General features: G+C 38.9%; 1 protein-coding gene across 1 annotated transcript; it reads right to left on the bottom strand.

Annotated features, from left to right (window-relative positions):
- Nucleotides 1–28,607: 28,607 nt before the first annotated feature.
- LOC134531338 (amyloid beta A4 precursor protein-binding family B member 1-interacting protein) lies at nucleotides 28,608–61,745 on the bottom strand. Its single transcript, XM_063367035.1, has 4 exons — nucleotides 61,669–61,745; nucleotides 56,419–56,486; nucleotides 31,115–31,280; nucleotides 28,608–30,488 (listed from the first exon to the last, which is right to left on the bottom strand). Exons 1-4 carry the CDS (start codon nucleotides 61,743–61,745, stop codon nucleotides 29,843–29,845), a joined length of 957 nt encoding a protein of 318 aa, XP_063223105.1. The 3' UTR covers nucleotides 28,608–29,842.
- Between the last annotated feature and the right edge of the window lie 10,344 nt (nucleotides 61,746–72,089).

Raw genomic sequence — 72,089 nt, 5'->3', positions numbered from 1 at the left:
TCCAGGCCTCAGTTACTTAGGGTGGTCGGTTCATGATTCTGCCATCCTGGATCCGCCAGGTGGGGTGACCGTCATCGCTGGCACGCTCTCGTCGTCTGTCCGCGTCTGGGGACCGGTGCTGCGCAGTGAGCACATGGCGCTCCACGTCGGCCTCGGTATTCGGGGGTGCTTCGGCCCCTTCTCCGTTGACCGTGATGTGAGCGCACGCGTGTCCGGCGGCGCCAGTCGAGCTGGCGCGGGCAGGAGGCAGGATGTCATCCCATTCGTCGTCGTCCAACACCTCCTGGCAGCCGTCTGGATCACGGGAGAGTAGGTTGGGGAGCTGGTTCTCTGCCCCGGGCACATGCTCAACCGTGAAGTCGAATGACTGTAGGAATAGTGCCCAGCGGATCAGCTTCCCCTTCCTCCCCTGCATGGTGTGGAGCCAGGTGAGGCAGCGGTTGTCGGTGCGGAGAGTGAACGGCCTGCCCTCCAGGTGTGGGCGGTATTTCTTCATGGCCCACACGACCGCCAAGCACTCCTGCTCGTTGCTGTGGTACCGCCGCTCGGCGCGCCCGAACTTCGCGCTGGCGTAATCGACCACCTGCCGGTCGCCCGCGCCATCCACCTGGTATAACACTGTCCCGGTACCCAGAGCGCTCGCGTCCGTCTGCAAGACGAGCGGTCGGTCCGGGTCGATGCGGGCTAGTGTGTGGCACTGTGTGAAGGCTTCCTGAATAGCGTTGAAGGCTGCTTGGGCGGGTTCGCCCCAGCGGTAGCGGATTTGCGGTGACAGCAGATCGGTTAGGGGCACGATGGTCTGTGAGAAGTTAGGGATATAACTCCGCAGCCAATTGATGAGCCCGACGAAGCGTTGAAGTTGCTTCCGGGTGCGAGGAACCTCCGCCATGGCAATCTGTCGTAGGTGGCCGATCTGGGGCCGGTTGCCCTCGGCATTCACCACGTGGCCCAAGAATTCGACCTCAGTCGTCCCGAGGTGACACTTGGCAGGGTTGGCAGTTAGGTGATTGGTGGCCAACCTTTCCATGACTAGCGCCAGGTGCCGGCAGTGGTCCTCCCAACTCTCCGAATAGACGATGACATCGTATAAGTATACCAGGGTGAATCTCCCAATGTATCCCTCCAGGACACTTGTCATCATTGACTGGAAGGTGGCGGGGGCACACTTCAATCCAAAGGGCATAGCCCGGAATTGAATCCTCCGCCCGTCCGGTACCGTGAAAGCTGTCTTCTTCCGGTCCCCGCGTCTTATGGGCACCTGCCAGTGGCCGGACTTCAGGTCCAGGGTGCTGAACACGCGTGCCCTACCTAGGCTGGCTACGGCAGCCTCGACGCTAATTTGAGGGGGAGGGGCGCTGACCGTCACAGCGTTCAGCGGCCGGAAGTCCACGCAAAAGCGGCTCGTGCCATCCTTCTTGGATGCCAGCACGATGCACGCATTGTAGCGACTATGTGATGGCTCGATGACCCCGCTCTGGAGCATGTCGTCAATCTGCCCCCTGATAACCCGCTGCTCCCAGAACCCATAGCTACGGGGTGGTTCATACACAGGCTCGTCAGTGGTGGTGGGAATGTGGTGTTCCGCCACTGTGGTTCTTATCAATGGCCCGTCTACGGCGAGGACCTCGGGTCGTTCGGCCAGGACTGCATTTATTCTTGCCTGGTAAGCAGGAGGGACATTGTGATGCATATCCTCCAAGGTTAAGATGGTGTGTCCCAAGGTGGGGATCTGGCCTATGGCGTACACTACGTACCTCTCCACCGTCCCGACATTTAGTCGAAGGGGGGCTAACTCCAGTACTGCATTATTTTGCGCGAGCCAGGGCAGCCCCAACACTATTTCCTCACACAAATCATGCACAACAATTGCGGATACGCTAGTCGTTAGTTCTCGCAGGCTTACCACAACATCCGCGTGTCCTAGCATCCGCCCGGCGTAGGCGGTTGTGGCCAGGCGCAGCTCGCCATCATCCGGGTGTAGCGCGCCGGGTGGTACGAGGTCAGGCCGCACGAAGACTGCGCTGGCTCCTGTGTCGATCAGGGCATCAGCGGGCCGTCCGTTGACCTCCATGGGCACGCGGAACAGCCGGTCGAGTGGGTGCCCAAGCTGCCCCAAGGTCGGGAGGGGGGGTCTGTTGTCGGGCATGGTGCAGATCCGGTTGGTGTGGGGCGGGCCGTTTAGTTCGGTCCCCCCGCTGGCCGTTTCCCGCCAGGGTTGGGTTGGCGTGTGGCTGCTGGTGTTGCGGTGGCGTCCCCGATGGGGGCGGCGGTGGGTCCGATGGCGACTGCCGCGACCATCTCGGGCACTCGTTGTTCCAGTGGAACACTCCCTGCGGGCAACCTCGCTGACACTGGGGCGGTTGTCCGGTGTTGGCCGTGCCTCTCGACTGTCGGTCTGCTCTCCAGCGTGGGGTTGCCTCTTCGCTGGCCCTGCTTCCACTGGTTGGATGTGGTGTTTGTAGTGCGACAACCAGTCGGTTTCCCGGGGGACTGGATCTGCCCCGTGCTGCCGGGGGCGGTTCGCGCCGACATGCGCGGTGAAAAATTCCGTTCAGTGTCCCGGGCCTCCCGCACGAATTCTGAGACATTAGTGGGGTGGCAGTTACGCAGGAAGGGTTGGAGTTCATCCTTCACTAGGCTCGTTATGGTAGGCAGTGCCTGGGTGGGTTCCACTCCTGGTGCGATGCGGCGGAACAGCTGGAGCTTGTTGGCGATGAATGGCTCTACTACTTCTCCATGACTCATTAGGTAAAAAATCCGTCATGCAGAGAGCGGTTTCCCATAATAGACAGAAGCACTTGAAGAAACCACAGGAATAATCAGGAGTACACGGAGAAATCCATCATAATATTGACAAAAATAATAGGGAGCACACGGAGAAAACCATCTCACGTTTCTTTGTTATCATATAAATACAGAAAAAATGTTTAATAATAAAATAAATTAATAAAAAAATTTAAATTGAAAAAATTTAAATTGAAAGCAGGAATAATCAGGAGCACACGGAGAAAACCATCATAATATTGACATGGATAATCAGATGCACTCGGAGAAAACCACCACACATTTTCTTTGATATCATAAAATTACAGGGAAAAAAATATTTAATAAAAATAAATAAAAAAAATTTAAAATGAAAAAAATTACAAAAATACATAAAATTCTGGCTTGTACTAGAACTCTATCTTTGTTACACAATGAGAAGTTGACAAGCTAGCAGAATCTATTTATGTATTTTTGTAATTTTTTTCATTTAAAATTTTTTTTATTTATTTCTATTAAATATTTTTTTCCCTGTAATTTTATGACATCAAAGAAAACGTGTGGTGGTTTTCTCCGAGTGCATCTGATTATCCATGTCAATATTATGATGGTTTTCTCCGTGTGCTCCTGATTATTCCTGCTTTCAATTTAAATTTTTTTATTAATTTATTTTATTATTAAATATTTTTTCTGTATTTATATGATAACAAAGAAACGTGAGATGGTTTTCTCTGTGTGCTCCCTATTATTTTTGTCAATATTATGATGGATTTCTCCGTGTACTCCTGATTATTCCTGTGGTTTCTTCAAGTGCTTCTGTCTATTATGGGAAACCGCTCTCTGCATGACGGATTTTTTACCTAATGAGTCATGACGTGTTATTTAGAGTTACATTTAATTCGAGAATATCTGTTACTAAATCAGCACTTGCAATTTTTTTTACCAGGTGGAAATAAAAATTAAGTATCCATTACTCAGTCAAATAATATGTCATGAGACATCCGTGGAGCACTAACATGTAAGACGAACTTCCTTCTCCTTGATGTCTAGCGAAGCCATCCTTGTTTTGCGATCGATAGTGAGCTTCCCGCATACCACATAAAACAACTAAATAAATTATGACTCAACACAACACGTGGCGACATCTCATGCTAATAATCGAGACCATATGTAACAATTTCTTTTGTATGAGGTAACTTAATTCTTGCAGATGAAATATTAAAAATTATATTTAAGTAATGTATCTAATTTAATTAATTCAGTTTGCATCTGACCATAGTCTCAGTAACTAATATGGATCCTGATTCGGTGACTGTTGCTGTATCGAAAGGACACAGGTGTAAGTTGTGCAGCAAAGAATTTATCTTGAGAAAGAATGGAAGACAACACGAGAAGAATGACTGTGATAAAAATCCACTACGTAATATGATAAGTTGTGTTCGATGTAACAAGTCGTTTACGTGGAGAGAGAGCTTAAAAAGACATGACAGAACTTGTAACGTCAAGCCTGTGTACAAGATAGAGGACAACGATGGCTCTACTAGACTAAGGAAGAGTGATCTGCATAACGACAATAATTTTCCTTGTCTTGGGAGAGATTATGATCGCGGCTCTTCCGATCTCGACAAAGAACTTAAATTGAAGGACGATTATGATTTATGGAAGAATGAAGACAATGGAAGAATCTTTAACGTGAAAAGTGAGAATACATTCCAGCCGAATTCAAGTAGATCTTTCCTACTTTGTAAAAATGATGGACTCCTAAAAAGGAAGCATGAAGACGATGAAGACGCTTCGACATCATCGACATCGAATTCTTACGGTAATCTGGGTGAAGATGATGCCTTCCACGGTGATTGCTACAGCGACTCTGCGGCTTTTGACAAAGGTATAGACTGTGATGAAGCAACTAAATCAGGCAAGATCGAAGACTGTGGTGGTGTCCTGAGACCGAAACGATGGAAACATCGTGATATATTAAATAAATCGGATCAAGCTTGTGATGATCATTGTCTCGATAATGAAAGTTACCCTGAGGATGGTGTTAAAACGGAAGACACCAGAGAAAATAATATTTATAATAATCAAACAAGTAAGATGGTGGTAAAAGAGACTGATTACACTTCATGGAACGATCCAAACATATTGGTTGACCGGATAAGACTTCTACATGACTCGCTTTGTGCAGGAAACTATTCGTGCATCAAATAAATATCATTCATACTCAAAGAACTGAGGAAAGCTGGCTACATGCAATAATGGCTTGTTTTACTTGTATTTGTATAATGTAAAGAAATAAATAATTGCAATTATAAAAATTTAATGTTTTATTTTTCTTGTATTCAGATTTCTAACTAAGACTAAGTTCTCGTAACTTGTGCTTCCAAATGTGCTTCCTTTTCGTTGATGGTGCGGCCTTTTCGTTGATGGTGCTTCCTTTTCGTTGTCGGTGCTTTCAAATGTGCTGCCTTTTCGTTGGCGGTGCTGCCTTTTCGTTGTCGGTGCTTCCAAATGAGCTGCCTTTTCTTTGGCGGTGCTGACTTTTCGTTGTCGGTGCTACCAAATGTGCTGACTTTTCATTGATGGTGCTACCTTTTCGATGACGGTGCTTCCAAAATGTGCTACCTTTTCGTTGTCGGTGCTTCCAAATATGCTGCCTTTTCGTTGTCGGTGCTTTCAAATGTGCTGCCTTTTCGTTGACGGTGCTTTCAAATGCGCTGCCTTTTCGTTGACGGTGCTGCCTTTTCGTTGTCGGTGCTTCCAAATGTGCTGCCTTTTCGTTGGCGGTGCTGCCTTTTCGTTGTCGGTGCTTCCAAATGTGCTTCCTTTTCGATGCCGGTGCTGCCTTTTCGTTGTCGGTGCTTCCAAATGTGTTGCCTTTTCGTTGTCGGTGCTGCCTTTTCGTTGACGGTGCTTCCAAATGTGCTTCCCTTTCGATGCCGGTGCTGCCTTTTCGTTGTCGGTGCTTCCAAATGTGCTTCCTTTTCGTTGGCGGTGCTGCCTTTTCTTTGTCGGTGCTTCCAAATGTGCTTCCTTTTCGTTGGTGGTGCTGCCTTTTCTTGTCGGTGCTTCCTAATGTGCTGCCTTTTCGTTGACGGTGCTTCCAAATGTGCTTCCTTTTCGATGGCGGTGCTGCCTTTTCGTTGTCGGTGCTTCCAAATGTGCTGCCTTTTCGTTGATGTTGCTTCCTTTTCGTTGATGGTGCTGCCTTTTCTTTGTCGGTGCTTCCTTTTTGATGATTGCGTGTAGTACAAAATGTAGTGATTGAATATTTACTAGTTTAAAACCTCTTGGTGTTACTAAAATATTTTTCAAGGTTACTTGGTCCTTTAGAATGTATAAAAATGTCACGATGGATTAATTGAATATAATTAGCTAACGACGAAGGACATGCGGTCCTGAAATGACTAGCCTATACGTCTGATAATGACATGACTCGGTCTCATGGACTGAAGGCAATTGATCTATATGTGTGGCTTTGTACATGAACGGCTTATAGGTTATTCAGATTATTGAAAAATTAGACTTTCATAATAGGCTAATCGGCACTGTATTAATTCGTTGGTCAGGTATATTGACTTGAGTTGTTTTTCGTAGAGTGAATGATTAATAAACACCACGAAAGGTAATGGAAATCAGAATATAAAATTTATTTAATAATTAGTTAAAACCTTCACTGGTCAGGAATCGATCCGTGGACAGGAATCCATCGATTCAATTTGTAAATTAATAATTGATTTTTTCGGAGACTTTTGGAATTTTCCTCGCATTTCTAGCTAAATAATTACAATATTTCAAGATTGCGACCAAATTTCAAGATGGCGGGCACCTCAGTAATAATAAATGATTATTGCACTGTAGCAGGTTATAATAAAACTAGCATGATGAAAAGACAAGTACACACACAAGATGTTGTCCTCCAGCAGACGAAAACATGATTGTGGCAATGACCGCTAGCATGTGGTAGCTCCTGGTAGCATGTACTGAACACACAATGACGGATCCATGATGACGTCAAGGTCAAAGTCAAAGATCAAGGTCATGGTCAAATTTCAAGGCCATGGTCAAAGTTCAAGTTCAAGGTCAAGGTCAAATTTCAAGGTCAAGGTCAAAGTTCAAGTTCAAAGTTCAAGGTCAAGGTCAAAGTTCAAGGTCAAGGTCAAAGGTCAAGGTCAAAGTTCAAGGTCAAGGTCAAAGTTCAAGGTCAAGGTCAAAGTTCAAGGTCAAGGTCAAAGTTCAAGTTCAAGGTCAAAGTTTAATGCCAACAGTAGAGGATAAAGGTATGGAGAACAGAACATTATACTAACATGTCGCCAGCACACTCTAGCAGACGAAAACAAGATGGTGGCCTCCAGCGGACAAAGACAAGATGGCTGACATGACGTCATACCAGCTGATGGTAAATACCTTGTTATTGGTGATGGTAGGTCAGTCTGTAGGTGGCTTCTGTGGAGGAAGGATCTGATGTTTTTTTTTATTTTTTGCCCTCACCGGTTTCGAACCAAGGACGGGAATCGATATAATCAATCATAATTCTATTAAGTTAATTTTTTGATGAATTTAGGAATTTTTCCCGATTTTCTAACATAAAAAATACTGATTTCCAAGATGGTGTCTAAATTTCAAGATGGCGACCATAACGATAATTGCAACATTAATATGATCCAATATGGTGGTCGTAACATAAAGTGAAAGAATGACATGGTACTCAACCAAGATTGCATGTGTAACGAAATATGCAACATTTATATAATCCAAGATGGCGACCGTAACGATAACTGCAACAGTGGTTTTTAAGATTTTTATTTAATTCGATTATTTAATTTTTTAAATGATTTTTAAAAATTTTCCCGATTTTCTAACATAAAAATTGCGGATTTTCAAGATGGTGGGCGTAACGGAAATTGCAACAGTGACGTCATAATCCTAAAACTGGCTTAAAGCGACTAGCTCTTAGGAGTTTTAAGCCATTTTTAGGAGTTATGTGGTTTTTAAGGCAAAACGACTTTTGTGGTTTTTCGAAATCCTAATTTTCCCTCGAAACGGGAATTTTTCCCTCGAAAACGGGAAATTTTCCCTCGAAAACGGGAAATTTTGAGTCATTTTGAGTCAATTTTGAGGAATTTTGAGGAATTTTGACGTCACAATCCAAGATGGCGGACCGACAATCACAATCCACGCGCCTGCGCCTGTTTCAGAACATACTATCCTATACTACTAATTTAAAAATGCTTATTTTTGGAGCGTGTTGTATGGTACAAATCATTAAATAAAACCTGACATTAATTCAAGTATTTCCTTTTTAATTAAGAAATTTGACAATGCTGTATCCATCGAGTAAACCAACTGAACAAACTTAAATTTAAAAAAAAAAAGTTTTCTAATGTTCCCTTTTAATTTTTCTACTTTTAGTGTTGAACTGCTACATGCAGCCCAAGGGACAATGGATTGGTCCTTCTGCAGTCACCGTGGTCGGTTCCTTCCGGTGCATCTCGCCCGCGAACCCTTTCGCGAATCAGTCTTGCGGCGACTGGCTGACTCGCTTAAGGGATGTGATCCAATGGAGTCCGGGAGTGATCTCTATCTTATTTATTCCTTGGTTGATTATTGTGTAATTTTTTTACTAGGTAATCATTTATCATGTTTCATGCGTGGCAACCGCGAGCGTTAGTGCATCTCCAGAGGGAGTGATTTTCATTATTCTACTCCTCCAGAATGGTAAGTGGGAAATTCTACTTCTTTCGCCTATAGTTTGACTTTTTATTTAATTTTTTACCCTGATTTCACGATGCCTGTTTCTTGTCTCCTTTATTTCTTTTTTTTTTTACCAAGGGGCCTTCTTTTCGTTTGGTTCCAGTGGGGTCCAAGAGATGGTCCAAGAGTTCGGGTCTTTTTCAGGCTCTCCAGTCCATCGCTAAATTCAGCCCCTAGTTTATATCCTCTTCATTCTTGAATTGATATTTCCATGTGTTTCTCCAGCCGGCTAACATTTGAGCCGCCACCTATTCTCCTCGCTTCTATTCAGCGCCAGTGAACAGTCTCCGATATCTGATAATGTTAATCTAAAATTGCTATCTCAATTTTACATAATCCCCCACTGGTTGGACTAACAAATGTTTTAAGGCAGTATTTTAATAATTAACTATCCAAGTAAAATTTCAAAGTTATTTTTTGTGACAGCTTGATTATGAGATGTCTTAGTTGGTCAACGAAAAATGTTAAATTTGTATTTCAGGTTCAATTAATAATTTACTTGTAACGATAGTTTTGACAGCTTGGGCCCCAGTTAGTTTGCTCTGTGTAATTTTGTAATTTCGGAAACTAACGAGGTCCAATTTATTATTTAATCAGTTTTTTGGTTTTCCAATACTGTTAAAATATAAAGTTCTGTTTGCGATCTTATGTAACTAACACTGTTAAGAAAAAAAAAGGACAAATACCAAACCACTATCAATAGAAAAGAAGGAAAACTATAATGCCAAATAAATAAGGTAAACATTAAATAAACAACCTTTTATTTATTTAACTGAATCACCACTCAATCCACTGTATTCTCCTACTTTTTGAGAGTAATTAAATTTGTTTATGTTCGCCGTCGTGTTCGCCTCGGGTTTACTTGTACTTTCATTTTATTTTTTTGCCCAGAGCAGCTTCATGAACTATTTAATGATGTATTTAAGAGAACAGGATGTGCGTACCAATATTTTTGTCCTGTAAGCGAATTAACTTCTTTGCAAATACATGCATAATTGAACCCCGCATAATTGTGCCCAGTTTTATACTTGTGTCTTAGGAGGTTTTACCTTTGTCCATCTTAGCTAGTGTAGGTCTAGTGCAGATGTTGGCAGACCGTGGCTCGCGAGCCGCATGCGGCTCTTTTCAAAGGATGTAACGGCTTTACGACTAACTGTGTTGCCTTAGTACAAAAAATAGCTGAACCAAATCAAGCGGCACAGTCACAAGGCATGTCCTCAACCTGCGCGCTCGGATACTATATCACAGCCCTGCCACCGCGCTAGCACAGGGAATTATTTATTTTAATAAATAATAAATAAAAAAAATTGGTTTTATTATTTTATCAGCAGAGATATATATTTTTTATTTTGACATTTTTTTCTAGGAAGCCTTTTAAAATTTTTATGGTGAAATTGTGAATTAAATAGCTAATTTTATGTATTTTTTACTGTCTTAAAATTCCATAAAGATACAGAGAAAATACACGTCGTGGCACTCTAAATAAATTTGATGATATGTTTACTTAATATCTGGCTCATCTACATCGCAAGTCTGTCGACCCCTGCTCTAGTGTATGTTAGGGTTGTCAGTTATGGCAGCATTCAAAATTCTTATAAGCAAATAATACATATTACCTTTCCTCCAAGAATGAAACCCTACATGATAAGGAGTAAATTCTTGGTTCAAATAACGACTGTCAGGGCGGTATTCCAAGACGTTTGAGTAAAGTAGCGAATATGCACTGCCTTGTTGGGCAACTGCCATACCCTAACTCTCGGGTCATATTCCAAAACGTGTCCTAACTGAACCCCTGTAAGGTATCAGATCGGCAGCCGTTTTAATAAACGAGGACTTGTGCGAGGCTATAAACAGCTGTACTTCGTGGAATCCATCGTAATTTTAGCTTATTTTTTAAAACTATGGAATTATAATGTGAAATAAAATATTTAATTTTGGTTGTACAAGAATAAACGATGAATTTTTGGCCGTATTTATGTTTGCGGTTTTTTTAAGATATTAGGGGGGGGGGGGAAATTGTAATCGTAAAAGTTCCGTTAAAGATCATTAAAAAGGAAAAAAATATATATACAGTCATGGATCAAATCGGCAACAGATAGGACACCAAAAATCAGTGACCTAAAAATAAGGGACTGGCCGTGTCCTATCGTGCACTTGGAATATGGTTAGGTTAGGGTACAGGTACAGTACAACACCTAAACCCTTATTTTTGTGTCTTGGAATACGGCCCTCAGACAGCTTTGCTAAAGGAAGGTGCATTCTCAAAGGATTGACTCCCCCTGACGGAATCAGGAGCTCCAGCATTGTATCCTACCCACTCCTCTGCACACACGACCAACTGACTTCCGCTATCAGGTGCTCCATCAATGTGTCCTACCTCCATACTCGGCACACTTGTCCTGATAACCGCTGCTATCAAGAGTACCAGCACTGAGTCTTAACTCACTCATCTACAAACTCGTCCTGCTGACCGTCACTATCAGGAGCTCTAGAACTATGACCTACCTCTAAACTCTGCACACTCGTCCTGCTGACCACCGCTACCTGGAGCTCCAGCACTGTGTCCTAACTCACAACTCTGCACACTCGGCATGCTGACCGCAGCTATGAGTATCTCCAGCACTGTGTCCTACCTCAGTACTCTGCACTCTCGTCCTGCTGACCGCCGCAACTATCAGGAGGTCCAGAACTGCATCCTACCTCACTCCTCTGCACATTCGTCCTGCCGACCGCAACTATCAGGAAGAAATGCGAGGTGAATTGGTAACTGCTCAAGAGGAATTAAAGAAGAAAATGGATGAAACCAGTTTTCAGTTGGAAGGGAAAGTTCAGTGTTTGGAACAGCAACTTGCCCGACAGGAGAAACAGCTAGCCGAACATGAAGAACTGGTGGCACAACAGCTAGCTCAGCTCGAACAGACCACCGAACTGCATGTAGCAGCTGTAACCGAGGAGTGTTGTCAGCTGATTAAATAAACTACAGCTGCTGCAAACCGGAAGAGTTACTTCGAGGATGTTAAGGTGGTCGTTACGGTCGCCATCTTGAATTCTAATGACATGTCCACCATCTTGAATGTGATGTCACAACCACTTTTTAGATTCTGACGACACAGCCGCCATCTTGTTTGATGGAGGCCACCATATTGGATACCGACATCTTTGTTTCTGCTGTTTGTTCCTAGAGAGCACCAGCATCGCTCTGTCTCATGCACGCAAGGTCGATGTTACATTACCTCCTAATGTTTTTGTGGTCCTTATCGACACACTAATTTTAATTTTTTTATACAAAATACAATGGAAATGAGGTGATTCTAACCATGACATCTCGGACCTCAGAGTTGGAAAACATATGTCTTTGACCGCACGGCCATTGAGATATTTACCAGACCGAGAAATAATTAAGGTAGGTATATAAAAAGAACACACTTCGGATTTGGGATTTTTTTTAATTTGAAGGAAGAATAGCATCACCTGCTAGAAGCCATTGCCGCCATCTTTATTTTCAATAAATGATACCAGTTGTGCTAGTTAACACACATCACATGCTAGAGGACGCCACTGCCATCTTGTTTTCAGTAATCGCTACAAGGATCGCTAGTGTCATGTAGTGCACACACCATCTGCTAGAGTGGGCTGCTACCATGATAGTGTGATTTATATCCGCTAGAGTACAGTAGTATTAATTACCTTGACGCCCACCATCTTGTCGTCGTGTTGGCCGCCATATCGAAACTCTGCACCTGATTATTCCTGCCAATTTTTTGTTGGTTTTATCCATGTACTCCTGATTATTCCTGCTAATACTTTGTCGGTTTTCTCCATGTGCACCTGATTATTCCCGTTTATATATATTTTTTTGGTTTTCTCTGTGTGCTCCTGATTATTTCGATTTATATTTTGTTAGTTTTCTCCATGTGCTCCTGATTATTACTGTCAATATTATGTTGGTTTCTCCAAGTACTTCTGGGCATTCCTAGCGAGACTTCTGTTGTTTTTCTCCGAGAGTTCCTGGTAATTCCTGATAAAAAAACTCCCTGCATTTTTTTTGTAATGAGACAAGCAATAATTTTATTCAGAGTTTCGATTACTTAGTGAATTCATGTTACCAAATCAGCACTTAAAATATATAATTTTTTTAATCAGGTAGACATTGGCCAAAAATAATAATTAATTTACAGACATTTTCTATGCCTTGAGAGAACTGAGAAATGCTATCATGCAAGAAGAACTTCCTTCTCCTTGATGTATAGCGTGAGTGAGCATTCCGCATCCCAGATAAAAAAAAAACGACTGCCGGTACAACTTCCAAATAAAGAGATTCATTACTCAGTCGATTACTATGCCATGAGACCGAAACATACATAAAGAAACTGATCATTTCAAATAAAGCACTGCTTAAAACAAAAAAAAATATCTCATCAAAAAATTACTTATGCATTTTCTTTGTTGTTTTGATCTCGACATACTGACAAAGATATGTAGAAACTTGATGGTTGATGAGCCACCTTTTATATTAATAGTTCATCTTCTTCCGGGGAAAACTCTTTCACCGTTTTGACAATAAAAAATAATGATACATAAGAATACAAGTCCACTTGGCGTGACCGCGACCAGAATTCTCCAGGAGCAGTGTGGTCATTGTCACATTGCACAGCCGCTGGTCGCGTGCTCTTGTCGCCAGTCGCAGATGCCTCAAAGTAACATGAAACATTAAGAACTACTGTATCCAGTACAGCCGCCTGGTCGCGGTCGTCAGTCGCAGTCACGTCAAAGGAATTCGCAGGTTCAAGGAGCAGAAAGTCGCTTACGGTGTTCTGCTTGCCAAGGACAAGGGCATGTTCAATGGAGATGCCCGGAATGGGAACGTGCCCAGAGGGACTGCCTGATGAAGAGGGAGGCACCTCGGCAGCAAGTGCAGAAGAACGAGGTCCATAGTAATCGCAAGGCGGACCTATGGCCCCGAAGAGTCGGAGAATGGCCGCAATGTTACATCTGCCAAGAAGTGGGTCATATCCAATACAATTGCCAGATGTATAGGATAACTTCACAGCATGGGGAAAAACAGAACAGTGTTACTTGTTCTGGACGAGAGCAGTGTCACGAACGCGGAGGACAAGGGCACGACGCCCGCCAGATACCTGGTGGCCTAAGAATTTCGCGTGGATTAGCGTGAATAAGCGCCGTTATTCTGGATGCGTCGAGCGTCGGGTCAGCCCGGAATGACGCGATACGTCACAACCACTCCAGTCGGTTCCAGAAAGTCTGCCACGGCTATAAAAGCAGCCTCCGCAGTGGTTGGGTTCCAACAGGCGCGCGTGGAGTGAAGTGCGAGTTCTGTGAGGAAGAGAGACAAACCCCCCTTCCCCGCGAGTGATGGGACGGTGCGACTGAGTGGCGCGAGACTGTGTGTGCGGACAGGTGCGAGGTAAGGGACACCCCACTGTTGAGCCTAGCTCCAGTGAGGAGTGCGAACTGTGGACTGGACAGATATTTAGTGATTTATGAACATACATTTTTAAGTGCGAGTGATTGATGAACAGTCATTAAGTGTTGTGATTTAATTAGTAAGGTAAATATTAATAGTCAATAAACTGTATAAAATTTAATTGGGCTATTCTTACGAACCCGTTCCTTCCCCCACTGGTAATAGTAATTTTAAGATAGCTAACATACTTAACCAAATGTTCACACGATTCCACAGTATTTTGACTTTAGCTAACCAAAATTAATAGGTGCTACCGAAGTCTCAGGAGCGAGCGACTAATTTCGGTATATTTGGAAACCACAGAATCCAAGTTACACGAAGGTAGGTATTTGGGCATGACTAGAAGTGTTTGTGAACAGTAGGCTTCTCGGGCTGGTACCTGGTGGTGTGGGAAGGGGGGGGGGATCCACCCACGGCCTGCGAGGACACGACCGCCACCGCTGCGTTGTCCTTATCCGGCCACATCTGCCGTTACTCCCGCCACGCCTCGGCGTCTGGTAGTCGCACTGCCGCTTAGGCCAGCCAACTTCTCCAGTCCCGCACGCTATCCAATTGATACAAACTGAAACACAGTTTAATCAGATTCCTGTGCCTGCCTTTTTACTACTGAAAGAGAACAAAAATATGCCACTAAATGCTCTGAAGAGTAATTAGTCTCTCGTGAAGTTATTTTTAAAAATCTCCACATTTGTGCTTTAAAACGTTTCAAAAGAGCCACATAGGAACAAATAAAACTACATGACCCTCCTGTGCTCTGATGCAATACTTCAACGTTCACTGTCTCATATAGCTTTAAAGCCATCTTTGGTAAAAGTGGGAGATATGTTTTAACCTGTCACAAATCCAGATTCACTAAGGTAAAGCTTAAAGGTCTCACTTAAAAAGTCCTCCTCGCTGGTAAAAGTTAAGCGCTAGCTTTTGTACCAATGTGACACGTTAGAATGTGCCGTATTGGCCCTGTTACAGTTTTTACGAGATCTGCTATCTAAGCTTGCGTGCAAGAAAATATATAATATGTTGCTATTAAAGAACCTATCAGTCTTTTTTTTTCACGCCTTTTTTACGTCTGCGAATAGACCAAAGATAAAAAAATTGGTTGTCAGTAAAGTCGGTTTACGGACGATAGTTTAACGTGACAACGTCATAATAAAACACTAATGAAATTATTGCATACTTTTATGAATAAAATTGAATCATTTTTATTGAATTATCAGTATTTTGTATAGATACAAAGAAAGAGTGAAATGTAATCTACAATTTAATTGATAATTTTACTTTTATTTGCACTCATTAATTCAAATATGTTTATTACTTTAACGAAGATATTATTTTAACTATATGTTTTATACATGTTTGCTATTTAACTTCTTCCAATCTGTGTTATTCTGTTAAGGATAGGACGATGATAGGAAAAGTAGGAAACGAATGGGAGTGTTTCAAGTTTAATGTGCCTCGAAAAAGTCAAATCGATGGTTGTTCCAATCGAGTGGAAGAGAGATAGATGCGGCGCAACGTACAATTAGCGTAACGGGACACAGCGTAACAGGACAATGTGCGTTACGGGACACTTTTTAGTGCGTGCAGCCGGCGTTCATCGATTTATTAGACGTTCTCACGTCAAAAATTTGTATTTGTTTTAGTGAAATGTTTGTATTATAAATTGAAATTAAATACGGATATAGACCATATATTTTGTCTTAACTGATGTTTCTTTTTAAATACCACATAAAAAATTCTGATTATTCAAACGAATACTTAAAAAATATACGCAGCCTCCACCTGATTTTCACAATTTTTTGGATGTAGAAAACATTACACACAAAATTTCACTCAGCCAAACACAGAAACGTGCGTGAAAATGACTATATATCTGCTAACCACGTCTTTCCTAACAGTTGCCTTCGGGAAGACTGTCTCCTGCGGGCAGACCGCCCGTCACACCCAGGCGCTGTGCGAGTGGTTGCTGCAATGTGCAGTCGAATTATCCAAATAACTCGCTGTTGTGGAAGCTGCTACTACCTACAATATAGTTGCTTGGCTACTGGGTTGTAGCCGCATCGAAGGCGAAGATATCACCCACGTTTCGGTCGACATTGTAGTCACCATCATCAGGGTAGCAGTTACCTACTGAGGTTCTTGGAAGATCTCCTTCCTTTTGATACTCTCACCTGAGAGAGGAGTGTTTCCCGATTGGCTTCCGGTGTGGGCCAATCAGAAACAATCTCCTATCAGGCGAGAGTAAAAGCCAGGAGAAATTCCAAGCACCTTAGTAGGTAACTGCTATCCTGATGATGGTGACTGACACATAGACCGAAACGTCGGTGATATATTGGCCTTCGACGCGGCTACAACCCAGAAGCCATGCAACTTCAGACAATGGCCACGAAAGCCGGCAACCTTTATTCACTTGCACTGTTGCCGTCAGTTGGCTGGTGATGTTCGGCCAGTCTTGCTACACCTGCACCTGCTTGAGCGAAAACTGTAATCGTAAAGTATATTTGTGTGTTTAAGTTTCGACTGATCCTCACTCTTCAAATGAATAATTTTTTTTCCTATTAATATTGTAATTTTGTGAAACTGTGAAATAGAGTAGCGTTTTATTTCATCAGACTAGGTCACAGAAACTCGTGTCCCCTTTTTTTTTAATGATACAAACTGTTAGGCCAACAGGACAACTCGAAAGCATGTTGTTGATGATATCGGCGATATCTGTGATCTGAGAAACCAGACGTCCACACACGGGGCAACATTTTAGTCAACTCGCGCTTTCAAAGTAGAGAATATCTACAATTAGTAGAAGTTTTGTTTTATAAAATGTTTCTGAAGGTCCTATATCCTTTACATCAAGAATTTTATTACAAAAAATTGGGAATCTAACGCATGCATTAAACGCGTGTCACATAAATGTAAGTTACTACATACTGGCAAAATTAAAATTTGTAGTATTCTACAAATTTTGACGCAAAAAATTCGTATAACATGTATCAATCAACATTAATCGTACCGCGGCAGGTAAATTACAAAGTTATTTATAAATAGGCTTTAGTAAAAACACATATACTAGCCAGCCTAGCTCCAAGGAAAGAATCTAAATCAAGCGAGACACTAACATCTTGACACGCAATACCGTCGCAAATGAATTTAATCGTCATTTACAGACGTGTCAAAGGGCACAACAGTAAGCCCTTACCAGGCACGAGAAGCCTGCAAGAAACATGAAAAACAAGAAACCAAGCATTTACAGAGCAAAAGTTTATGGAAATGAAAATAGAAATCTATCATACAGAGATATGGGCGTCCGGGACCACCCACACCCTGCATGGCCTCGTGGTCGTTCACCAACTTCAATGCGTAAGAGTTACGTGGTTACGTGACAACACATGTCCAGAACATTAAATGTTTTAATTTTAGGATTGGTGATCTAAAACAAATAAAAAAATAAAAGGCACTTGAAGTATAAATTACCTTACTCTAGTGCAGCCACCGTGCACAAAAAACACAAACGACGATTTATGAAAATGACAAACACTTGGCCATGCTTAGACTGACGTTCTCGTCGCCGGAGGTTACCACCGTGCCTACCACATCAAAGTAATTGAAACGAATTACCACAGAGATTGACATCGAAAGAGGCGGAGGCCTCGCCAACACCCGTATTTATGCCTAACGCAGGCGCGAGGGGGCTTGCGCCAAACACAAGAGGGGCGGCGCGGCACACAACAAACAAACGAGACGTCATAGCACTAGAGTAGGAGCGGGGGGGTAAGACAAGGCGAGAAGGGGAGGCGGCCAGCACCCGAGAACACGTCTTCCTAGCGGTGTCCTCTTCAGGCAGAATCAAAGATGGCGGACGTGATATCACAATCCAAGATGGCTAACCGACAAGCCAATCCTCACCCCGAATCCTGTCCCACTGCCTAATTCCATAATGGAAGGTTACAAATTTTCTATCATATGCATATTTCGGCAGATATGTCAAGGTGTATATATATATCGTCAGCTAGTATGACATCATGTCCGCCATCTTGAAAATAAGTAATTTTAATGTTAGAAAATCGGGAAAAATTTAAAAAATATAAAAAAATATATAAATTAAAATATAATAAAATATTTTTTTAAAAATGAACTTACACCTTGAAGTCCTCGGTTCGAACCCGGTAAGAGCAAAAATAAAAATATATCGATAGATCCTTCTTCCACGGAAGCCACCTACAGACTGACCTCCCACCACCAATACCAAGGTATATATATAATTCACCAGCTAGTATAACGTCATGTCCACCATCTTGTTTTCGTCTGCTGGAGGCCACAATCTTGATTCCGGCTCCTAGAGTACATTACTAACATGTAAGTTTAATTTTACCTGCTAGAGTGCAACAATCATTTATTATTACTGTGGCACCCGCCATCTTGATATTTGGGCACCATCTTGTAATTGTGTAATTATTTAGCTAGAAATTCGGGAAAGATTCCAAAATTCATTAAATAAATTTGTAATCAATATAATGATTTATTCGACCAGTTCCTGTTCTTGGTTCTATACTTAATCAAATCAATAATTTTTAAATTTATGTAAAAAATAATAATTTCAATAAATTGGTGGTAAGTCCTAAAAGAAGCTTAGTTTCCAATCCAACCAGCCTCCCATAAGCCGATATGTCCCACATCTTGAAAATTTGTAATAATTAACCTAGAAATTAAGGAGAAATTCCATAAATCATTAAAAAAATCTGCAATTATTACACTGATAGAATCGATGGATTTATTTCTTTGTTCGATCGTTCAAAAATACAAGAAGGTAATTTTATGTAAAAAATATTCTTATTCAATAAATAATAATTAAAATACAAAAAGGCTTAAGTTTCACATATACCAGATACCTATAAGCCAGTATGACGGTCATCTTGCAAATTTGTCATAATTAACCTATAAATTCGGGAAAAAGATCCAAATTCATTAAATAAATCACTTATTAAAATAATGATTGAATCGATACTTGGTTCTATACTTGGTTAATGCAAAAACCGTAATATAATTAAAAATACTAAAAACATGACAGGTTTGAGAAATAAACACAAGTTCTTTTACAAAATAAATTTTATTACATAACTTATATTCTACCACAGGAACTCTTCAGTAAGTTAACAATCTTATAATCAGTTAGTCCTGCATCGACGTGAAATGACTAATTCTAGGCTCCAATCGGTTTATACCAAACAGTGACCAACAAGAACCTTTACTGACATAGTCCTTCTCCTCTTGACAGAGTTTCAGGACACAGCGTCTATCAGTTTGCCTCACATCGTCAGAACTATAGATCACTGCAACCGATGTCTTGAATGCACACTTCTTCACTTTGTCATCGAACATATATGGCTTTCCATATATAGAGTCCAGCCACATGTTATACTTTAAAGGAACGTTTGTTGCTACATCATCAGTAAGCTGATTTATAATATTTTGCCTGATATCACCAAGGAAAGTACAAATGTCTTTGGCTTCAAATGCTCAATAAGCTCCAAATGGTCCAACAGCTCCAAAGCTCCAACAGCTCCAAATGCTCCATCTGCTCTAAAGCTCCAACAGCTCCAAAGCTCCAACAGCTCCAAAGCTCCAATTGCTCTAAGAGCTTCAATGTTCCAATTGATCCTGATTATTACTGTCAATATTTTGATTGTTTTCTCATGTGCTCATTATTCCTGTCAATATTTTGTTGGTTTTCTCAGTGTTCTCCTGATTATTACTGTCAATAAGTTGATGATTTTTTCCGTGTGCTCCTGGTTTCTAACAATATTTTGTTTGTTTTCTCCAAGTTCTTCTGGTAATTCCTGAAAAAAAAAACCATTCTTGTGTTTATTTTTTCTTTTTCGTAATGAGAAAAGTCATTTTATTAAGGATTTACTTTATTTAGAGAATTTCTGTTATCAAATAAACACTTACAATATTTTTTATCAGGATAAATTTAGACAAAAAAAGATTTATTACTCAGACAACGACTTTGTCTTAAAGCAATTGAGAAACACAATCAGGTGGACTTAAAAGGAAAAAATACAGATTTATTAATCAGTCAATTAGTATGCATTTAGACAGCTGAGAAACTGCCAAGCAAGACAAATTTCCTTCTCCTTGATGTCTAGCGAAGCCATCCTTCTCTTGCGACCATGAGAGAGCATCCCACATAAAACATAAAAAAATAAATAACATTTACCTCAAAAGAATTTGCGGTGACATCTGTTGGTAAGAATCAGGACTACTTTCAACAAGTTCTATTGCATGAGATAAATTAACTCTCGCTGCTGAATGTCGCTATTGTAGCCGGTTGTAGCATGTATGGGACCAGAAATGGTGAATGGGCTGAATCTGTGGGCAACAGCAGATGCGATTGAAACCTTTCTGGGGGTTTTTATGGCCGAGCCTCGGTGACTTGGTCCCAAGGGCCTAATAGTGAATGGATTTAGGCCTATGATAATGGTAAAGACCGAGAATGGCGCCGGCGTGTTCGGGGGCACCCGGGCTTAATAAAGAGCTGTAAACTGCTCGACTAGGTGTGATACATTCCCCTAGTCCAGTGGTCGGGGGAGGTACCGAGGCAACCCCGAGGCCCTCCAGCCCACGCACGACCGGAGTGTCATGTCTAGCCAGGGCTTTCTGCGGTCGCCGCTGGATGAGTCCAGGCACGTCCGGGCCTTAACCGGCTGTAAACCTGTCGGGTTGAGGTACGACAGGTCGGAGGGTAGTCCGAGGAGACGAGGACATCCAATGGAGCGACTCTTAAGAGTGGCGGTCGGCTAGCTTGTTGGCGAACGGTCTCATGCTGTATGGATGCCAAGTTGGTAGTAGTACGGGAAGAATCCATGAAAGATTGAAAGGTTTCCCGTTGAGTTTTCCTCTAGGCCCAGGATTCTGATTGTGTAGGACTCGTGCTTAGTAGTGGTGCTCCGATCGCTTGAAGGAGACTCCAAGGGTTCTCTAGCCCTATGCAGATTCGACGTGGTGAGCGACAACACGGCTCCGGTACTAGCCTGGACAGCTAGCAGAGGTTGGATAGGCCTCCACCGGACCACGGGTTCACTGGGTGATTGAGGGGTCCCAGTGTTATGTGGTAGAATGGGGTAGGCGTCAATAATGCTGATAATGTCTAAGAGCTTAGGACGCAGCCAATTATCTGGTTAGTTGAGTGAAGCGGGGGGTGAAGGTGGTGCCTAAGCTAAGGGTGCGTTCACAGAGAAAGCTGGTAGCAAGTTACTTGTTCCTAGCGCTTGCTCCCAGCGCTTGCAAGCGCTTGTGGTTAGTGTTGGGTGTTCACAACAAAAGCTTAGTAAGCTTTCAACTCTCATTGCGATAATGTCTTCCTCTAGTGATGAAGAATTGTTTTTACTGGATAATGTAGATTTAAAAGTGCAAAGACAGAAAGTCGGTATACATGTAATTAACCGTGGTAGAGGAAGATTTGGTGAATACCACCATCTGTTTCCTCAGCTAAAACTGGACAAGGTGAGGTTTTTTTCTTATGTGAGAATGGAGTTGAGGACGGTCAATTATATCCTCAAGAAAATTGAAACTAATTTGGACAAATGCTGGGAAAACTGGCATAAGCAACCAATTCATCCCGAAGAACGGTTAGTTAATTGTTTGAGGTAAGTCTTGGTTGATAGTAATTATTTTTAGGAACCATTTACTATATAATAATTTTTATATAGTTTTTACTATGCACTATAAGATAAAACTACTTTTTCTATGTGGTTTGTTCTATATTACATTACCACAGTTACAATAAATTCTTTCAAATAATAATTTGTAGTTAAATATAAACACGTTATAATTTTTGCATTTTATCTTTGAGCAAATGTCTATTATGGATCTTGTATTGTTAAGATAATCTGCACTTATATCCTGAGATCAATTTAATTAATTATGTAATGGTATCGGAGTGAGTAATGAGGTTTTATTTATGTCTAGTGAATTAATTGAAGTACCACAAAACACAACATAGTTGGAGTTTCAATTATTTATTAATATAATAACATAACAATGAGAAAATTAAAGGAAACACAAACAATTGTGAATTTAAATATAATAGGCATGTTGTTGGAAATATTTATTGTTTCTTACACGCATAAAAACTCATCAACTAGTTATTTTTATTTGAGATTTAATAAATGGTAAAGTCCGTGAAAATCCTCATTTGCAGAAATTGGTGTTGTCTCATATTCATCCATGGATGCGCTCTGGTTAGAAGTGCCACAAGGTGAAAATGGAGTGCTGTTTCTAGGTGTGGATCCAACACTGTAAGACATGGAGTATGCAAATTGCTGAACAACTTCCTGAATTCTTGCACTAAATGGAAAAATTTGTTCCGGACGAATTTTTCTGACATGTGGTAAAAGCGTCTTGAAGAATAATGAATGCTCGTCTTCAGGTTCATTTTCTTCTTTAGTGTTCCTCTTTTGTGTTAAAATTTCTAGTTTTTTTCTCTCGATTTCCAGCATTGAAGACGTATAGTGATCAGTTCTTCTACGTTTGATTCGATCCGTTGTATGTTTTCTAATGTTTTGTGTTTGTGGAGTATCACCCTCGTATTCTATTCTGCAAAAAGATCAGCTATTGTGGATATATCGTCATTATCCACGGCATTATCTTGCTGGGGCTGAACTACTACCACATCTTCAGACCCAATAACTTCTTCCTTGTCGCCTATATCTGGAGAGTTCCTCTGCTGTTCAACATCTTCAAAAGTATTTGGGCTTTTGAGTGTGGAACAGTTACCTGAACTTTGTCGAGGTCTAACCATGTCTTTTAAAAAAGAAAGTGCTTTTAAATACTGCCACTTACACGTAACTATTTCATCTGCTCCAGCTCCGGATTTATGACGAGTCATTTTTGACAGCTCAGTGGAATATTTATCTCGTAAATATTTCCACTTCTTCAGCACATGTTCTGAAAAAGAGAAAAATAATTAGAAAGCTGATATTAATTTTATGTTTTTTTTTTGTGTGCATGCTAGCGTTGAATGTGTATGAGCGAGATGTAAATCATTGCTTACAAAAAAAAAACTTTTCTTTTGCAGGTATTTGGTTACCGGATCATCGTTTCGGGCACTGTCATTTAATTTCCGTGGTGGTGCGAGTACTCTGAGCAACATTGTTAAGGAAATAGTGGCAGCCATTTGGACAGTACTGCAGCCTTTACATAGGCCTGTGCCTTCAAAGAATCAATTTTTAGAGATTTCTAATGACTGCTTCTCCCTGTGGAACTTTCCTAATTGCTTAGGATGTATAGATGGTAAGCATGTGAGAATCAAGTGCCCTAAAAAATCAGGATCGATGTTTTACAACTACAAACATTTCTTTTCAATGGTACTGCAGGGTTTGGTAGATGGTCATTATCGGTTCATAGTAATTGATGTTGGAGGTTGCGGTAAACAAAATGACGGAAAAACATTTGAAGCATCTGACTTGTTTAGAGTTATGCAAACCAATAAACTAGATATTCCTAATCCAGCATGTCTACCTGGTACAAATGTTAAGGCACCTTATGTGTTTGTGGGTGATGACGCATATCCATTAATGGCTAACCTCCTCAAACCGTACGTAAAAAATGAACTAAGCTTTGACGAAGAAATGTTCAACAAAAGGTTATCACGTATGAGAAAGTCGGTTGAATGTGCTTTTGGCATCCTTTTTGCAAAATGGAGACTACTATCAACCATAATTGAAACCGAGATTGTTATTACAGAGGACATAATCAAATGCATTTGCCTGTTACACAACATCATCATTGATTTGGAAGGCATACAACATCATTTAACTGAGGCCGTTGTGATGCCAGTTCCAGAAAGAAGACAGAAAAAAATCGGGAGACCCACGAACGCAGGAGCAGCTGTGAGAGACCTTTTTAAGACATACTTTTCCAACAATCCATTAGTTTTCACATACTAAAACTGTCCACGAGTAATCGTAATTAATACAGTATGAGTAATCGTACTTGAATCAATTGTGTGCAGTATGTATTAATAAAGCAAAATTTTAACAAAACAATTTTATATATTATATTATAATTAACAAGTTATGTTGAAATGTAGCCTATTTTTGTAAATGGCGGTTGTTAAATTTGATACTTCTACTTGTTGATAAAAAATATATAGACGAATTAATTTACACACAGTGCATATTTTGTATACCTAGAACTTTTTTAAACAATCGAATATATAAATTCGTTAACAGTTTCTGGGACATACAGATAAATGTCAAGATTATTCATTAGTAGTAGCTCACTGACAGAATTGTCTGCCCCAAGTTTTGGGCAGTACCGAAGAGCATCGTAAAGTATCGACAAATCCGTCTCATCCGGCCAATGTCCAGAAAATTGTTCACAGTTACAGAAATCAGTGGAAGTATCTTTAAAAACAAGTGAAACAAACATTTATTAATGTTCTTTGAGCAATTGAATTATATTTGAATAATTTTAATAAAATGACTGAGAATAATTACATTATTTTAAATAGTATGTACACTTATAACTTTTAAAAATTTTCTTTTAAAACTACTATTTATTATTCATATAAATTTTAAAAATTCGTATCAAAAATCCTGTAGTATATCTATGGTCAAAAGTAAACTATTCGTGCAGTAGTATTCCTTAAAATAACAAATTTAAGTGACAAAAATAAATTTGTTTACCTTCAATGTTCATTTCCAAAGCTATCTCCTTCCAACACTTCTCTACGTATACTCTATTCGCATGTTGTTTGAGACGTTTGTCCCAAATAGGTCCTCTTCTAAACACTTGTGAAATAATTTCATCGACATCCATGTTGACTGTACAAGTAGTTGTCAGCGACTGAATGCTGCCGGTGCCGAAAAACAAGTATCAACAGGTTCTTACTTGCCGTTCAGCGATTGTAGCAGGCGCTTGCAAGTCGGAACAAGCTTTCTCTCTGAACACACACACTTGATACCATTAAAATATTTTCTCGCGCCGGTCAGCGCTTGTCGGCGCTTGTTAGCAAGCGCTTGCAACCAGCTTTCTTTGTGAACGCACCCTTAGATGGGTAACCTCAGCCTCTGGACATAGCTGGATCTATAAAACTTCTACTGTTTCGCGTATACGGCGTATTCCGTATCCACGCCCGTGGGGGCCCCAGGCCGACAGGGTTTATGCTTAGAGGGCTGGGTTAACAAACCAAAAGGAGGAGAAATCCTCTATTCAGTTCATACTGTAGCCAGTTGTAATCATGTATCCTCGTAGCCATGAAGCCTCATAGCCTTATAGCCTCGTAGTCTTGTACACTCATAGTCTTGTAGCCTCGTAGCAATGTAAACTTGTAGTCTTGTAGCTTCGTAACCAAGTAGCCTCATAGCCTTGTAGTCTTTTAGCCAAATATCGCTGGAGCTGTTGAAGTCAAAGACAGTTGAAATCTTGTATAATTGTAGCCTCGTAACATCGTAGACATATGGCCTTGTAACCTCGTAGACTTGTAGCTTCAAAGCCAAGTAGACATGTAGTCTTGCAGCCGAATATTGCTGGAGCTATTAGAGACAAATACAGCTGGAGCCTTGAATACTTGTATCCTCTTAGCCTTGTAGCCAAATATCGTTGGAGCTGTTGGAACCAAAGAAAGTTGGAGCCTTGAATACATGTAGCCTGATAGCTTCGTAGTCTTGTAGCCTTTTAGCTTCGTAACCTTGTGGCCTTGTAACCTCGTAGACTGGTAGCTTTGCAAACAAGTATCCTTTTAGTCTTGTAGCCAAATGTCATAGAAGCAGTCAAATGTCATAGAAGCAGCCAAATGTCGATGAAGCAGCCGAAGACAGGTGAAGGCATCTTAGCCAACCGTAAATAGGCGATCGTATCCTACCGAGTTGAATGTGCTTTCAAATGTGCTTCCTTTTGGCCGAATATGATTCCTTGTTTGAATGTTGTTTCGACTCATGTACCAATGTAAATGCTTATTATTTTTACTTTCTTATTATTCCAGCAGCCGCGGGTATATAAGTGAAGTCCAGACGACAGGACCCTCAGTAAACCTCTGGTTGTGGTACATTGCAGACCGACTAGTTTGACTCGTCTGTCATATTAGTTCGTTATCTGGCTATTCTTGAGAACGTGATGACTTCTTTATCATCTTTAATAGCGAACTCAATGAAGTTGTACAATAGTTAGCGGAGACGACAACGCGACGCAGATCCCACTGGCATCGTCGGAGATAACCACGGAGACGCATAGATGGAAGTTGTATCATCAACAGTGCAAACATCGATGACAGCTGCAGAGATCCCAATTTGTTGATGCAGATCCCGATGCAATGCGTATTATCGTCACCGACAACACTAGAGGAGTCTTCAACAAGTGTGGATCTACCAGCAAGAGATACTTTTATTCCCGCAGTGCTGGCTGCAGAGGAAACCTAAATGAATGATGTTTTGCCAGCGAAGGTGACTTCAAGGGCTGCAGTACCACTAGCATCAATAATGTTCACTGAAGGTGCATCGGCGTCTTCCCAGCATCGAAGTCATTACTGTGACAAGATATACTCGAACAAAAGTAATACTCGTCGACACGAGAAGGATGATAGTGCTAATAATCTTTTTCGCAAAATGTTTACCTGTAAATACTGTTGCAAGCAATTACAAGAAATGGTATGTTGAAAAGACATTTGAAAACATGCAAAGGCCTTGTTGTTCGTCAGAAATTAAAGGTTTCGCTGCAACAGCGCTGCATTGATATGCATAAGATTACACAGCAGTACAGCAGCACATTGGTACTACAGCAGTTACATCAGTATCCGGTTTTAATCGGGAATGTTCGTCTTCATAGACTAGACATCATTGGACTCCTCGGTTTAGATATGTGACTCGTATGCGTACAAGCACACAAGCAGAATGGTAGCAACCGATTATGACGAGACTGTGCTCCGTGCATTACAGGTAAATTATAATGGATTCCACTTGGCGAAATCGGCATTTCGTGGAATTTTTATCATTAAAATATAACTTGTGGTTGGACTATGTATATGGTAAGCCGTATCTGTTCGAGGACTAAGAGAAGAAGTGCACTTTCAAGACTACGAACATCTCATTTACAGTTCTGACGATGTAATCAGTCTGTTAAATACAGTATCGCGAAACTCTGTCGGGAAGAGGAATACTATGTGAGTAAAGGATATAGTTGGTCTCTGTCTTCAGTAAACCGATTGGGGCTGATAATTTGTCAGTTCAAGCCAATGAAGAAATAAATGTTTTTAGATTGTCAACTTTTTAAAGTGTTCATGTAATAAATTTATTGTTTGTAATTTTGTTTTATTTCTTGAAACTTACGATTATTTAAATTTTAATTAATTTATCTTTTTGCTTTGATCAAGAATCGAACCGAGGACTGTAAATAAATTGAGTCAATAACTATTTTGGCAAGTGAAGATTTAAAGATTTTTTTCCGAATTCCTATGTTATTTACTACGATTTTACCAGATGGCGGTCCAGAAGGCCGACAAATATTAATGTCACCGTATACTACTGCACTCTAGCGGGTAAAAATTATATATAGTAAACTGGAAATATGTATTTTTATCTTTAAGCCAAACCTAAAACTATTACACCATTTATGAGTAAATTTGCTAATGTTAAATTTGTAATTTTTTAAATTTTATAATCAAAATTTACGTCCTACTTAATTAATTTTGGTGATTTTTTAAAACTAAAGCAAACTTTCTCCTTTTTCACCCCCTTAAAAGACGAAGTTCAATAAATGAAAAAGAATCTAATAGGTACGTAACTCTAGCTGCAAGTTGTTTTTTCGTAGTTTCTTACTTTTAGTTCTTATTGATTCGTATGTATTAATTTTTTTTTTTAAATATACCTAAAACTTTTACGCCTCTTATGGTTTGAATTTCGCAAAATGGTAAAATTGTGATTGGTAGTATTCGTATGTTTATTATTGGTTCTTACAATTAATTATATTCAGGTGTGGCACAGCTGGCCTACCCTCCGAAGCCGTACAGAGTGCGGCCCTGCCTCTTCAAGGCGTACACGACGTCCATTGCGGTGACGGTCTTTCTCTTGGCGTGCTCTGTGTAGGTGACAGCATCGCGGATCACCGTTTTCCAGGAACATTTTGAGCACGCCTCGTGTCTCCTCGTAGATGAGGCCCGAGATGCGCTTCACTCCACCGCGCCTGGCCAGCCTACGAATGGCCGGCTTGGTGATGCCCTGGATGTTGTCACGCAGCACCTTCCTGTGACGCTTAGCGCCACCTTTCCCCAGACCTTTTCCGCCCTTTCCGCGCCCGGTCATGTTTGCGTGCTCCTGTTTCAGCTGGGGTGAATTTTGCAAAATGGTAAAATTGTGGTTTGTAGTATTTGTATATTTATTATTGGTGACCAACTCATTTTCTTATGCTTGATTAGTTTCAGAGATATAATTAATCATCTTGAAAACACTTTTAGTCAATTTTCACCCCCTTAGAAGTGGAATTAAGTAATCATATATAGCCTAGTTTTAAGACAGCCAAAGAGATTTCTAATAAAAAAATTAATCAAAATCCGCCAAGTAGTTTTTGAATGATGCTCGAACAAACATACAAACAGACAGACAAACAGACAGACAAGACAGACAGACAAAAAATTTATTAACTATATTTTTGAGTTCTCAATAACATAAATAGCCATTATCAATAGTTTTTCATAATTTCACCCAATAAACAGTTTTTTTGCCTGAAAAGTTTATTCTTAATATAGATATAAAAAATAAGACTCATAAGATAATGAAAATTAAAAAATATATATACATTTTTGCTTTTTATTAAAAAAAATACTACGCTATACGTAATTATGTGATATAGCAGAAATATTAAGGGAGAAATTTAGTACATAAATATACAGTTTTTCTAAAAAAAATAATACATTTTTTTGACAAATTCACTCTCGTCAATATTTCATTTTTTGCTACGTATTTAGTATAGTGGTGCAAAAAGTTCGAAAGAAGGCAATTTTGGTGTACCGTGCATTACTCAATACTAGATTTCTTAGAGTTCAGAGTAAGTTAAAGGATGCAAACAACATATTTAATATAGGTTGTTAGTGTTTTAGCACAATATTATAAAGCAATCATGGTTACTATGATTTTTGTAAACAGATTACTTTATTGAAATTGTTGAACTTAACTTATTAAAATATTCAAAGTTACCCGAAAGGATAAAGTAGATTTAACAGCAAACTTATCATTGAAAAAACCTCAGTAATAAATAAATTACATTACAGATTTCTTCGTTATATATATTTTTAAATGTTATGAATTAAAAATATTTCTGTACTACTAACACTTTTTATACGAAGCATAACATAATAAATGTAAATAACGTCAAAGCTGCACAGCTTAATAACTTAGCACTTTTTTGATTGAATATTTTTACTGGATCAGTGTATTCCAGAAAACCTGTGGGACAATTGCAGTAGATGCACAAAAGTAAAAGTGGTGGAATGTTAAATGAAATTTCCACCTTAAATGTCACAGCTCAGATTCGCATACGAAACTTTGAGTCAGAAGCTATACACAGGAACTGCATTAAATATCCAGAGAGTGAAACAATCTCTAGCAAGAAAACTATTTCGTACCATCCAAGTTCAGTTAAATGTGAAATATCGATGGCTAAACTTTAGATATTTAAGAGTGTTGAAAAAGAAGAAGAATGAATTAGAGATTAAGCTACTGTAATTCATTCTTGTTTCAGGCAGTGTCTTGCACGTGCACGTCATTGAGGCATCACTATCCATACGAGCCACACGCCGCACCAGATAGCTCCACTGTACAGGCTTAAGTAGTGTTAGACAACAGAGACCGTGACGCTTCACTCGATCACTTGCCCCCCGCTGCGAGAGTGCCTCGACGACCCCAGAGAACGTCTCGCATGCGAAGCCGCAGACCCCACGGTCTCGCCGGGCCTCTCCGGCCGTAGGTGGTTGTCCTCCCGGATGGGTATGCCGTGGTAGCCGGCGCGCGAGCCGTACTTCTTCACCCGGGAGTGGCCCTGGATGATGAGGTACATGGGTCCCCGCAGCGGCTCCGAGGGCTGCTTGTAGTGCGCGAAGAGCGGGTCCGTGGTGAGGGCGGGCGGGGCGGGGGTAGCGGTGACAGGCACGCGACTGCTGGGCTGCCACGTGCCGGGCGAGAGGTACGCCAGCTCTGCTCTCTGCACCTCGACGGCGGGTGGTGCCGGCGGCGGCGGCAGCACCGTCTGCAGGTGCCGGATCACCTGCACCTCGACGGCGGGCGGTGCCGGCGGCGGCAGCAGCACCGTCTGCAGGTGCTGGATCACCTGCGGCTCCGGCGCCGACACCGACGTCTCGTACTGCGGCCTGGGGAAGTGTCGCTGTGGCGGCCGCCCGAACTTGGGCCGTTCCACGAACTTGAGGAACGGTTCGAAGACGTCCTTCCGCGAGGCCGGGGGCGAGGCGGGTGTCCGTCGTTCCAGAGGTGCCGCCGGAGTCTGGGTCCTGGGGGAGCGATCATGTCGTCACAGCTCTTTGTTGGAGGAGAGATAACACTACAATATTTGATTTGTTAGACATGCGTTCAGGCCACGCCTGTTATGTTATCCGATGTTTCAGAAATACTACACTAAAATTAAAAATCTCTGCACCAATAGAATAATGAAAGTATGGGAAAAAAACTGTCCGAAAACATGGCCTTAACCTAGAAGCCAATTTATATTCAGTGACTTTGATCGCAAAGTTCTTTGATTCGTATTTGATGAGTCGATCTCCTATAATTACCCGTATTTCAAATTTATTTTTAAAATGTTCACTCTTAAAGGGAAAAGAACATTTTCCTTTTATTTCCTTAATGTTTATATTATATTTCAGTAGTTCTTTTCGGTGAAAAAAGAAGGCTTTCTTATAACAATTTAATTAATGGTCATCAGTGTTTAATACTATATAAATAAATAATGGGTTAAATGAATCATTTTCATGTTTTCTTCAGTGCAACTGATCATAAGCTATGCCTTGTGAAGACTAAAAAATTAATAATTTATCTCTTGATTATAATAACGAGTCGAGGACTCGACGAATCCCAGACGGCTTTAAACGGGCGTGATTGCAGAGAACTGCGAGTCGCGCACCTGGAAGAGGGGTGCGCCCAGTAATGAACTCTGTCCAGGACAGGAGGGACATAGTCGTAGGTGGGGTCGTTCTTGAGCGGGTCACCGCGGCCGAGCGGCGTCCACTCGTCATAGTCCACCCGCGGCGAGAACCTCCCTCGTGCTTCTTCGGGCGCTGCCGCGTCGCCTGCAACACATAGCGCGTAACACCCACTGCTCCAGTTGACATTGGCATTGCCAACACAAACACTAGTCGGCCAAACTAATCAGCCGCGGAAAGAAACCACAGAACAAAATGACCAAACATTGTGAAAATCAGAGATGACATACTATTCGACATTTTAATGTGACTTCTAGCAAATTCTGTTGATTCCTAGTATACTTGTTTTGTGATTTAATTATTTCTATTGAATTTATACTTCTTTAAGCGGGTTATGGAACAATGATGAGAGTGAATTTTTACGATGCGCGCGTACCATGCAATGAAAATTTCACAGGAAGATGGTGGACCACGTGTATGAAAATAAACTCATACATAGTCACTTTCGTAAAAATAATGGGACATTCCAAACGTAATGGCGTGCCAAATGAAACTTTATAATTGTGATAGTTATGATATTTACTATAGTTAAGATAATTACCCTGGAATCCATTCGGTAAACTAAAAGTAGTCATGATAAAGAGTAATTTAAAGTTTTAGAAAAACCTAGGAATTTTTGTATTTTCCTCATGATCTTCAATGAAACTTCGTAGCGCAGTGTTTATAGCCCGCGTTAGTAAGCTATGGGACCGTTGTTCAAAACTCGACCGTAGAATTATTTTAAAACATTTTTTTTAATTTACAGATGAATGGATTTTACAAATTGTGCTTAATTAAATACATACAGTTAATTTCTTTATTGTATTGCTATAATATTTTTATGTATACATATTTTTACGTCATGATTATATAAATATTGAATACTGAGTATTTATTTAATTATTTTTGTTACAGTAAATTTTAAAATAGTTCAGTTTCTTAAATAAAAAATAAGTGTGACTTCTAACGCGCGTACACAAGTACAGATGCCTTTTTTTATCTTTTTGTTTAGTTGGCTCACGATTGACAATGGAAGAATTAGTTAACCGTATGGTCCTAATCGTGCCATACCGATGCCATTACACCTAAAGAATTTCACATCATAGTCTTTGTTTAATTAACCCTCATCCATACTAACCAAGCACCATTTAACACACATTCAGAAAATGCATGATTTATAGTTGAATAGTTCACATACTTTCACGCCTAACTCGCTGTAGAAAACCATATTTTGATGTTGTTGAGAGTTTCTATGGACAAACGTAGGCATTTCCTATGCTTCAAGCATGGCCAAATATTTGGGAAAAAAGTATAATATACTGCAAATTAACTAGTGCAATCTATTAGCTACAAGTGGTTTTGAGTCAAGGGGCACGATGATTAGAACTACCGTCTCTCTAGACTAGGTCGTGAACCCATAGTTTAAAATGAAGAAATGAAATCAACATGGAACGGTAAGGTCTTTTTCCGCAAGGTGTGCCCCGTAAGGGTCTGTACTGTAAAGCGAGCGACTGAGCTGTAATGACTGTAAAGTGCTATACTTCACAACTAAGAGTATCTCTGTCCTTAGAATATGTATGTACACTTTTTGATCATTCCACTATCCTCGAATTGTTGAGCCCACATGAAGTAAGGGCACACTCCCTGGCAGTGTAACGCCAGGCCACCATAAGCAAAAGAGACAGTAATGTGTCATACCCGGGAATCAATTCCTGCAGAAACAGTTTACTCGTTTCACACTCCGTCTCAAATAATTATCACGATCGCGCTAATGCCATTGAAGAGAGACGTTTATGCTGATGTTCCCTTAGCGGTATGGGATCAGAGATGGTGTAGAGCTCATAGTGGCATGCTTGGCTCTGCATGCTGGAGCATTTCCCAATGACAAGTAGCAGATTTAGAACCTAAGTATGTTCATTTTTAATAACATTACTGTAAGCAATCTGTTATGATACTTTATAAACCAAAAATACTTAACTCGTACAACGTCTTAGTGTTCAAAAACAATTTTACAATAAAGGTGCAAATCAACAATGTTACACCTTCAGGTTGGTGTCCTCGTTTATTTAAATCATCGTAAATTTTCTTTGCACGTGTCTATCAAATGCATTTATTATTAAAAATAGGATGTATAACGTTGAAATTATGTGCAGTACTTCAAATGTTAAGGAATTGGGAGACCTCGGTGAACGTTTAAAATCAAATACAATCATTTATGTTGATGTTTGTGTTCCCACTTGTACGTTTGAACGCAACAGATGATTATTTAAAGATAATAGTAAGTTAATCAAAAATTGTACATACATATATGAGATATTTATAACACCAGGTTAAAATAAGCCAATATGTGTGCATTGTATTAGACGGGCATTAATTTAATAAACATCGCGATTATAGGATCCAAGAATGATTATCACGAAACAAATCAATCAACTTAACATGATTATTAAACATCATCAACGAATACAACATTTATTATCTATTAAACTTTATGGAAATCCTTGACTTTAGTCGAATATTTAGACAGGGAAATAGACTACAACTACATACTTTATTAAAATGAAAAAAAAAATTACAATGACATACATCCTGAGACCAAGGAATTCTGTGATCCTGATATATTTCGGGACAAGACTACATTCCTGTAGTTTTGTACTGTGTGGTTGGTAGTGTCTGAATCGTTTGAAACTATTTTCGGAGGGGAAGAAAAAGATGTAATTTAGTTTAACATAGGAGTGAAATATCTGTTTACTTTTATGCTCTTTGCTATGTAGCGTCAAGAGGGGCTTTACACCGCCCGTGACTGGGGTTCACCCAGGGTTATTATAGAGAGGCTGCCTCTATCCCATAAAACCAATGTAGAGAGCGCGACACTCCGCTGTGACGTCATCTGTAGCCCAGCCGCTCCGGCCGCTACACAACACCTGCTTGCTGACAGCTTTCCTTTGTCAGATCACATATCTGATAAACAATGCGTATAATATTTCATTTATTATTTGTAGACTACATATACAATGAAAACAATTGTACTACTTTACGTTTGTTGTTGCGAAACAATTTCTTTGCAAAAACAACTACTTGCGCTACGGTGCAGTCTAGGTTTTTCAATGTTGCATACACGCATCGAAATATATATATAACTGTTTTGTGAAGCGTTTTTTATTTTTTCCTTCGAACTATTTTTAATGAAAGTATTTTTGTTATCCATTACAAAGTGCCCGCATCATACTTATAACAATCGTAACATCTTATTTCTAGCATCAAATAGGTATTTATGTCTAATTTAATAAAAACATTTCGCCTTTCATTAAAAATATCACGTATACGATGTAAATGTACTGTTCATTATAATCGCTTTGGTATGCTTGTCAAATGACTTAATAGGTTGTCACTGAAATCCAATATGACTTAATATATGAAAATATAATTTTTCAGCGACTAAAACAATTTACAAATCTTTAATGAAGAAGACAAACTTTTTCCAAAAAATTAAGTATGATGAACTTATACATTTCAATTTGTTCATTGTTCTTTGGTCCAATATATACTTCTTTTCAATGCAAGTAATATACCAGTTAGATTTTTGAGAAACTATTGGAAATAACATGGCACCTACGGTCTGTAGATAACGAAGCATTATTTAGTTTTTTTTAAGTTAATTTTTTTTTGTTTTTCATGATTTCCAAAAATTAAATTGACTTCCTTACCGCAAGAAACAAATTTTTTAATGGCCCGTATTTCTTTCCTAAACATTTCAACCGTTTTATTTTTAGAAGAAAACTTAAAATGCTCTGACTACAGGGCACGTTTATTTATCACTTACATTTATGTTTGAATCTACAATGAAATTATATTAAATTTATGAAGAATGAAATGAAAATATGCCAAATGCAGATGGAGGCAATGTAGCCAAATACAGATAAAGTATTGTAACCAAATTCAAATGGTGTTGTTGTAATTAAATTGAGTCAAATGCATATGGATGTATCGTAGTTAGGTGGAGTCGAATTCAGATAAAGGTATTGTAAAGATGGAGCAAAATGCAGATGAAAGCATTGCAGCCAGATGTAGCTTGATCATATTGTATACTGTGATCGTTTCTTACCGATCTTATCCAACTGATGGGATCGTACCCTGCGATTGTATCAGGGAATTGAATGTTAGTGAGAATATATGTCTTTTTTTTTTGCTAAATGCGCGTATTTAAGTCTATACTGAGGACTTAATATTTAATGGGTCAATACCTCTTTAACTAGCAGTAAACATTAAAACTTTTTCAGGGATTTTAGGTACTATAGTAAGCGTAAAACATGCTTAGTTAGTGTTTTGTCACAAATTATAAACATACTGTAAATCTAACTGTTCGAAGACTTTTGTCTTGTCTACTTGAAATAGGACTTAATTGTTTGACATATATAACAAGTATCAACGAAGAAGACCTCATGGTTCGGATTTACTGGCTTATACATCTGACATTGGACATGACCTTTTTGTAAGTTATAACAATTATCGAAAAATAATTTTCATTGGGGTTTACTTTAACATATTGCATACTTAGTACTCACAAAGAATATATACCTAGTAGTTCGGAGACGCTTGGTCTATGTGTTTGTAATTGGACTCTATTAATCTTATCGTACGCTGAATACGGCCTCCATCCTAGGCATAGTAATATAGAGTAACGTATTTTATGCAGTGATATTAGATTTTTTTATTAAATTTAATTTTTTTCCATATTTTTCTAACAATAATTACGCAATATAAATAGGGAGGAACGTGGTGTCAGGATTAAAAAAAATTGTGGAAATATTAATGGCAGAAAGTACTAGAAATCAAAATGACAGACGTGACGTTAGAATTCAAATTGATGGAAAGTACTAGAATACAAGATGGCAGAATCAATGGGGTCAAGGTCAAAGGTCACGATTCGGGTTCAGCTCTTGAATTAATTTCTTTTGTTATGACGCTTTTAGGACATTTAAAGACACCAAAAATTTAGGGGACTAATCGGAAAAATTTTCCCTCGTAAAAGGAATATTTCCCTTTAAATATGTACTTTTTAGGAATTTTGAGGATTTGAAAGTCATTTTTGAGTAATATTAGGGAATTTTTGACACCAAGCTGGCCGCTGTGATATCAATATGGCGGACCGGCACCACGCACTACATCCTGAAACCTCTCCTCGGAGCCTCTTTACTTTACTACTCTGCGCGCGTGTGTGTGTGTGTGTGTATATATATATATATATATATATATATATGCACACATACATACACAAGTGAAAGCGACTTTTCAACTTTTGGTGTTTAAATTACTTAGCTTTATGAACTTAAAAAACTGCAAAATTTCCAGACCTAATCAATATACTTCCCTGTGTTGTTTAGTTTACTTGAGAGTAACACCGACATGTTAGGGGCGACTGTTTTCATGAAGTATATTCTTAATATTTAATTTTTGTAAAAAAAAAAAAAAGGGGAGATCTCTCCGCCCTCAGTCAGCCCACATCTCAAGTTGATGAAACGAATTATTGTCTGTCAAACCGAAGGCAGTTTGGATCCAGAAGAATGCAGTAACCGAGTTGTAATAACTCCCAGTTTATAATATAATATTAGCACAGACTTGTTAATGACATAACCCAAAAAATATCGAAAAGTCTTGTAGAGGATCAAATTTCATACCTCCTCCGAAGTCCATGCTTCCAGTTCATGATATATCGCAGTTACTAGAAATACGTAGCACTACAGCAACATTCAAGCACTTGTCGAGCTGAACACATTTGGAAGTTTGTAATTTTGCTAAAAAGATTTAGGTAGGGACTTAGGTTTTAAGTTTTACGAGACTTGCCTCCGTACCTGTTGGATACTGACTCTGCCATTAAATTTGAGTCAATATTGGCGTTGAAATGTCACTTCCGACGTCAACAGTTGAACGCGACAACTCAGCAAAGTTATTCAGAAAAGGAGCATGTCCGAGCAAAGAACACATGTTTCCACCGCCATTGCGATCTTATCAAGATGACACATTGTTAAGTCACTGTACCGTATTCCCTAGTTTCTGTTTTCTCAGATTTCTTGAAATCACTTCAGGCAAATTCTGGGATGGCTCATTACTGTAGGCTACGACAGGTTCCTTTCCCATTATCTCCGATCTGCAAAGTTGTTTGTTTACATCTAATTCGCTGTCGGCACAACGTAAAACTAAATAATAATCACAATTAAATACACGAAGGTGTTTATTCCTGGCTCCTGAACGTCCGGTGACCATCCTTGGGAAAGCGCGTTCCTGATTGGCCGACAAGTTCGCGTCGGGGAGGGGTCAGTGTGTTAGTGTGACAGCGTGATGGTCGCCTCTACGCATCACACATGCGTAATGCATGGCACGCACCAACTTCCTGCCGAAGACGCTGCGAGTGAAACCATCCGCTGAAGGTGAGGTGCTCCGATTGTGTCCCACCACGTGTGCCGACAGCTGTGTCTGTGCACTGCCGAAGTCATTGAGATGAACATTAATGTCAAGAGTCCGTTTACATTTAGTGTTAGTAAAACCGCGTTGAAATGTCGAAAACTATTTTTTTTCAAACACAACTGAAACTGTGATTGTGTTATCTAATAGAATAAGTGTGTGCTAAGTGAAAGTGTTTTCCATAATAAACTATATAAATCATCTAATTGTTTGAGAACTTTTTTTGTATTTAGGTATTAGCAAACCGCTTGACACCTATTAACTGAATATCTGTCGAATGGAAAAGTGTTCAAAACATTTATTTTCTTTTCAGAAAGGTAAAGCTAAATACATTTTTGTTTTAGAAAATTTTAATAGTCATCTAGACAGTATTTATTTAAAATATAAAATATATGTTATTAAATGGAAATTGGGAAGTCTGGGACAATGTATTTCTTATGGGACTAGGGCTTTGATGACTTGATGGCTTGTTGGCTTGCCAGTCGTGAGGAATCGGCCATGTTCGGACGTGTCCGCCGCTCGTAGCTTATGATCAGGACCTTTGAAGCCATTTCAGCTAACTCCACATACGCCATCTTGGAATCCACAAATTTCTAAAATCTGTAATTATTTAGCTAGAAATTCGGGAAAAATTCCAAAAAACATCGAAAAATTCGCTTCTTAAAATAAATATTGATTTGATTGATTTATATCCTTGGTTAGATCCTTGTTCGACGCAAAAAGTTAATTTCAGGTAAAAAATCATTTAAAAAAAAATAATGAAAAAATAACTTGATGCATGAATCGGGTCTACTTGCAACAATTTATTTGCATGAAATGAATTAACTCTTGCTGGTGAATGGAGCTTCTTGGGCCAGTTACCGTCTTGTAGACTCGTAGCCTCGTGGCCTCGTAGCCCTGTAGTCTCGTAGCCTGTTGTCATGCAGCTACGTAGTCTCGTAACTTCGTAGCATCGTAGTCACGTAGCTAGTTGGAACCTCTTAGACTCGTTTTCTCATATTCCTGTTGTCTCGTAGCCTGTTGCCATGTAGACTCGTAGTCTCGTAACTTCTTAGCGTCGTAGTATCGTGGTTATTTGAAGACTTTAAGACTCGTAGACTCATAGACTTGTTGCCTCGTAGTCTTGTAGTTCTGTAGCCACGAAATCTCGTAGCCCTGTAGTCACGTAGCTTCGAAGCCTTGTAACCTCGTAGCCAGTCGGAGACTTGTAGACTCGTAGACTTGTAGCTTCGTAGCCAAGTAGTCTTGTAGTCCCATATACTTGTAGCTTCGTATGAAAGTAGCCTTGTACTCTTGTAGTCAAATGTCGCTGGAGCTGTTGGAGATGTATCCTATTGTATACTGTGACTGATTGTATTCCTGTAGCTAAATCGTATTATTTTGCCGAGAACATAACCTTACTGATTTGAATGTTCGTGCATTTACGTCCTTTTCGTTAAATGTGCTTCGTTTTTATTGAATTTTCGTCCAAATGTGTGTCCTTTTCGTTAAATGTGCATTCTTTTTTCATGTGGTTTTCTTTTTTTGAATGTGCTTTTTTTTTCGGTGTGCTTCATGTTTGTCGAATGTGCTCTCATTTTTTACTGAGCTTCCTTTTTGCCGAATGTTTTTTTTTTCGACTGTGGTAACTATTTGACGAATGAGTATTGACAAGTCTTTACTTTGACAAGTCTGTACTCAGGACATGATTAGACTCATGGTTCGGAGACTCTTTGTCTATACACCTGACATTGAATATGACCTGTTTAAAAATTTTCATCGAGTATCAACGAAAAATATCTCTCGTGGTCTATGCGTATGACTTTGTAATGACCGGTTTAAAATGTTCGCCAAGTATCGACGAAAAAATACATCTTGGCTACTGACTGGATGTTTCTGACCACCTACTGGATGCACCTGGCTACAACTGAAGGTGGTTTGGCCACCTACTGGACATGTGTTCCTGGCTACTGCACAGACGTGTCTGGCCACCAACTTGGCGTGCCTTGTCACCAACTGGGCGTGTTAGCCTGACCAACCGACTGACATCCATAGCTTACATCAAGACGTGGCTGGTAACCGATTACGTGCCTGGTCACTGAATAGACATGCCTTACCACCAACTCGATGTGCTTTGCCACCTTCTGGCCGTGCGTTCCTGGTCACTGAATGGACGTGCCTGGCCACCGATTAGACCAACATTTCCATCAACTAGATGAGTCTAGCTAACAGGACATGCCTAGTAGCTGACTGGACATGCCTAGCTAATAACTGGACATGCCGGGTCAAACTGATTGTAACTGGCCGCCGATTACGTGTCTGGCTACTGAATAGACATGCCTAGCCACAAACTGGATGCAACTTGCCACCTACTGGACTACTGGACGTACGTTCCTGGCCACTGAACAGACGTGACTGATCACCCACTGGGCGTACCTTACGACCTTGTAGATGTGTATGTCCAACCTATCAGACGTGTCTGGTTAATCGAATGGGATGTAGAATTGCCCTGAAAACACATGTTAAGGCATGCAAAGGACTCGCTTCGCCTTCTAAGAAGACTGTATAAATCGTGAAACGCTTTGTAATTTCCTTGTTTGTAATTGTGGAACTTATGTAAAAATTTTTTATTTGTAATTTTGTTGCTTTTTCTTTTGAACACGTCACTTAAATGTTAAATTTAATAACTAAATATTTCTGACCTGAATTTATATTATTTTGCATCGAGCAAAGATCTAACCAAGGACAGAAATCGATAGAATCAATCATTATTTTAACACGTGATAAAATTCCGCTCTGCAAATCGAATGATTCGATACTCGAAGTAGCTGCTCCGGGAAAGAATTCTGGTGGTGGGTGCGGAAACCACGTATGATTTGCATCAAGAAATGTTGTTGAAAACACAATTTTCGTATATATTTATCACGCTCGGCATTGTTTTAAAGAATCCTACCTTAAATTCTGTGTACAAATTTAGTATTATAATTGTATTTGCAACATGATAAAACATGAATCTGCTCGTCACCGAGGTTAAATGTTACACATCTCTAGCGAGTACTGAAAGTACAAAACTGTGTATTGATTTTGTAATTGCAAATTACGGTCATTCCTTTTTCGTTGTAATAATTCCATGCTCATATATACCTTCCGAAGTTTGATTACTCTTCCTAAGTTAACTCCACTATCCAATCCCGTTTGAAGTATTACTTCTCTAAGATATTTGAAGTGAAGTAGGAACCCTGTGAAAACTTTACCATTTCTTAATATAACATTTAACTATATAATATTACGCAAAACAATTTTCTTTACTTAATTCAAGATACCATTCACTGTTTGCATTTAGATCTGCGAATTAAAAGTGATAATATTTTTGAGATGTTTAGTAACGTTTTCCGCATGTTTGGACAGTTTTTTTTTGGCAAACAAACCGTATAGTGATGTGGCTTTAATTTATTTATCTCGATAAAACTTTATTTCATCAATCCACAACTGACGTCGGCTTAATGCCACATAAAATTTCTAAGAGTTTGTTTATGGGTTAACGTCTAGTTTTCAGCGATGTCATTTGAGAGTATAACAACGTACAGAACAAGGATGTTGGGGGAGGAAAACGTTAGGACCAATAGTAAGGAAACCATTCCAGCTATTGCTTGAAGTGATAGCGGGAAAACATGGGAGAACGAAATCAGGATAGAGAGATAGGGATTCGAACTCGGGTCCTATGGGATGCGTGAACTGTGTCTTATCGCTGCGCCAGCCCACTCCATTTTATAAAAGTGAATTAACGACTTTGAGGATTGACCGCTGCAAGATTATTAAATGTAGTTTACAAATAAACGAGAACGTTTGGAAAAAGTGTAAAATACAGGATGTTCATAATGGAATGTCCCAATTTATATGGTCAATTATAAAAGTTCCATTTAGACTATTTACAACAAATACTTCAAATTTAAGGTAAAATAACCTATTTTTTCTTACAAATGTTCAATACGTTCACCTTTATTTATACGGCAAACATTCACTAAAGTCTCACACATTGGTTAACAAGTCCGGAGTATTGGAAGCAATAGCCACTTCAATTCTATGTCTAAATCCTGGCAAATCATTACGTAGCGGCAGAACGTAGACACGATCTATTATAAAGCCCCAAAGGAAAAAATCGCATGGCGTTATGTGAACATAGAAGCAAAAAAAAAAAATAGCTCTGTTGTCTCGAAATGCCTATACCATCAGCGGATATTTTGTCACATGGGGATCACAATTATACTTTAAACGAAACGAACGTTGAACTGAAATTACAGATTCTCTCTCAGACTGCAGAATATCAAACGCTTTACGCTCATGAGTCGCCATTTTGCGTAGGTGGCGCTGCAAGCGAGAAAAAAACAAAGTAGTATTCGCGCATGCGCTTATATAAAACTGTTTGCGTACATAACTCTTTAATTGTGAACTTGAATCATCACTCTAAAAACGCTTACATTTGATACTACCAAAATATATAACAGGTACATTATTTTATGCACATTCTGTTCATGTGTGTTGGTTATTCTAACCAAAGGCAACATAATGCCGTTCCTTGCTAGTCCGAAGAGAAGCGACGCTGTATCCCCCGCATAGACGGTGAGACGATCGTGCAAGTTACCAGGGACTTCTTAACTGCCAATGGACGCCTGCGGTGATTCCTCTTCAAGCCGCTCGAAAACACTGCACGATAAACCCGCCCTCGTCGCACGACACGACCGTCCAGTTACAAGGTCGCGGCAACCATGGCGGAGAAACTCTAATTGCCAAGACTGAGACCTAATTTCCTGAAGTAGTTTCGGGCGCACCCGCTAGATAGTAACTTTTATAATACATTTTTTACATAGCTACATTGATTGTGGAAATAAATGCATGAGCTATCATCAGGAAAACAAACCCGTGAAATTTAATTCACTTTATTTTGGAATCCCCATATTTTGTGGTGTAGCATACCAGATATTTTGCAAATCCTACTCATTAATAAAGAACATGTTTTTTTTTTGTTTTAGTGTTTTTCGCACAGCTTAAATCTATCTTACTAAGACACTCTTTAAATTTTTAAATTAAAATTTAAAACCTAACACTTGATTTGAACCTCCCGACCAAGTTTTTTAAGTTAGTAGTTATGAGCCATTCAACAGATAAGCGTCACATGTCGCGCAAAACATGGTTTCAGTTTCCAGTGTAAGAGTCGTATTTCTATATCTCCCTCCTTGTTCTATGGCGGCAACATTCGTTCCGTTATCTGTAGCGCGGCTGCTGTGACGTCACGTTTCCCCTTTTCGCGCACGCGCCGCTTCCCCTTTCGCGCGGCGGCTTGCCGAACTAATAGCCTATTACCGTCGATTTCAAAGATGCTAATCACTCAAGCACCACCGAGACGAAAGACACGCCTCCAGTTCATGCACTCCTAATCATGAGTTAAAAATTGAGTAAAGAACACGAGAAAATAAATCGGATGAGACAACACTCACAAAGATCACTCGCGATAATTGCAATGTAGTCTTGATATATTTTCACGTTATTTCGATCACGTCTGCTATTTTGGCCATTTACCTGGACTATACATTCAACACACCTGAGATACGAAACTATGCACCAAAGAGGGAAAAAAAAAAAGAGGATGTGAATATCTTCATAAAATTCAGCTGAAGAATATTGGTGTGTATTTTATATGTTAAATACATCGAAAATATGTTTTACTATCTTCTGTAGGAAAGGAATAGTTACATAATAATATAATTAATATCGTTAACAAATCCTTCTTTATGATCATCAAAGACTAGAAAATTTCGCAGGTTCATTTAACGACAAGTTGACTTCGATCTCTTGTATGTTTTTGCTCCGTCTTCAATTGGTCCAAAGATGTTCTGACACGCCCCAAGGTTGTCGAAACCAATAACACAACAAAATCAACGTAACTTTCGAAAAACATTCAAGTGATTTAAGACTATCATGTATTCTATCAAGGGCAGTGGCCAGTGATCGCGTGATAAAGACTTAACAAAGCATAGCAACATCAAGCTGGGTCACTTATCATCATACATGGTAGAAGCGCAAAGCTACAAATAAGGACAGTTTGGTCACGGCTCTTCAGTAGTAGTGGCGTACGAAGGAACAACATTGGGGGGGGGGGGGAGAAGATCCCCTATATCCTAAAAATCTAGAATTCATACCAACTAAAGAAAATTATTTGAAATCAAACAGCGGGTAAAGTTCGTATTGCTGGCATCAAAAATTACAGTGTCCTCCACGTTGAGAATTTCATCGTCCATATTTATTTGGAATTTGTCCTGTACTGAGAATAAACTTTACTCTTTCAGGAGTTAATAAACTGGCGTCCCTAAGCGAAATTATATGCAATGAGCCAATGCAATTACTTTCATTTCTACTATGTCAAACAAACTTCGTGCCCATCGCTTCAAGTACAGACAAAACGAGACTTCTTTGTTTCTAAAATACACCATCTTTCTCACTTATCAACGATTCTATCTACCAATTTGTATGCGCTCCTCACGACGACTGGATAATGCTTTGCGGCACTTCAAACGATTTATAACCTGGTGAAACCACTAGCAGGTAATGCTCGTCAACACAAGAAGAGAGAATGTGCTATTATCCACGCCATACAAAATTTAACTAAGAAAAATGCAACATGGAGTTTGCAAAATTGATAATTTAAAAAGACATGCCATATCCTGCAAACAAAGTGCTTCTACCATCAAATGGCCGAGAATGTCATTGCAAAAGACTCGTGTTGGTGCATTTCCGAGTAAGAATACATCGAGGAATATAAACAATATATATCCCTGTAATTGCTGTGAAAAGGCATTGTCGTTCTCTCTAGTTGCCAGAAGACATGAGATAAACTTATTTTTTAAAAAACGCTTTTATCGTTGAATGAATTAAAAAAATATTTACATGTTTTGTCCCATCCGAAGGGGTAGATGGACGAAGCCAACGTACACTTCCCATCATAACACGACATCGGAAAAACTCTAAATTGAAAATAATTTACTTTTAAAATGTTCAACATTTATGGGAATTACACCCCCCCCCCTCCTTTTACCGGGTACATTTCCCACAATAACCCGACCTTTTGAATCAGAAACACTCCAAATCGGAAAACCATTGAGTTTTATAACTTTCAAAATTTGGGGTCTTCAACCCCCTCCCCCCTATGCTAATAGTCGACCCCGGGTCAAATTCTCACCATACCCCGACCTCATGGATACACAAAAAGCCTGGTATTTACCCATAGCTCAAAATTAGTTGTTTTTTTGACCCTCTGACCCACCACTAACTCTAAGGTCTTAAGTTATCAAAATATTGTATTGTCAGAGTTTATTTTTATGTATGCAAACTTACAACACACTTGGACGTCGAAAATTGGGTAAAAATTGAATGGAAAGATTTTATTACATAGTCCATTCATACGTACATACACGTGAAGCTAATAAAAGCGCGGTAAAAATAAAATGTGAGCAGAACCCATTACGCTTGGCGTTTCGCTGTGATGAGTTTCATGCATGGTTTACTCGCACTGACAATTTGAGACCACCTGCGAGAAACTGTAAAGGTGGAGTCCATTCACCTATTGCGGACCAGCTAGTGTTGCATTCTGCCTCGCAAGTTAAGGTTTAGACTCGCACGCGCAATGACTTAAACAGTAAAACGGGTCTGAAGCAAGCAGCTTCGGCATCGACTCAATGTGCAACAACAACCTACGACTGTTCTCGGTGCGTTCAGACCGAATGAAAATGATTCTACCTGGCAAAATCAGCATTCCGTGAAATGTCGAAAGTATTTTATTACCTGAACGGCTATCTTGCACCAATATATGTGTACCTATTTATTTGATGCCAAGCAAGACATAGTTAATGAACTTGAAGACGTATTGGAATATGATCGATCAGTGAAGTATAATTTGTGGCTGGAATGTACTTAAGGTAAAACTGAACCATTTCTATATGAGACTTGCAAAAGAGCATTCAAGACGACGGACGAGTACTGCTCTTTACAAACCGCATGACATAGAGGAGTCTGTAAATGGAGCTATTGAAAACATCTGTCGCGAAGAGGAAGAATACCAAGGAAAAGGTAGCCGATGGTCACTTAGCCATGCGGATCGATTACAACATTGAACAGACTCTGCTCTTTGAAAAGAATTAACATTTAATAGTTGCCTCTAATTTCGTTTTGTAGCATAATATAATTTACGTTATACATATTTATTTGTGCATTTTTTTGTACCCTTACCTTTATATAAAATGTTAAATTGAGGTGAGTTTAATTAAATAAATTTATATAAATGTTTCGAGCCTAAATTAAATTTTTATATAAATCAAGGATTGAACCGAAATTTAAAAGAAACGAATCAATCCTTGTATTAATAGGTGAATTTGTTTTATGATTTTTACAATTTTTGCCGAATTTCTTGGTTAATAATTACAGATTTTCAAAATGACATACAATATGGTGGACACCATGACGGTATAGTAATAAATACTACTGCAGTTAAGCGGGTAAAAAATAAACTACTATGGAGGTAGCGCAATCTGGTAGATGAAAAGAAAATGGCATATCCGCCATGACATCATACTGGTTGGTATGATGTCTGCCTTGGCATTAGTAATGCTGGTAGCCTCTGTAGAGAAAGAATCCGTCGCCATTTTTTTTACTTTCACCGGGTTCGATCCGAGGACTCCAAGCTCTACTACGTGCAATTTTTGAAATAATTTTTTTTATTTTTATTAACATCTTTATTTAATGTTATGCATATATTAAATTTTTACTCTCGCTGGGAATCGAACCGAAAAGCCGAAATGAATTAAGTAATTAAACATTTAATAGAAACAATTTTTAAAAAAATAGTTTTCAGATATATTTGTCAAATTTTGAGGAATATTGCCCCTCTCCGAGAAATTTGGCCCCTCTGGATTATATTAATAAAACAAATGGGAATATTTTCCTCGAAAAGGGAATTTCCCCTCGAAAAGGGAATTTTCCCTCGAAATAGAGAAATTTTTAGGAATTTTGAGAATCTTTTTAGTAATTTTTGAGAAATTTTGAGGAGATTTGACATTAAGATGGCCACCGTGACGTCAAAATCTAAGATGACGGACATTGGCTCTGGCTGCACGCACCAGCACCAGTCCCAAGAGATACTATTATATACTACTAATGTGTTTTTGGCAACTTCAGCCTTTTCAAATTTGTTTTGTCCTTTTATTTTCCTTCTGTTTTAGCGTTGGTTGGCTATTTTTATGTATTTGTATAATGTCAGTCTATTTTGGGCTTTGTCTGTGGGATGTCTCTAATAAATAAATAGTACCTGGATGACCGAGCTTTGCTCGTTTTTTTTTTTTTGTGGCTAAAACCATACGTGCCGGCTGGGTAAAATAATGGTTAAGTAAATGGCTCGACTCGCTTATCAACATTATTTAAAGAGACAATGTTTTTATTGCGCTGGTGAACAATCATTTCATTTTCTGGAAAGCTTTGATCAGCATTTAGTGTAAAAACTGCACAAAACTCATTACACGCCGGTATATTAAACCTTCTGCGATCAGCTTGATCTGGAATTCTAAATAAAAGCTTTACGTATGGTGGGGGTAACCCTTGGGCAGAAGTTAACCGATTCATTTCGTCCTCTACTTCTCGCATCATTATATATCCCTGTACATAACGATTTTGCGCTCGAATGATGAACTCCAATAACTTCATCATTGAGGTAGTAATTGCAGAATTAAGTGGATGGTTAACTCTTTCATTAACGGCTTCATCAGGGTCTAAAATGTATAGTTGCTCGTACAGTGGCCGTTCAAAACAACCAACATCATTTTGTGACGGGTGAGCTGTCATATTCATTTTATGATATACTTGTCCGCAAACAATAAAACTATAAATGCCATGGCTATTTATTGTTCTATCATCTTCTACATTGATATATGCTTGAGCAAAAGATGCGTTTATCTTTCTTATTTTTTTATGAAATTCTTCTGAATGTGGGGTAGGTACTAATTCATCTGAAAATTTTGGTTGCTCCATTAAAATTCGTCCATGCAAACAACAGTCACCAAAGAATTTCTATTTATACGATTTTAAACGCGTTCCTCAGGGAAATGCAATGCACCCCAATGGATACACAAAATTCCAAATAGTCCTAAGGCGTGATATTGCACAGGTGCAGTAACGGCACATTTATAAGTCGGTAAATAATTATTAAGTTATAAAGCCCTACGACGTCTTCCGTCTCGACGTCTTTGTTCATCTAATTGGTATTCTCGTTGTTCGTCATTTTCATTAGCTACACGTTGTGCCGCACGCTGCCGCAAATCTTGTAGACGTCGCTCTCGTTGTTCGTCATTTTCAGCGGCCACACGTTGTGCCGCACGCTCTCGTGAAACATCTAAATCATAAGACCTTTCTGCTCGTATAATGTTAGTCAAGTTGTGCAAGCATCTTACTTTAGCAGCACGTGTGGGACGAGCGGAGACCTGATTATTTTCATGAAGGTTTTCTTGAAATGAGTCTTCACTGTGTGAAGTTTAAGAAACCTGACCAGTTTGATGACGATGTTCTTCAAGGTGTTCTTGAGACGAGTTGCGGCTTCGTGAAGTTAAATTTATTATAAGCGTTTTTTTCAAAGATCGTTTAGGCATTTTTTAGTGAACACATGGGTTAAAAAGACACAAATAATATAAGTAAACAATTGATTTTCTTGGTCTAACCTCAAACCAAACACTCATTGTCTTAGTGTTGCTTAACAACGCCATATACTGGAGTAGCTTTAGTGTTGTTGTGTCGTTAAAGCAGTTAGTTGCTCCCAATTAAAAAAAATGGTATTATTAATCGCCAATAGATGTCAGGAAGAGTCATTTATGTTTAAGTTGATTATCGATAAAGTTTATTATTGAAAACACGGATAAAACGACATTTTCTAAAAATGAATCCTAGCTAGATCGATGTATCGCCCCCGAAACCCCCTGCATACTAAATTTCATGAAAATCGTTGATCCGTTTCCAAGATTCAGATTACATATATACAAGAATTGCTCGTTTAAAGATATAAGATATAAATAAAAATAAATACCGGCACAAAACATTGATGTAAATCTCAATAAATTGAATGAAATATTACAGAAACAATTCGGGGAAAAATGTCAAGTTTTAATGAAGCGAAGTAACTTGACCCGAATTTCCGGAGGACCAGGTTCTTATCGCCGGTCCAGGCATCAGGATTACATTATTTAAATGATTCATGCAATGGGGAATTTATATTTCATACAATTTCTTGGACATACGCCATTTTACACTGTTTGTCATTGGAAAATACAAGATTTAAAATTAAGAAATAAACTTGGAAACAAATCCACAGAGAACAAGCCTAAATCAGCTGATGTCAGATAAACCTAACTATGAACCTAAACAGGTATTATGGACAACACAACGACGACAGCACAGACGAACACATTCAAACTTAATTATCAGACAGCACAAGAATTCCGTGAATGGAATTTAGCCATGAAAAATATAATTTCCGCACAGACGAACATAGTGGGCTAACAACGAAGCGACAGTTTCAACAATAACAGTAAATGCATGAACACAAAAAAAAACCTGGACAACGCAGAAAATATACGAACACAACGATGAAGATAAACAGATATTATGGACAAAACAATGACGATAACGCCGACGAACACAGTAAGTTTCGCATGACAAAACAGTTGTGACGTTTCGGCAACTGGCATCTGTTATCTTTTATTGCTGTTGTCCCAGGAATGTTCAGAAAGTTTGATTTTCGAGTTTCATCTTTATTTATGGACCTACCTGTTCCTCCGACGTTTATTTAACCAAGTTCACAGAGGATATTATTAAAACAGTTATGTCATTGCCACTATTCTATAGCTAGTTTTACTCTGGTAAACATGTTTTTGATAATATAATTTTACTTGAAAACTGTTCTTAGTCTGTGTTTGTTTCCCAAGAAATTCTGTTAAATAATCCGGATTTCGGTTTATCGTGGTTTTCAGAAATCACTTTAATGCTTGGATTTTTCTTTACTATAGGCCATGACATATTCCTTTTTCAATTACCCTGGACTGTGTCAATGAGTGTTACCGTAACTTCTGGCTAAGATATGCTAGGTCATATAAAACAAATCCTTTTCGGCACAGCCTACAGACGTAGGTAGATTTCGAAGCACCTAATTAAACTGGAAATTGTCTGGAAGCTTCTATAAACTTCCGGAACCTTATAAAAATTAATGAAAATAAGCACCTACATATTTTTTTCAATATTCCATTATGATTAATAAAATATTATCTCATATTCATTGCATAATATATATTTTAAATGTTATTAACTCAATTTATCCAGCATTGAATAGCTTATAACACTTTTAGGTAGATTTCAAAGAAAGATTACCTATTGATTACCTATTGTAACCGTTACCATGATGCGACTTCAGGAAAATTTCACGGTCTATAGACCCCAAAACCATTACAAACTCAAAAGTTTATATAATTTACAACAGTTATAGTGTCCATTATATACATATATAGTTACGAGCCTACATTGCTAATAAATAATCGAAAATAAAAATGTCTGATCACATCACTCGCACTTAAAAAGGTATCTTCACAAGTCAATTATGTCAAGTTCCACAGTTCCACTCCTCACTGGAGCTAGGCTCAACAGTGGTCTGTCCATTACCTCGCACCTGTCCGCACACACAGTCTCGCACCACTCAGTCACAGTCGCACCGTCCCGTCGCTGCTCACGAGAGGGTCTCTAGCCCTTTTCGCCGATCTCGCATTTCCCTTCCCTCGCGGAACTCTCGCAACTCGCCCAGAGGCCAGCGTCGCTGTTTTTATACTCTTGGCAGACTTTCTGGAATCAACTGGAGGAGAGGGGTTGGAAGTGTCGCGTCACCCCGGACCGACACAACGCCCGAAAAAAAACTATAAAGGCGGTGTTTATTCGCACTACTCTGCGCGGCGGCATCAGAGGGTTTCCGAAGATCTCTGTTGACGTGTCTTCAGGGCTGTTCCATACACCTCGCTCATGTGTCGGTCACCATACCTCAGCTCAAGGGCCTCTACAAATACTCCATAGTCTTTCTGCTCTGTAACTGCAGCAACTCTAGTGGAGATCCACGCAGGGCCAAGACGACTGCCGTAGTATTCTCTTCCTCGCTCCAATGATTTACTTCTGCAGCTGCTTTGAACTTTATTTTGTACACTGTCCACAAAGACTGACCATCGAAAGTGGTTGGCTTGAATTTTGTGTGGCCACTGGAAGAGCCCATCGTCGGAGTTACTCTTCCGGTTTGCAGCAGCTGTAGCTTCCTTAATCATCCAGCGGCACTCCTCGGTTACAACTGTTACAAGCTGTTCGGTTGCCTGTTTAAGTTGAATTAACTGTGGTTCCTGTCGGGCAAGTTTCTGTTCTTGCTGTACGAGTTGCTCTTCTTGTTGTGCAAGAGGCTGCTCCAAACTCTACACTTTGCGTCCCAACTGGATGCTGATTTCATCAATCTTCATCTTCTTCATTTTTTCTTGGTTCTTCTTGATGTCGTCGCTCTCGGTCTTCATAGAATTCTTCACCTCTTCTTGGCAATTATAAATTTTATTCTTCATCTCTTATTGGCCATTCTTCGTTTCATTCTTCATTTCCTCTTGGTTACTCTCGATTTTATTATTCATTTCCTCCTTACCTTTCTTTATTTCCTCTTGACCCTTCTTAATTTCTTCAATTTTATTATTCATTTTGGCCAAGAAAGCCTTAATGTTATTAGGTTCGTCGGCTGCCATATTTTGTGTTCACCTACACTACCAGCCTATCACTACTGTCCTATCACCTACACTGTAATTTCCCCTATATGCTAACCTTAACTCCTACTAAAAACTAACACTATACTACTACAACACTCAAAACGAAATATAGTTTTTAAACCAACTCAATTATTGAATAACTAAATTTGTTATAATTATTGACTTTTTAAATTAATTTTAATAAAAACTGTATATTAAATCTATTAATTAGGGTTATACCACTTCTGACACCAAAATGTTACGATTTATAATGTGGGGAGAACTTGGTTCGTAAGGGATAGCCAATTAAGTTTTATTACAGTTTTATTACTTACTAATATTGAAATTAATAATAAACAATTGTACTTAAAAATGTCGGATCACCAATCACTGCCACTTAAAAATGTTTATTCTCAAGTCACTCAAGGTCTGTCAAGTTTTAGAGTTCGCACTCCTCACTGGAGCTAGGCTCAACGTTGGTTCACCCCTTACCTCTCACATGTCCACACACACACAGTCTCGCATCTCTCAGTCGCACTCACACGGTCCCGTCGCTCCGCGTCGCGCCGATCTCGAGGGGGTCTCTCACCCTCTTCGCCGATCTCGCACTTCCCTTCTCTCGGAATCCGCTCGGAACACGGAGGCCAGCGTCTCTGCTTAAGTACTTGAGGCGCCCTTTTTGAATCGACGAGAGCAGCTGTGATGAGTCGCGTCATCCTGGACCGACCCGACGCCCGAAAAGTCCAGAAGGGTGACGTCAATTCTCGCTACTTCGCGCGGCGGCCTGCGGAATTCCAAAGGCCGTTCAGCGATAGATAACAGCACCGAGGCAGGATAATGCGCGTGGTGCCATGGTGGGGTGGGGGGTAGCGACGACCCTTGTAATTCGGCAAGGCACGCGTGGCATGCCTAATTCAGGGGTGCCCACAAGGGGGGGTAACGACGCAGACTGCGTCATTAAAATTTCAGGGGGGGGGGTGGTTAAAAGACGAGAAAAATGTATATATTATTCACATAATTATAGCTTCTAATGTGAAAATACGTTTCTGGTGCTTTGATAATTGAAAGGGATCTTGTAAATCAAATTGGCAACCCCGCACTTTCCTCAACAAAAGCAGTTTGGCATCTGTCGGTTCAGGATGGAAATATTACCTGATATGACCAAAATTATTATTAGAAAATCAGTTTTAATTAATGCAAAATGTGATAAAATATAATACTAAAAAAGTATAATATTATAAAATAATTGAGTAAATAATTGAGAAAATGGCATAAAAAATTTCTGGGGGGGGGGGGGCGCATCATTAGGTTAGGGGGGGGGGGTGAGTCATAGTGTTTGAGGGGGGTGGGCACCTCTGCCTAATTCAGTGTACAGCACGTGAAACGGCGCCTGACTCCAGTGGCCGTTCAGGGCCGCCAGCCAGGTCTGAACCTGGCGCGCGTCGTGGTCCTGCGTTTGAAAAAAATATACTGATGAGTCAAGGTTTGAATTGCGAAATAAGTTTCACTTCTATCACGTGTAGCTACTGAGTTACACACGTTTTTTGTTTTTAATCTACCCTGTTTTTTTCATCCTGTTGCTGCAATGATTCGTTTTAAAAAAATTGTTTCAGACAATATGTTTACATAAAAATTATATTATTTCCCAACAATTTGAACGGATTCGATAATGTGTCTACTAAGCGAGTTATGAATTTTTGTCCTTCACCCTTTTTTTTTTACACCCCTTGCAGTTATGGTTGGTCGTATCAAAAATGTTAGGTTTTAAGGTTTTTTCTACGAGTTATAATATGTTCAAATGGATGCAATATTTGTCATATTATGGGAGTTATAGCGTTTTATCTATATTTCTACCCCATTTGGTGGAATTTTGCCGAGATTTTCCATTAACATATTTTATGTATTAGTTTGGAAGTGATTTGTACAAAATTACGGTAGTTGTCGTGTCTATAGAATATGATATAGATTTTTTTTAACAAATATTTAATAAATGAGAATTCAGAGCATTTACGTATGACCTTACCCTAGAAAGCCTGAACACATATACACTGCAGTTCAGGAGAAAAGTGGTAGATACTGTTTTTGTAATAAATTGCTTCACAAATGTTTATCACAGCAGTGAAGTACCGAACAAAATTGGACGTAGAGTTTCTACTTTCAAACATAGAATATCACAATTTTTTCGAACATATTATATAAAAAATGAGCTATCCAAGCGTTGTACAGATAATTGCAAAGATTGTTAAAAAGATTTGGACCCGTTTATAAAGTAAATAATTTTATTAAAAGACATTTTGAGGTCTTAAATTGTATGTAGTTAAGTAACTATTTCATATAAATACTTTATTGTTGTTACTTTATTACCTAGAACTAATTTAAAATTTATAATGTTAATTTTAACGTTTTACATTGAAATGAAAGTTTTAAAAGTTTTTATCGATTCCTAAAGTCAATAAACTAAAAAAAAAAAAAAAAAGACATTCCAGCTTCTTATTTCTATGCAGTTAAGTAACTAGTTAATGCAAATATTTAATTGTTGTTACTTTATTACCTATAATTAATTTAAAATTGATAATGTTAAACTTTTTGTTGTCTTTGTTAAGGACATTTTTATCTTTTATTTCATTAGTTAAAATTAATTTAAAATTGATACTGTTAATATTTCTGTTTCTTTTGTTTATGGATTTTTTTGTCTTTTTCATATGATTATTGTATCATATTTTATGTTTATGTTGTATTTTTTTGTCTGTGTGTACTATTATGTGTTAATTAGTTTTTATTTTATTTACTGCTTATGTATCGTCCTGCTTCATACCTAGAAACCTCATCTAAATTTTCAATGGTAAACGCTGCCTGATCAGAACCCTTATTTACGTACTTGCAGATGTATTTGATAGATTTAACTGAATTACAATACTCAACATTGATATGAGCTTTGAAAGTACGTGACAAAACAGGATTAAATGGTACCACCCATCGATTATCAATACCTATTAAAGGTCATGGCTGTTGACAGGCACTCAAATAACAATATAATAATAATATATAGTTAAGTATAAACTTTTGAGTTGACGATTGTTTTGGGATCTATGGACAATGAAACGAAAAACTATGTACAAATTTTCCAGAAGTCACATCATGGTAACGGCTTAAATAGGTAGTCTTTCTTAGTATTCTACCTAAAATGTATAGTTTAGGGTGCCCGCCTACTGAACACAAATATAGTGTGCAGAGCTTCAGCTAAAACCACGCGATCTGTAATCTGCTCAAGATATCCGAGTGAGGTCTGTTTACGAAAAGCATTTAAGAATACGCTGAGGGTAGATGAGTAGTTATTTTCCCGTATTTCGTTTTTAAACTGTATTTTTAGAAGAGTGAAAATGGCTAAAACACTTGTTTTCATAATAATTTTTTTAGAAATGTAACGCTAACGCATATTAAGCACTCAAAGGACTAGAAATTACACTTTAATCTTAATCTTTCCATCATATAATGTTTTGATTATCACACAATTGTCATAGTAGTTCTATCCACGACAAAAAGACCGCATGCCAGTTAGAGCCTTGCGCTTAGAGGGATACCGTGCTGGAACCACCAGAGACCGTAGGTTATTTTACCAGCAGTCTCTTTGGCTCCCTAGGAGTTGTAAGAGTTAGGAGAAAAAAACCTAACTCAAAAGAGTTGGTAACTCTCATATAGGCAAAGAGAACGAGTTTGAGGTCTATTATTTTTCTTTTACTTGGCATAAAAGCAGACGTCTTGAAAAATACAATTGCAAATTAAGATTGGTCTGAATGTGAGACTGCTTAGGTAATACTTATATTGTGCCACAAAGGATGAGAGCTTAATAAAATTCTGTTGTATGTTTTATTGTAAGATCTCAAATACGAATATACTCCACATAACATGTTACATACATGTTAACAAAAAATATTTTATTCAAAATATCAGGAGAAACAAACATACGATCCTCATTGTCATTTGTAACATGATACTCATAAGTTACTCATTGTACTATACATCACACTTCAATGAACGTTAGGAACAACACTGAAGTAGATTGCGTCGAAACAACTAGTTGAACGACCTCCCCTCGCAACTCCCCGAGAGTAGGAGCATAGAGGGCATGACCTTGACCTGTGAGCATCTTGCCCTCAAGAGTAAAACGGCCATCCGCTGTACTGTTTCCGGCAAGTATAAACGCGCAAGGGCGTCTCCGATTGTTAAAAGGTCAAAAGAGACTCGGAGTAAAACAAACCTCGGGACACTTATCCCGCGTCACTAACATAAATGGGGGGGGGGGGGATGAATTTTATCCACTTGGAAAGGGTACCTTCCATACTTTTGGTAGCGGTAGTGTAGCTGGGTAGAATCTGGAAAGGTACCCTTTCCGATGTCTTAAAATGTTTCGGTTTTAATGCAAAATTGCACTGGAAAGGTATTCCCTCGGAAAAGGTACCTTTCAGGTTTTTCTGTACAATGACACAGCAGAAAATAAACTGGAAAGGTACCCTTTCCGAATTTTACAATGCATATTATTTTCTTCTTTAAAATCCTGAATGTTATCCCCTTGGTTAGGTTAGGTTAGGTTAGGTTATGTTAGGTTAGGTTATGTAAGTATGGTGCACTAAAACAGACAATACATCGGATAAAAATTTTCCTCCTATCATATATTCTGATCAAAGTAGAGTTTACACGCAGAACAAAGGACAAAAGAGAAGACAATCTAAAATGTTGCGCTACATAGGCGGTTATTTTGCTAAGGTATTCTGTGGACACTCCCTACCAGCGCTACCTAGTATGAAACTTAGGAACTAGGTGCTTGAATCGATACATTACATGTCTGGCAGCAATTTTGCGATATGTTTCCCTTGTGTAAATGTTGGTACCACTGTCCGTGATCAGACACCACAGCGTGGCTGCAGCCGGATGCCAGGCGAGGCAGCCCTCTGGAGTGAGAGTACCTGAGGATAGAGCCAGCAGCGCCGCGAGGACGGACAGCCAGAGCACGCTCGCCGCCAGATACTCCATCCTGCAGCAACACACCGCAGTCGAACAACACTCGCCATGTGCGCGAGTCATATAGGACGACAGTGTTAATCATACGTGTACAGGATGTCCATAAAAGAATGTTCCTGTTTCAATGGTATATTCAAACAGTTTAATCTACAAATCTTACATCAAATCGAAGTTAAATTAACAATTTTTTTTACAGATGTTCAATTTGTGCACCTTTAGTTGTAGGGCACACATCCAACCTAAAGTCATATTCTTTCCACGCTTTGGTTAACACGTCCGGAGTAATGAAAGAAATAGCCTCTTCAATATTCTGGCAAATCATTAGGGAACGGCGGAACGTAGACACGATATTTTGTAAAGCATCAAGGGAAAAGTTCGCATGGCGTTATGTTAGGTGAACTTGGAGGCCAGCGAAAAAGAGCTCTGTCGGCTCGACCATTACGACCAATCCAATGGTCAGGGAATTAGAAGTTCAACCACTCTCGTACAAAGAGATCCAGATGGGGAGGGGATCCATCCTGTTTCCTCTAATAATTATAAAAAGGCCATTCTTTCACCCTGCAAGCGAGAAAACAACAAAGCCGTATTCGCACATGCGCTTATATAAAACAGTTTTATTTACTCTTTAATTGTAACCTTTAATCAACACCCTACAACACTCACAGTTAATACTATTATATTTTATAACTGGGATATTATTTTATGGACATACTGCATTATGAGAAATGCTAAAAGAAGAAATAATCCTAGGTTTATCTGAGTTAACTTATCATTATCCAAGTTTACTGGGTAAAGTCCGAATATAATCACTGCGTTAATTCGTGTAAACCTAGGTCCCCCCCAATTCTGAGTATTGTTATAAAAACGAAATGATTGATACCCTTAGTTTAATTTAATGAATTTAACGACACACAAACCATTGATAGCTTAACTTAACATACGTATTTTAAGTATTTTTAATGAGAAAATTCTTAATGAAATGTAATCAAAATTATAATTATCACAAAAGTTCACAAAATGACACTTTCACAAAATAGTACTTATGTTTATTACTAACAAAGACATGGTTTTTTATTTGAGCAGGACAGACTGCCGAGACACTACAAAATGCAAAATTTTCCTGCAGGGGGATGACAGCGCCCGCGCGTTTCGTGCCACGTGCTCAAACATCACCCAGTCAGCGCTGGGTAGATCTACGTGTACACGAGTAGACGCGGAATTCCATTTATTTAAGTGATTAGTCGGACTTTACCCAACAAACTTGGATAATGCTAAGTTAACCCGGGCAAACCTGGGTTTACTTATTCTTCTAGCATTACATCTGCCATATATATATATATATATATATATATATATATATATATATATATAGCAAAACTCAACAAGAAGCATTAGAAAAAAAGATTACCGAACATTGATATTTTATAACATTCAATTCACTTTCATATTAGGTAGATTAAATAACCATAAGAAAAAATCATAGCCGAATTTTTTGCGCGGCAATATTTTACCGACATTTTTTGAAACAAACACTGACATCGTCAGGATTGACTTGTCGAACTTTTATCGACACGTGAAAGCTGTAACCCCGCAGTTTCACACGTGGCGGTCAGCAGGGTTTTCTCGGGGCTCTCCGGCTGTCTGTTTCCTTTTCTTACCTCGGTGCATGTCCGGGTGTCACTTCATGCGAAGTCCACTTGCGTCGGGCGCTCACCGCTCATACCTTGCGATATTAATCTAATGGTGGAATTTTCAGCTATGATACAAAATGCGTATTTTCCTCTGCTAATACGTGCGTCCTTAAAGGCCTCCACACACGACCAGTCCGAACTGTCAGTTCGAACTTATCAGTCGGAACTGAACAGTCGGAACTGCCGTGCGCGATACGTCTGATAAGTCGGAACTGATGGACTGATGATGGCTTCCCATCAAATCGGACTGTGGGCTCAAGAGCACTCAGTCAGTACTGACGTGTGTGGGAACAGCATCTCGCCAGTACAAACCGACAGCCCAAACAATAAGTCCATCAACTAGGTGTCGTGGCAGACATATTTGTTTATACTTATACTATTCATCATGTCTACTTTTTTTTGGTGACAATCAGAAACATTGAACGGCATGGGCTCACATGTCCCAGGTCTGGAGCCAGCACCGCCGCTGAGGATTCTTACCCGTGGTATATCACCGCAGCTACGCACGATTCATTGGGAAAACCAACCACAATCATTTCAATTATATCTCTCTTTTTTCATATAACTATATTTTAAACTCTTTCATGTCAGGTTTAAAACGAAAATCCTAATCTTATGACCTCCCTGTTCCAAGCTTAAACAAAATAGGCAAAAGCGTCTATAGAAATCCATGAGGTTAAAAATATTATTGAATGATGAGAGTGAATTTTAACGATGCGCGTGCACAGTGCAACAAAACCTTCACAGGATCTCCCTATATAGTCACTTTAATCATATTTAGGGGACATACCAAACGTATTGGTGTGCTAAATGAAACTTTAAGATATATTTGGAATTATATTGGAATATATTTGGTAAACTAATATAGTCATAGTAAAGAGTAATTTAAAGTTTTAAAAAACTTGAGGATACTGGTATTACAACAATTATAATACATTTTATCCTTACAGTCTTCTGTCAGGCTTTGTTAAAGTGCGCGATTAATAAGCTAAATGACCGTGGTACAAATTTCGGTAGTGGAAATCTTTTTTATTTTTAATCACAGATTACTGGCTTAAACAAATTGTGCTTTAAGAAATGAATACATTTTATTTGTTTATCGTTTCACCATAATATTATTTTATACACATATTTTAATATTGAATACTGAGTATTTATTTAATTATTTAAATGTAAATTAAAAATAGTTCAATGTCTCAAATCAAAAAGAATCTAAAGCGCGTACATAAGTACACACAATTGTTTTTATAATACACCCAGCGTTAACGATAGCTGCTTCAAAATTGCAGGGTAAAAGTTGATAAAATATACATTATTATTATTAATAATTCTTGTGTACATAACAAAACATTTTATTTCACTAAATATATAGACATTATTCAATTTTATGTAGACTAGCACACATACTTCTGTTAGCAGGCCATTGAACATCAAATGTAACACTGTGTTTAGAAATACTTTACAGTGATTTCAGACTTAAAACACTGGCACAGTATGCATGGCGACATGCTTTTTATTTGACTTGTTTGTTTCATGAGAGTTACCAACAGCTCTACGCCTGCTACTTAATTTTCCTGGCAAACGGGACAGAAGAAACACTTTAAAAAAACACACTCAGTTCTGTGACCTTCCAAATGGAGTCAGGTGCAATGTTGCTTGACCAAGGACGGATGGTTTATCTCTGAACCTTTAATTAGTTGCGAGTGATAATGTATCGTGATGTAATGAAAAAAATAATCAGCGTAAAAATTACTAAGCGTGGAAGATGTACTGAACACATATAAAAATGATTTTAGAAAGATTCACAAAATTGAACAGATGAGGAATATACTCGGTGGCAATGATGGCTGAGGAGCCAATTTCTTTAGGGGGGAGTGGTTCGATCAAACCTCGATATGACTCGCTAAGCTGTTACAAGTCCACTACGGCGTGGTTCATCCTTTGTACGCAGTGTGCATTTTAATGGGCATTTACTTCTTTTTCCAATGCGCAATTTCTGCCGTAAGCTCTTGTCCTTGTCTCAGCGTGCTCTGTTGCTAGATATATGCCATAGAGAACACAAATTTAGACGCAACTATATAATGGGGTGAAGATTATTTTAGATGTATATAATACATTGTATTTTGTAAAGAAAATTTGTGGAACAATGATTTCGGAAATAAATTTTCTTCTGTATTTCATCAAGAGCATTATCTGATAATATTCAATATTTACTTCTAATATAACGTAATTTAAATACCTAATCTTGGTTTCAATGGTTTTTGTCTAGAAATGTTTTTATATCTTTTAATATTAAAATTTTTGGTTGTGTTCGAGCAAAGCACATATTTTAATGGAATGCCTTGTTATTAATAGTGACCAACTGCAACAAATAGTTTCTCCAGTGAAATAATTATATTTTAACATTCAATTACTTTTTTTCTTTAAGACTGACTACAACTGTAATAATACTGTCAATATACACTGCTTAATTGTCTTATAAAATAGTAAAATTTAAAAATGTATATATTCAAGTATTTTATATCAAGCGATGGTACTCGAAAGAAAAATTGTAATGTTTATAAGCCGGGTAATATCAATCTGTGAACAGTGGGCACCATTTACTCTGTACTGCGATCTAGCGTGAGACAGACTATATAGTCTAGGAGATCTATTTGCCTTAAGCCTACGTGTGAAACATAACCTCGCCACAATGTCATTTATCGAACCCATGTATACATTGATTGGTGTGCAGCTAGTGCCTAGCATGGCTGCCAGTGCAGAGGGCAGTGGTCCACGCACGACGCACCCTAGCTGCATCCGATACTAGCCTAATCCTATGAGGGATCCACTGAAGTGCATCGTAGTGGACGTGGCCACCTTTGCGCTGCTTCCGAATTCTCACAAGGGATGCATCAGCATCCCTACATGCGTCCACTAAAATCGAGTTTTCTAGGGATGCATCCACTGATGCGTCCCTACATCCATTACCTTCGGAATCGTGTTTAATTTTGTTTGTGTATAGTATTAATTTAGAATTTTGGCATAATAATTGTTTAAAACATTATAAGCACAAGTGATAACTCATTAGAGACAAATGAAAACGTTTATAAAATTTACCGAAAGGCAAACTTAAACTTGCAGGAGTATTTATTTCTCAAAAGTATTTCTAATATTTTTATATTTAAAACAACATTTTATTTTCACCGCTGACAATTATAACATCCTCGCTACATTAATTTTTTTTTTATTTGCTTGTTGTTATTTACGTTTTTCTGAATATTCGTAGATATCACGACTCAAAATTGTACGTGTCAACAGGTGGTGGAAGCAGTAAAAGTATTCGGACACCATCCATCCATTAGAAACGCGTCCTTCACATTGTGGCTGCACTCGCTAAGCGACGTGGGGATGTGAGTGCTGTGGACGCAGCCCTGTGCATTCGGACACGGCTCCTGCCTTGCGAGAACGAGCGCCCCCATCACGTGCTCGGAGGCCGCGCTGGCTTCCCGCGCTGAGACCTACCTGCAGCTGTGGAGAGGCGGCAGCCCGTGCAAATGTAACCAAGCCTGTGTGCCGCGCTGGTCGGCTCTGACGCCCATAGCTGCGGCGCGAGCCTCCAGCCGTGCTGGCCGCGGGGAAGGGGGCGGAAAGAAAGGCAGGCGAAATCGTGCGGCTGTCCAACCTCGTCCGCTGCCACACATCACGTCGGCGTCGTCACAGTCGTGCAGCTCGGCGATCCGGGTATAGGCTAACCCAGGGCTTTGGCCAGGATGTTGTGGAGGTGGTGCTGTTTAAGCACTCTGTAATTTTTTTGAGTTAGTTCTTTTTTTAAATTGAGTTTCAAACGAAAATTATCACACTAAAATATCAGGGAACTGTAGAATTTTACAACTCCAACGATTACACATAGGAATTTAAGTAATGTGTTTGCTTGAGTAAATAAAACTGAACATTTTATATTTTGACCGTAAAAATTATATGGCAGAAAAATGAAGATAGAGGTGTAATGCAAATCCCTTAAGTGCCTTTAAGAATCTGTACTATTTATTCATGCCTACAAATTACTCTGAAAACGCGCCTTGAAGTCATTAACTATACTAAAAATACATTTAAAAATCCTAATCCGGAATCGAAACTACCTATCGGCCCTCAGCGAATTCTTGAATGTTTTTCGTAAACATATCCCACTGGGATATCTTGAGCAATTTTCAAATCGCGTTGTTTTTCCGGAAGCTCTGTACGCCGCATGTGTGTACGGGTAGACGGGGAAGTCACGTGACAGACGTCTCGTACGTAGAGTACTGACGTTTGTCTCCCACAATTTCAACGGTTCACGAATCATCCATCCTTTTTGGCCTTGGTGGTCGCGCATGGCCAGATTTGAGCGCGGCCCTACAACTGTAACTTATTTTGACATATTAACTTGGGATATAAAACAACAGGCATTATCTAAGAAAAACCTTTCTATTGTATTTATATTTTTATCATTCAAATGCCACTCTGTTTTAGCTTGAATAAAATAATAAATGCATAAGATTAATATTTTAATACCAGTTATGTGAAATGTTCACTTTTTAAATGATTAAGGAAATACGGCAAATTTTTACAACGATGCGGTTTATCACTCTTGAGAAACTTAAAAAATAAGTGTTCTTGTTCTTTAACGTACACTATGCATCGTAATAATATTATAAATACGGAAGATTTTTGGTTTAAATGCTTGTCTCTCAATCACGCTCAAACGGCTGGATGTTTTCTAATGAAATTAGGTGTAGATACTTGACCAAAGAGATATAATTACGAGTCAAAATTTCAATTGCCAAAGAAGTTTCACTTATATCATATGTACTGACTTACACGGGTTTTTCCTCCTTTAGTAAGTGAATATGTTTATATTTAATTGCTCAATTGTTAAACGTCAAGTTTGACCTTTGTGAAATTATCTTTGACAAAATAAAACTAATAGTTATAACTTCGTTATTCTATTACTATGAGCTCATTTTAATTACATACTCAATTACTTTAATTATTATTATTATTATTATTATAACGTACTACAAATTTGTTTGGCAGTGACTTCGAAGACAAGGCAATATCTTACTCAGGTTTTTCATTCAAATCGTTTTTGTCATTCATAACTACTAATGTACCTATTATTTTAGGTGGGTTTACTTAATTTGATTATGCCGGGAAAACGTAAATCGAATCTTCCTCGATGCTCAAATAAATCACGAGCGAAGAAAGTACCAAGGTGTGAAGATACATTAAGTGAAACAGATCTCAGAAGACTTAAGCAGGTCAGTCATCAAAGAGTTAGCAGAGCTAATGAAACGCCAGAACGCACATAAAATCGGAGTCAGCTGAGTGTTCAGTGTTTGGTGACTAGATTAGCTACTGAGACGTCTGAACAGTTGCAAGCTGAGCGGCAAGGAGAATCGAGAAATGCTGAAACGCCAGAGCAGTTAGAAAACAGACGTTAACATCAAGCCAACTATGCAGCATCACTACGTGCTAATGAGACTATTGCTGAAGCTGAAGCGCATAGGCGTCCACTCGCTGAGAGGGAAAAACGGTGGCGTCACGCTTTTGTTAAAAATACTTGGGAGAATTATGAAAAATCTGCTTTCGATTACTATTAAATACTGGAGTATGTATTCACAATCTAATAAACTTGATAAAAATAATAAATAATGTAGCTCCTGTGGTGAATTGAATTCGAAGGAAGAAGCCAATGGAATGTGTTGATCTGGAGGTAAAGTGGAAATTCCTAGGTTAGAGGAACCAGTATAACCGTCGAGACAGTTTTTTTTCTTTTTCATATGAAACAGATGAATGACGTCAATTTCTAACTAATATCAGAAAATAAACTTTGTGTTTCCATATGACGTCCTTGGGTGCAGACAAAGTGTTGAAACACCAGGATTTCCATCAACTTTCACTGTTCAGGGCAAGGATTGCCATAGTATTGGGTCTTCACTTCCTACACCCAATATGGAGTTACAGTTTCTGCATATTTATTTCGTAGGTGATGATGAAGCTCAGACTGAAAGGCGTATGGAGATCATTCCAGGAGTCAGTAGAGAGACAGTACAGAAAATAGAGAAAGTACAACATGCCAACAATGCATTAGTTAATTAATTTAAAACGGCTCTAGAGAAAATGTCTGATGACACCTGTAAAGTAGAAATACATCCAGATCGTGTACCACGTGGGTAGTACGAGTGACACTACAACGCTCCAACTACCAATGAAGTGGCAGCCGTGGTAGCTGGCGTTCAGGTGATCAGGTCACACTACGAGAGATATCGTATTATGTGCGCACGACGGAACGCTCTCCCGGGTCGCCGATACGCATAGATTTTACAACGCCCTTTAGTACTCAATTTTTTTTCGTAAAGGCCAAGAAGAATATAATTCCAACATTCCTAAAATTGATCCGATTACTTGTCTTCCTATTCCAAATAATTAAGTGTCAAGTAGGTATGGAATGTTATGCTTTCCATATCACGGTGAGACGGAATGACTTCAATTTGAAATGCGTTGTAAGCAACTTCTAAAATAATTCTTAGTGGACATGACCATTAAGATGGAAAGTGAACGTTTAAGATTTATTTCGTTGAATCACAGAGTAGTATGTAAATGGGGCTCCGGGGACAGGCGCCGGCGCGTGGATTGTGGATGGGGTCAATGACCAATTGCTATGACGTCACGGCGGCCATCTTGGACCAGTATTCCTCAAAAATGACTAAAAAATGACTCAAAATGACTAAAAATTCCTGAAACTTTCCCAATTTCGCGGGGAAAATTTCCGATTTGAGAGAAAATTTCTGTCTTTTGTCCTGAAAAATTAAAAAATTCGGAATTCGAAAAACATCAAAATACTTTTGCCGTAGAAAGAACCAAAATTCCCTGAGATGGCTTAAATTCCCCATGACCAAGCTACCCCTAAGCCGTTGGTAGGGAGCATTGACCTTGACCTTGACCATAAAATTCAAATTCCATAATTTTTGACCAAAAAATTTCGAAAAAATTCCAAAAAATTATTTAAACATTTTCTTACCGCTAATGTTTAGTTACTTAATCGATTTCGGTCCTCGGTTCGATTCCCGGCGAGAGTAAACCAGTAATTTATTAATATATTTAAAAAATTCTCAATAAAAAGTAATCAAAATGTCTTAAACCACACCCGACATTTTGAATTATGACAACACCGTTGCACTTTACGTTACACACGCCATCTTGAATTCTAGAAATGTTGCATGTTTCTTTATACCCACCACCTTGAAAAACAGTAATTTTTATGTCAAAAAATCGGGAAAAATTTTAAAAATTATAATTTTTTTTAAATAACTTTTAATAAAATACTATTTAAAAATCACATCACGGAAATCTCAGTTCGAACCCGATGAGGACAAAAATAAAAAATTGCGACCGATCCTTCCTCCACGGATTTCGCCGGCAGACTGACCTCTCACCACTAATTCCAAGGTGTGTGTGTGTATATATATATATATATATATATATATATATATATATATATCGCCAGCTAGTATGACGTCATGTCCGCCATCTTGTTTTCGTCTGATGGAGAACATCTTGTTTACGTCTAATAGAGTGCGCTACCATCACATTAGTTTAAGTTTTACGCGTTAGAGTGCAGTAATAATTTATTATTACTCAGGCATCCGCCATCTTGAAATTAGGACTCCATCTATAAATTGTGTAATTATTTAGCTAGAAATTCGGGAAAAATTCCAAAATTCATTAAATAAATTTGCAATTAATATACTGATTGATTCGATCAGTTCCAGTCATTGGTGATGCAAAAAAAAATTATGAACAAAATAACAATTTCATTAAATCATGTTTAAAATCCTAAAAGAGACTGATTCCTAGCCACCCAACCTCCTATAAGTCATTATGTCCTATATCTTGAAAATTCATAATAATTAACCTAGATATTCAGGAAAAATTCCAAAATTCATCAAAAAAATCTCTCATTCATTTACTGATTAATTAGATTGATTAAGGACTTTGGTACGATCTCTGGACGATGAAAAAATAATTTAATATAACATCTTTTAAACATAATAGTGACAGATTAGAGAAATAAAACAGAAGTTCTTTTACAAAATAAATTGTATTACATAATTTCTATTCTACCACAGGAACTCTTGCGTAAGTTAACAATCTTATAACAACTTATTCCTGCATCGACGTGAAATGACTAATTCTAGGCATCAATCGGTTTGTACTAGACAGAGACCAACCAGAACATTTACTGACATAGTCCTCCTCTTCTTGACAGAGTTTTTGGATAACATGTTAAACAGTATGCTTCACGTCGTCAGAACTGTAAATTACTGCAGCCGATGCAATGTTTTGAATGCACACTTCTTCACTTTGTCATCGAACATATGTGACTTTCCATATATAGAGTCCAGCCACATGTTATATTTTAAAGGGACGTTTGTTGCTATGTCATCAGTAAGCTAATTTATAATATTCTGCCTGATATTGCCAAGGAAAGTACAAATGTCTTTGTTTCCAAAAGCTCCATAAACTCCAAATGCTCTAACAACTCCAAAGCTTCAATTGAACCATCAGCTCCAAATGGTCCAACAGCTCCAAAGTTTAAACATCTCCAAAGCTTCAAAGCTCCAACAACTCCATTGCTCCAAAGCTCCAAATCTCCTATTGCTCCAAAGCTCCAATTGCTCCAAATGCTCAAGCAGCTTCAAATGGTCCATCAGCTCCAAAGCTCAAATTGCTCCAATATCTCCAATGTTCCAATTGCTCCAATTTCTCGAAGTGCTCCATCTGCTCCATCTGCATTTGGCTCCAATTGATTTCAATTACATTTTTTGATCGAACTTGTCATAATTACTTGTATTTCTTTATTATTATATATTTTGACTGTCAATGGGGATGATTTTTACACCTTTAAGTTAAAACTTTAATTTAGAAATCAGATTTTGAGAAATGAGAGAGTCCATTTTGAAAATAAATATATTTTTTCTTCAATTTTATACACATGTATTTCATCTAAGTCATTATTGTATGTAGCCAGCTTCCCTGAGTTCTTTGAGTATGAAGGATATTTCTTTGATGCTCGAATAGTTTCCTGCGCAAAGTGAAGCATGTAGAAGTCTTAGCTTGTCAACTAATATGTTAGGATCTTCCAATGAGGTATAATCAATCTCTTCTGCTACGTTAATATTCCTTACATGTTTATAATAAATATTAGGTTCTCTGACGTCTTCCGTTTTAACACCAACCACAAGGTCACTTTCCTCATCGAGCCAGTGATCATCACAAACTTGATCAGGATAATTTATTTTATTACGACGTTTCCATCATTTTGGTCTCAGGACACCATCAGAGTCTTCGATCTTGTCTGATTTTGGTGCTTCAGCACAGTCCTCAATCATGTCAGCCTCGGAGGTGTCAGCACAGTCCTCTATCATGTCAGCTTCAGGTGGTTCTCCGTTGTTCACATTTTCATGGAGTCGACTAGATATTGGTTTAAATATAATTTCATTTCTAATAAGGTTGCTACTTTAGTCATTAGTTTTAAATTTTAAATTATTATTGTGATCTAGAGCAGTATTTTTAGCATTAGCATTCTGACATTCTTCGTAATCACTATAGTCTAATATTTCGCCTTCGTTCCTCTTCCTCGATGTTGTATCCCAGTCTTCGTTATCTTTATTCGCCTTAATTGTACAGGTATTACAATGTCTATTCAAGAAATATCTTCTACCAAAGGATTTCAGACACTGGCTGCAACTAAATGGTTTTTGGCAAGGACTCAAAATACACTCGCTTCTCTCACGTAGTTTAGAATTTATTCTCAAGGTAAACACCTTGCTGCAAAACTTACACCTGTGTCCTTTCGATACAGTGACAGACAACGAATCAGGAAACATGTTAGCTTCTGCGACTAATGCCGGATGCAAACTGAGAGTTTTAAATTGGATCCATTACTTAAATATATATTTTTTAATATTTCATCAGTGAGAGTTAATTTATCTCATGCAAAATAACTTGATTAAAGTAGTGTCGATTCTTGCCAACATACGTTGCTATGTGTAACATGTAGGTAAATATTAGTTATTTCTTTTATGTAGGATGTGGGAGGCTCACTAACGATCGCAAAAGAAGGATGGCTTCGCTAGACGCCAAGGAGAAGGAAGTTCGTCTTGCATGTTAGTGCTTCTCAGATGTCTAATGACATATTATTCGACTGAATAATGGATGTTTATTTTTTAAAATTCCAACTGATAAAAATATTGTAAGACACAACCAAGGCTACGTGAGTGCGTGAATGCGAGGCTACAGGACTACGAAGCTCCATAACACAGGGCTACGTAGCTACGAGACTTCTAGGTTTCGAGAATACACACCTCCAACTGACTACAATAGCACCATTCAGTGGTGAGAGTTAATTTATCTCATGCAAAATAACTTGATTAAAGAAGTGTCGATTCTTGCCAACAGACGTCGCCACGTGTTACATGTAGGTAAATATTATTTATATATTTTATGTGGGATGCGGGATGCTCACTAACGATCGCAAAAGAAGGATGGCTTCCCTAGACACCAAGGAGAAGGAAGTTCGTCTTGCATGTTAGTGTTTCTCAGATGTCTCAGAGCTTATTATTTTACTAAATAATGGTTGTTTATTTTTTTTAAATTCCACCTGATAAAAATATTCCAAGTGTTGATTTAGTAGCAGAAATTCACTAAGTAAATGTAACTCTGAATTAAATGACATGACTCATTAAGTAAAAAATCCTTCATGCAAGATCGGTTTCTCAGAAATAACCAGAAGCACTTGGAGAAACCACAGGAATAATCAGGAGCACTCGGAGGAAACCATCTAAATATATTGACAGAAATAATCAGGAACACACAGAGAAAACTAACGCAAGTTTTTCTTAATATCAGAAAAATCACATAACAAATTAAAAAAGAATAATAATAAAATAATAAAACAATAATAGAAAATAAAAACCTAACAATGGATAAAATAAATTACAAAAACAGCTTCTGCTAGCTTGTGAACTTCTCATTTGTTGAGCAAAGATGGAGTTCTATTAAAAGCCAGACTTGCACGTGAAATGGAAACTGAAGAGATATTTAAACCAATCACTAGTCGTCTTGATGAACTTAAAAATAAGGAAGAACCAACTATCATTTGGAAGACAGAAATTGATGACGAGATGCCTACTGTAAAGATGAATAATTATGAACCAGCTCAAGAAGAAGAGGACTTTACAAGTACAAAGTCTATGCACAAGAAAAAAATAACGAAACGCGGACACCAAGTTAATGCAATGGTCCGGAGTAGTATGTAAATGGGCATACTGGGACTGGGTCCTGGTTGTGGTGCCTGTGGTGCCGACCGCCATATTGGATTGTGACGTCACGGCGGCCATCTTGGATGAGCGTAACGGGACACAGCGTAACGGGACACATCGTAACGGGACATAACGTAACAGGACAAGTAGATCACGGCGGCCATTTTGGATCCGCCATCTTGGATCCGCCATTTTGGATGACGTTAATGTGTTCTCGAACATTCCGGCATTGTGTTATCCGCCATATTGGATGATGACATCACCGTTGCAATTTCCGTTACGGCCGCCATCTTTAACTTTTTTTATTTATTATCCGATTTTAATGAATTTTTTTTAAAAATTATAAAAAAATTCAAATAATAAAATTTTAATAAAAAATATTTAAAAAACAAACATTAACGACACGGAGTTCGGAGTCCTCGGTTCGAACCCGACGAATGCAAAACAATTAAAAATGGCGACCGATCCTTCCCTCACAGTGGACGCAGGCAGAATGACTCCCACCACTTATGTCAATGCACATATACCATCACCTAGTATGACGTCATGTCCGCCATCTTGTCTTCGTTGCTGGAGACCACCATCTTGTTTTCGTCGGCGAGAGTGCGCTGACGCCATGTTAGTTTAGTTCTTATCCGCTAGAGTGCAGTAATCATTTATTACTGACACCCGCCATCTTGAAATTTGTCCGCCATCTTGAAAATCCGTAATTATTTAGCTAGAAATTCGGGAAAAGTTCCAAAATTCATTTAATAAATCACTCATTAATTTACATATTGATTCGATCGATTCCCATCCTCGGTTGGATACCCGATCGATGCAATAATGTTTAAATTTATGAAAAAATAATAATTTCAATAAACCATGTTAAACTTTCGTAAAGAGACTTTAAATCCTCTACTACCATCATCCTATCAGATGTCAAGACTACCATATTGGAAATTCGTAATTTTAATGCTAGAGATTCGGGAAAAAGTTCAAAATTCATTAAATAAATTTGTAATCTATATACTGATTGATTGGATCGACTAAGGTCCTTGGTTTGATCCCTTGTCGATACAAAACAACATTAATATATTAAAAAAGTACCACTAAAGTGTAAGGTTTGAGAAAATAAAAAACACCGCAAGTTCTTTTAAAAAAACTTTTATTACATACATACTACACTACTACAATTACAAAAAAAATACACAGACAAATTACTAAAGTTTTGTGGATTTCTCGATTCAAACAGTCTTCTTGTTGTATGGACCAAGCCTTTTACATGACTTTAAATGTCTATCCGATCCAGTCATCACCGCAGCCAGAGACGGACTGAAGTTCATATCACTTATATAGTCTCATTAGCCGGTACAACACATGAGTCGAAACAATAACCATTTTCATTAAACGTGAACTAAACTTTCTCAGAGCATTTTTTATAATGATGATGTAAGCTGTCGAGACGTGAAATTAGTTTATTACATTTTATACACTGAAACAGTATTCTTTGAGCATTATTCTGACAGCTGCTTCTTTCATGTCTGCGCGCATTTGAAGTTCTAGTAAATGATGCGTCACAATATTTGCATTGATGCGATGCACGCTCTTCATGAATTGAAGTCTGGAATGCAGATGGTGAAACTTCAGCTGATGATGGAACAGCACGTATCGTTGTCTCCTCTGCAGTCGGTATCGGAATCTCCGACTCCATCATCGTTGCTGTCATTGAGGTCCCTGCTGCTGTCGGTAAACAGTCTATCCCGGTCGACATAACTAAATCTCACGAAACTTAATGGAGAGAGCACGTCCGTACTGCACCGCGGCCAGAGGTGAACTGCGGGTCCAGTCGTCTGAACCTCGCTTATATACCCGTGGTCTTGTGGTATACTACATGAGTCAAAATATTGTCTGTATTTAAATTTTTTTATAAGGTACCTAAAAATTGTAGAAATAAAAACACACGAGTTCAAGTTTTACACATTTATTTATAAAGAGTACACAAATACATATTAGGTTAAGGAATCAAGCATTTTCACAAGCAAAGTCTTTAATGTCGCACGAACTGACTCGTCGACTCCGGTTCCAACTGGTTCGTTGACTCCGGTTCCAACTGGTTCGCCGGTCACGGTATCAGGAACACAGATTTCCAGCTGGTCATCTTCTGCAACGTCGACAACTCCGACAAGACATGGTCGGTGACGTCTGTGACCACGTCTACGCCTGGGCTTTGGCTCAGTGCTAGTTGGGACAGATTCACTGCCTGAACTGCGACGACGAGACACACACCATTTGGACGTCTGCGTAGAAGCATCACAGGTCGCAACAGGTTGCAACACGTCCGTGTTTGGTGTTGCACATGCAGACGAGGCGACTACCTCAGCGATGCTAGCAGGAAGGATTGTGTGTGGTCTCATGTGATAGACGGCACAGTTTCCAGGTTCGCAACAATCTACCAGCTGCTGAGTCGGTTCGTAGGACACAGGAAAGTGCGCAAACCGCCAATGCTGAGCGCCTCCATCACAGGTTTCTGTATATGTACGTAGATACCCGGAATCCCAGTAGCTGTACTCGATACTGCTGAAGCTAGGTCTTGCGCTC

The sequence above is a fragment of the Bacillus rossius genome, chromosome 3, assembly GCF_032445375.1.
Source record: "Bacillus rossius redtenbacheri isolate Brsri chromosome 3, Brsri_v3, whole genome shotgun sequence".
In the NCBI taxonomy this organism is placed as follows: domain Eukaryota; kingdom Metazoa; phylum Arthropoda; class Insecta; order Phasmatodea; family Bacillidae; genus Bacillus; species Bacillus rossius.
This window is presented reverse-complemented; position numbering and strand designations above follow the sequence as displayed.

Bases quoted from the DNA above. Each gene is read 5' to 3' on its own strand.
- LOC134531338 (XM_063367035.1), bottom strand. From the start codon at position 61,745: ATGGGCGTCAGAGCCGACCAGCGCGGCACACAGGCTTGGTTACATTTG. The intron at 31,281-56,418 runs GTACTCTCACTC...TATGTGTTGCAG, and splicing joins GCTGCTGGCTCTATCCTCAG to GCGACGCGGCAGCGCCCGAA. The intron at 30,489-31,114 runs GTGCGCGACTCG...TCGCTCCCCCAG, and splicing joins TGGGCGCACCCCTCTTCCAG to GACCCAGACTCCGGCGGCAC.